Genomic DNA, 72,089 nt, shown 5'->3' with positions numbered 1-72,089 from the left:
CAATGTGCATCTAATGGAGCTTAAAAAGACCTTAGGGTTAGCTTCATTAAAGACCTCCAAAAGTTAGTGTTAAAAAGTCCTTTGACCTTAGGCAACAAGCTAGGGCTGACCTTGAGGTGGGAACCCTACAAAAGCATGAGGTGCTTTTGTCGGCTTGCTAACTAAAGTTCTTAAAATGTTTGCGAGAACCTTGCCCCAAAGCTTGAGGTGATTTTTATGCTTGATTTACTAAGTGCTTGACGTATTCAAGCTTGAGGTGATTTTTATGCTTGATTGACTAAGTGCTTGAAGTATTTAATTCAAACCAAATGACTTAAGAAGCATAAAAGACACATGTTCAAATGATCCTCCACTAAGTGCTTGAAGTATTCAATACAAACCAAATGACTTAAGAAGCATAAAAGACACATGTTCAAATGATCCTCCACATGTGGCCCTCATGATGTGCTTGAATCCTATTGGATAGGTTTTAAAGGGGTCCAATGAGAATTTAGATGCATAAAAATAAATAATTAAGTTGTTTCTCTCAAAGAGGAAAAAGAGGACACGTGTCCAAATGAAATAATTAAATAATACAAGAAAAAGAGAGAGGTGTGGACCAAGCATGAGAGGGGGGTATACTCTCCCACACACACACACATTCTGTCATTGTGTGGAGTGCAAAGTGCAAGAGCTCCATCTCCTTCTCCAAGCTTGTTGAGAAGTGGAGAGCCTACACCAACACTCTTGACTATGGAATGCAAATCTAACAAAGAGCCATGCTTCAATGATTAAGCTTATCATCTTCTTCATCTTCATTACTATGCTATTATGCCATGCTAAGCAAGAAGAGTGATGATAAGTGAGGAACTATTTCTTTCTCCTATGAATGATTCTTCTTCCTCTTCCCTACTCTCATTCCCCGCTAGCTCTCTCCACCTTCTAAGGTGTTTTGAGGCGTTGGGACTGAGGCTTGGGATAGTTTATGTTTTTTGCAAAGTTTATGTTATGCTCATGATGCATGAAGCTGTCCATCTTCATAGCATCACCAAGGTCACAAGGAACACAAAGATTGTATTGTACCAAGTCTCTCTTGATGGGAGAAACTATAATACAAATGCCTTTTGGAGGGGGGACCGGCTCCAAGTAAATCTGGTCCTCAACTATTGTCATGTTCTCTAATACTCTCTCTCTTGCAAAAGTATTGTTCATGCCAAGTTAATTGAGTACTATGTTCATGTTGCTACCATCAATTAAGTTCACCCTCTATGTTCTCAAAGTAACTAACAAAAATGCTCACTCTAATTCTCTGAATTTCTCTATTCTCAAAGTTCATAGGCCATTCCCATTACATAAATGGATGAAAGGCTAGAAAGCCCAATAAATTATAATGGAAAACTCTGAGAATGATAAAAGACAAAGGATAGAGAGCCCCTTAGGCCATGTATATAGTGAGCAAACATAAGGTCATGCAAATCGCTCTATCGAATACCACAACCAAAAAATTAAACCCTCATCTTGAAAATATGGCAAAGTGCAATTGTAAGCCCTAAGTTCGCCTAAGATCTACCAAGGGCTACTGCATGTGAGATAAGAAAGCTTGTAAGTAGGAGGAAAAGCATAGGGAAGGTGAATATAATGCTTTAACATGTTTTTCTCTCGATCTAATTTGTAATTGAGACACGTTTTCACAATAGATGGCTAGTCTACCCAATTCTTGAGGGATACCATTCACCATAAGAATGTTATTAGCATGTAGTCAACATTGTTCTGCCATTAGCTACTAGTATGTTTAGTGCTTGAGAGACATTATCTATGGCACTTTAGTACATTTTGTACATACAATTACCTAAACATAAATGGAATGGAAAGTAGAGATGAAAGCGAGGATTTTGTTCAATAAAAGATGTATATCAATGTGATTTTTCAAAACTCAAAGCCACATTGATCATCATAGGCATTGACTAGAAGCATGGAATCTATTAGTTTTAGTTCCATCATGCATCCCCAAGAGGATACATTTTAAATTTTACTAGATACGTGAGGAGTTTGTTACGATTATATAGCAGCTTATCCTCATGTGTGGTGATGGACCTAGGTTGCTAGCATGGTTAGTATGTAGGAAAGAGATTAGTTGTGAACAAGAAGGAGAGAGATACCATATCCAAATACAAACCTTGTTTTTTATCCAAAAGAGGACTACATACTATACGAAGTTACTTTTATATCTAGGGGTTCTCATTGTACCTAAAAGCTTACCAGCACCTTAATCATCATTCTAATCATGTGGGATTCACTACTACATTTCTTAAAAACTTTGGAACACGTCGACAACCCAATTAACATGATAGAATGCCCATTGCAAAATATACACCAAAATACCAATAGAATGTGATTCTTTGTATTTGCTTCAACTGATATCTACATTTTGACCTTCTATCTAGCATTCTAGCTTGCATCCATGAAATGCATTCTAAGGGATGCGTTTTTTTGACAAGCATTTCATGACGAGCGCTTTTTTGGAATTTGGCTAGTAGATTCCAAGGATCCCTTTTGTCAAAGAGGGATACTATCCACTATGCAACACATATATGCTCTAATAATCAAGGACAATCCTTGTTAAAAATATCTTTAACAACCTTCAATGCATGACAAAATGCATGAATAACATTAAGTGATGGGTGAAACATACCTATATACTTATATTGAAAGGATTTAAAGTAAACATCTCAATGGGAACAACAATGGAAAAATGATAAATATGGAGTGAAACAAAATAGTATAATATTGCCAGATGGCTACAAGGTTTACGGGTTTATTGTTCTAACACTAGCTTAGAGTGGGAAAATCTAGTTGTCATCGTTGCTAGTGTCGTTGTCGTTGTCGTTGTCATTATCCTCATTGTTTCCATTGTTAGCTCCACTGGCTTGTCCCCTGTGAAGTAATGTATGTCGTCCACACTTCTACCCGGGCCTTTGCATACCTCATGAAGGCTGCACACCCTTGTGGGGTGCGATATCCAAGATATCACAAGTTCATTATTGCATTGTGGGCAATAACAACAACTTGCTCAACATTCTGTTTGGTTGGGTGTGCATTACCATCCAGCACATACATGGCATTGAATGAGAACTTTGTGGCTTCGGTTGCACAAAAATCCTTTGTGTTGCTACGTGCACTTTGTGTTTCATATAAGTTACCCATTGCATACACAATGTTCAAAATATGCACATTGTTAAGGGGGTTGCCATGGGGAATCGGTGAACCACGTTGAGACCCATGCCCACATTGAGCGCCTTGCCCACGCACATTGCGTTGTCCATGATTACCCCTTGGCATAGTGAATGTGTGGATGCGGGAATACTAAAAGAGAAGCTTGTGAAGAGAAAAAATTGTGAATGAATGATACGTGTGAATTTTTGGCCTTTTTTAGAAATCAAAGTCACTTTATTTTTTAAGGGCATTCACACCATGTCTTTTGACTACTTTTTGGATAAAATATGACATTAAATAGGATGTCACTTCAAGATTAAACACCATTGCTTAAATCACAAATGCATTAATCTCACTTATCAAGAAATAGAAAGCGATCCTTTGCAAAACTTAAGTATAGTGAGAAGAAACAATACAAAGTTTGAAGGTGACATTACATACAAAATGAGTTCACATGAAAGAAAAAATACGAATTTTGTTTCAGATTCCTTGTGGCGACAATCCTAATGGTGGTTGTGTTGATGGCAGCCATGCTGGTGGAGGCCTCATGAATAGCAAGGGAAAGAGTGGCGTGTGGGGAGCAGTTGGCCCTAGTATAGCTAACCAAGTACTATAGATGGACATCTACTTGGGGGTGGAATAGATCGCGATGGGTGCGATGTAGGTGGTTGTGTCTTTGCTGATCATGAAACATCGCCAAAATGAAGAGTCAACCCTAGCCCATTTGGAAGCCTCTATTTTGGTAAGACACATGTCATAAACACATTGCAATCTTGTTCAATGCTGATGCAATGATGTCGGAGACACTCACACTCGGTCGTCAAACCACTGTATCCAGCAAGACAATCCAAAACTGTGTGGCCAACCTTCGTGAATGTACCCAACAACCACCTGCAGAATATCATGTACATTATTAGACACTACAATGACAACTACAAGTTGTAACTTCAACCATCCCTCCCTCTGACTCCCCTTACCGACCAAAGAACTCACTTTCCGCCTCTACACCCGGCCAAAAGGGTGCTCCAATTTTGTTTAGAGTCCATGGCGCCTCTTGAAATAGTTCTCAATTCATATCACTATCAGCATCAAAACCATCACCATCAGCTACCACATCTTTTGCCTAGCGATCGTACAATGGAACAACTGAAAGCCTGTTAAATCTACATGTAAGCATGGCAAGCATCACCAATGTCTCAACCTACAACATGGTTTACGATTAGATTATCATGAAACTAATTGAGGAATGGTTTAGGACTTACTGAATCTATGAAATTGTCGATAACAAGGTATGATGAGAACATCGAAAGGAAAATGGTACGGAGATGGTGAAAATCGCACATGCAAGCCTCCTTGGCTACGAGTGCCAAGTGATCCACTCCGCACGCCACCATTACTACACCATTTGGCAACAAGAACTCTGTACCTAAGGTGAACACACTGGCACTAACCTCAACAAAGAGTACATTCCAAAACGGGGTACGTGGCCAATGTGAGTGCCAAGTTTGCAGTGTGCCGGTAAGTCCGTCCATGCAAGTCGCACCCCTCCAAGCCGCTGATCAAGATCCATTTGGTCGGTACTACCAGAGAGGGACCCGAAGGGTCACTCGAAGGGTCTTGCAATGCATAATACCATCCGTAAGAAGATGGAATGAGTGTCCAAGGAATTTTGGTATAGAAATTAGATATTAAAGCATCATAAACTCACTCAAGGCTACTCTTTGGGTCCATAAAAAGCGCCCTATGTAGATGGTCTATATCAGCAGGGACTACAAGAAGCGGCTACTCCAATCCGTTATGTGTGGCTCGTATCTCTATCCTCTACCACACAAATGCTTTGTCAAAGTGGTCTTGTTGGAAAGCTTGCATTGCCTCTCCAAGAGAGGCCATAATTGCGTACAACAATCGTGTGGAGCTTCTTCACAATTGCGTTCTTGTCCTCCATCTTCTCTACCAAGCTCAATACACCCCTACACTTCAAGCATTAACAACATTGCATCCATATATATGATCTCGTTCTCTAATGTGACTATACCCACCTTTCCAACTGGCACTAGTAGACATGCATTCTCAGCCATTGCGAGAATGGCTTCTCCTGTGTTGGAAAAGATGCCTCGATAATGAAAACCTTACCCTTGGCCAATATGTCCACCAAACAAAATTTACTAATGTTTCATTTGATATAATGTTAGATAATCATTAAAAAACCAATACATTCAAAAGCAAAGAAGCCTCACTCCATAGGGTTGATGCGTGCACGTGCAACCTTGGCCACTCTGAAGGAGGTGGTTATTTTGCATCCCTTCTCTCCCAACCCAGAAATGAAATACACTTTTGAAAGAAGTATGTGTCATTCTCTGGATTGGCAATGATAGCTATCTCCAACCCCTTTCGAACGAAGAAGTTCTTGTCTCCCTTAGAGCAATGTCTAAGCTTGCTTTGTACTCCCCTTCTCTTGAGAGGTACTCTCTATTGTCCTTAGCAAGAAAATTCTGCATTTTGTGTCGATACATTACATTGAACTCCTCCTATAGTATGCAACATAAAAGACAAATTGATTTTTTAACAAAATATAGTAAAGGTGTGTGCATTATAAAGTACACTCACCTTCCAGAATAGTCGTGCTAACAAAGACATCAGTAGTCTAAGCCGTCTTGCCAACTTATGAATCATGAAAATGTCGTGGCCAGTGGTGTGAGGCATATGGACTCATGTGACCTTAATTTTTTTGGTAACAATATAGCAACAATTGAAAATTCAAGTGCATTAAAGATAATGTAAAGAACCTACTTGTTGATCATGCCGAGCACTAACTGAATCTCCGCCATCTCCTTAGGGTGGAACTTCATGATCATGTACCCACGCCCTAAAAGGAAACTTTAGGGAATCCAATTTGGGCTCGCCAACAAGGCCCATGCCCTTGGATGTCAGTGCTCCCAAAAGATCAAATTATATGCCAAGCATTGTAGAGGATGCACACACAATAGAACTCTCTCTCTCTCTCTCACACACACACACACCTAATTATGGAAGTAACTTGGGATGCAGTATGGGGGAGCTCCTGGCCTTAGAATGGAGTGCTTGAAGGCTCATCAGAGAGCTTGCAAGCTTTAAAGCGAAGTGAGCAAAGCTTGGTGAACACGAAGTCAAGAAAACTAATTGAAGATGCAAGTTACTAAAAAATCAACACAAATGCGGTCTAGAATGCAAATGCAAAGTACACACTATTTGAGTGCAATTATGCACTAATCATGCCAAATTCGTCAAGACGGGTAGTGGCTCTATGGAATGGAGATGTGCTAATTGGATATGTGCAATCAAGGAAAAAATGATTAGAGAATGCTAATCATACCATAAGATCTAATACCACTTGTTGGGCTAGGGTAGATGGATGAGATTAGCATTCATCGTGGTAGCATTGATAATTACACTTGTGATTAGAGAGAGAGAGAGAGAGAGAGAGAGAGAGAGAGAGAGAGAGAGAGAGTAGACTCAAAACATGATAACTTGATCAATCATAAACTAACAAGATGCATAGAATGGTTGATTAGGCTAAGGGTGAACGTCTATACAAAATTTTTCTACTTATTTAGTAGCTCATATGGCTAGATGCACCTCTCAAGGGTCACAAGTAGCTTTTCCCAACGATCAAGGGGCAACTCTCCAAAGGCCAAGAGTGTTGAATTTGCTAGGAAGCCAGTGCATCACAGAGAGACATAGCTAGGAGGGAGAGAGAGCAGACGAGAGAGAGGAGAGGATAAGCTCACAAATCAACACAAAAAGGAAGGGATAATCATTAGGTTTTTAGGCCTTATAAAGTCTCTTACATCTTGTTCACTTGATATGTGGTTGCCCAAGTTGGGCTGACCCGAAGATTCGTCCCCTTCAACCAAACTTGTCATAATCACATGGCCCTTGAACAAAGGTTTTTACTCTCATGACACAAGGAGTTTTTGGTATACTCACCAACCCTGAGTTTTAGGTTTTCTCACAACCTAGTGCTACTAATGAGCTACCAACACAAGGGGTTTTTGGTTTATGCCCAAACCTTGAGTTTAGGTTTACCCGTTAACAACATGAGAGTGGGTTACAAAGAATGAGTGAGAGAAAGCGTGTGAGAGTGAGAGAGATCGCCGCTTGAGAGAGTGAAAGAGTTAGAGAGAGAGTGTGAGAAAAAGGGAGGAAGTCCCCTTTTATAAGGGGGCCTGCAACCCCTTTTATTAGGGGGGATGTGGCCCCCTAACAGTCATTTGATTGTTGACTGCCATCGAAGTAGTCCACGTGAGTCCAATAAGGTAATCCACATGGACTGCAAGCAACCTACAGTTCACGGGAGCATCTTGTGCCAACATGGCATGCCACGTGGGCACAAGGTGCCCACGTGTTCTGCAATGTTGACACAAGCTGCCCCTATGGTGTGTGGCCGTTCACGTGCCATGCCACGTGTGTCAAGAGGGGGAGAGAGAGAAGTGGAGAGAGAGAGAGAGAGAGAGAGAGAGAGAGAGAGACAGAGAGAGAGAGAGAGAGAGAGAGAGAGAGAGAGAGAGATAGATAGATAGATTTTATTATTGTCCTCGGAGGTCAAATATGACCTATGGGACCAAAGTTACATGTGATGTAGTATGTGTATGGCTGATGAGTGACTCTCGATGCTCCAAAATTGTAGTGATGAGAGTCGCAATGGAGAGCCCACACTTTGCCTGGGAGAGGAAAGTGTGTAGGTCTAAGTTATGGCTGAAAATGTGAGAGAAGCAAGTTCGGATGTGATCAAAAGCTGAGCACTCTAGTAGTGTGTGGTACTCAGACTCTCGAACTTGCAGTGAGCATAATGTGCACAATCGATTTGACTCTTCTCCATTGCCCCAACGCCCTGTCTCGCATCGAAGGAAATGGGAGCTAAGCCGAATTGCTGCGATAGTGCGTATCGCGGACAAGGGAATAGGCTCAAGCATGTAAGTGTGAGTACGGTTTCCTCTCTCAGCGAAGAACATGGTTTTGTAGTTGGGGGCAATATAGGTGGTGTAATGTATGAAGCGTGACCCACCGGATTTCTCCCAAGCCGTAATACATTGGCGTTGTAGAAAAGCTTCATTCACTTGAGAGTCAATTGAAGCATCATGTAGCAAGTGTATTGCATCCCATCTCCCAAACCACTTCTTTATGTCTTGCATCCATCCCGTGCTCAAGATCTTGCTTTTATGCGTCTTTTGAACTTTTTTGCTTGCTTCCCATGCAATTGTAGGAAGTCGATGTGAGGGGTTTTGACGCATCTTTATCATGTACTCCACAACCCTTTCCATGCCCATAACCTCAATTGGAAGAGATCCCGACTCAAGAAGTAGGAGCATATATGGTGTTTGTGTCTTAACTTGGAGAAAGTTTGTAAGAAAACGCTTTTGGACATTCTCAAACTCTTTCCAAGTAGACTTTGAGATGCTCCCACCCCACACTTCAACTCCATAAAGAAGAACCGGTGTCACCAATGCATCAAAAAGATACTTTTTGAGAACCCAACACTTGATGTTTCCCGCATTACACATGTTCTCAAATGCATAATATGCTCTCTTTCCCGCTTCCAAACGACGCATAGCACATTCATGCCACTTGTGATTGGATGGAACCTCAAGGCCAAGGTACTTAAAGCTCTCAACAACTTCAAGTGTCTCGTTGTTGTACACAATGCATGGCCTCTCCTTATGGTTGGTTTTCACAAGCATAGCCTTTGTTTTGGATTCATTTACAATCAGCCCACTATGCAAGCAAAAGTTCTCAAGGACAACCATAAGCTTTTGTGCATCTTCTAAAGTGTGTGCTAGAAGCACTACATCATCCGCATACAACAAAAGCATGATTACTGCATTGCAAATAGTGACCTCTTCAATGCCTTCTTCTTGTATAAAGTCAAGTACCATTTGTTCCAATTGATCGATGCATAGACCAAAGAGAGTTGGTGACAATGGACATCCTTGTTTAACCCCAATAGTGCTTACAAATTTTTTTGAAATTTCTCTTCCCATGCGCAATTGACAAATCACCTTCTCATAGATTCGAGAAACCGCAAGCATAAACTCACTTGGCACTTGGAGTTCTTCCATCCTTCTCCACAAATTGTTACGTGGAATCATATCAAAGGCTTTCTTAAAGTCCACAAAACAACAATACAATCGCTTGCCTTTCAACCGACTTTCCTCCATGAGAACACGAAGAGTGACAAGATGATCAATGGTGCTATGGCATCGACAAAAACCCGCTTGTCCCTTTGCACGCTTGTCATTCTCTTCAGCCCAATCACTCAATTTCATCTCCATTATGCACCCAAACAACTTTGCCATAAGAGACCCAATCATTATAGTCCTGTAGTTGCTTACATTCTTTACATCCCCTCCTTTATGCAAAGGCTTAACCCAATTAGTACTCCAATCATAAGGCATACCATGTTGAAGTGCAAGGTTGAACATATCACACATCCACTCATGGGTAAAATCTCCCGTCCATTTGATCATCTCCGGCTTGATACCTTGAAGATCTCCCGCTTTGCGAGTGGCCAACTTTTCAAGCCCACCGCATACATCCTCAATAGTAAAAAAAGACGGCATACTTGGGAGTGAACCATAAAATGGCATTTTTTCAGTATTTGCTTGCTCATATAATTGCCTACAATGTGTGTACATATCCACTAGACTCAAGTTACCAAAATTCTCAACCCGCTTGCCTCTCAAGTTTCTCCAAAATCTTCCACATGCATGTGTCTTTTCTTGGACTTGAAATTCTTGTTGCTTTACTTCCCATCTTCTTCTCTTCTTTTGAATCAATGCCTTGTATGTATGCAAATGACTTTGATAGTTGTCTTTGTCCATAGTTGCATCAAGCTTTATCAAGGACTTTCGAGCATCTTGACATTCTTTATCAAACCACCTTTTGCGTGATCTATCTTTGTTGATACCATGGAGATGCTTTATGGCAAAGCATTCTTCCGCACAAGAACAAATAGCTTTCTTGAAAGCTTCCCATTTAGTTTCCAATGGTGCATCACATTGAAGCTTTCTCATCCATAATTTTTGCTCAACCATTTCAATGTACATTGGTGCCCGTTTGAAATCCATACATAGTGATAACTTCTCTTTCCTTTGGCTGAGATTATCATGCTTAGTTGCTTCTCCACATGAAAGGTCAATACATAAGGTGCGATGGTCGGATTCCGGGGTCCATTGACCAAACATAAAACTCTTTATGCGATACATGATGGCTTCAGAGAGTAGCATATAGTCAATCACACTATCCCCATTATGTGTCCTACATGTAAATCCATTGGTTCCACTCCACAAAGATACGCCATTGGCAATGAGCATACCCGTGCTATTACACATGTGTAAAAGTAACTTTCCATAGTGATCCGGCTCTTTCTCATCCATTGAAGTACGATCATACAAGTGAACTTCCTCCAACTCCCTTGAAATGTATGGCATATCAAATTGTTCAGTATCATGTTGCAATGTTTTTGTGCGAGCATTCATATCCCCAAATACAATAACATCACCTTCACCTTTGAAATAAGCAATGTCCTCTTCCAAATCAGAAAATGGTTGATCTCTATCCATGCAAGCATAAAAGGGAGAATCATGATGAGGAATGTAGCAACCGGCTACAAAAATGGGTGCTCTTTTTGGTGTCATAATTTTCAGCCATACATAACGTTTGTACTTGTCATCTTTCACAATTGATACAAAATTTTCCAATCCTTTCTTAACCATACATGCTAACCCTCCTTGTCCTCTTCGTTGCTTGAGATTCTTTGACCACATCAATGAATGTACATTGTAATCCTTCAAGCCATTAATCCTTTGTGTATCATGCTCCCAAGTTTCAACAGGAAGTACAACATCGGCTTTGCTTGTTGGTTCATCAATGCCAACCCCCGCATTCCATGGGTATCCATTACAATTCCAAAAGCATATTTTCAATTGTAACTCGGTCTCATAGGTCACGCATCCCTATTTGCTTGAGAGACTTGCCTCCTCCTTGGGCACATTTTCTTCATGAGAGATCTCCTTGTTTTTATTATTCTTTTCCTCATATGCCTTGCGATGCATATTTTGTTGCTTAATAGTGTGGTCTTCACATACAAAACATTTTGTATCCCTCAAATAGATCCAACTATTATCAAGGATAATCTTTCGCTTGGTCTCATCCAGCATGGTGCATACAATTGGCCGTTCTCTTGAGCGAGGAGCTCCTTGCTTCCCCACTCTATGTGCTCCATAGACCATAACTCCGGACATGCCAAAGTGGGTTTTGAAGAATCCTTCAATAACAATGGCAAGAGAAGGAGGTGTCTCTAACTTCTCTTCGGGAATTCCACGAATAACAATGTTCTTGAGGGGGGATAAGTGAGAGAGGGGGTAGTGAGACAAAGAGAAAAGTGGGGAACGAGGGAGTGGGGGAGAGAGAGGGGATAGGAGATTAGTGAGGAACGGAATGAAGAAGAGAGAATGGATTGGAGAGAGAGAGAGAGAGAGAGAGAGAGAGAGAGAGAGAGAGAGAGAGAGAGAGAGAGAGGTGGGATAGAGGGAGAGGGTGGGGGGTGGTAAAGACATTACACTAGGGAGGGGATAGAGAGAGATGGGGTGGGAGGAGGGTAGAGAAAGCGACGGAGGACACGAGCGAGAGAGAGAGAGAGAGAGAGAGAGAGAGAGAGAGAGAGAGAGAGAGAGAGAGAGAGATGGAGGAATAGGGAGAGGGAAAGAAGAATATTGAAATGAAGTGAAGAGAGAAACGTGATGACTAAGGAAAGAGTGAGAGAGAGATGGTTTTTTAAAAATATATATAAAAAATTAGTAACTTCCAAAGACAATGCATGTGTGCATGTTTTAATTATTAAAGGATGCAATGCACGCGGTTTTGGGGGGGGGGGGGGGGGGGGGGGGGGATGCAATTAACAATTCAAGCAAGAAAAACACACCTCAATTGGCTGGTTGCAGTAGGTGTGAGTGTCAATAATACTATACATGATCCATTTGCAATTGTTTTTTTAATTAATTTCTCTAATATCAATTCTCCAGGATGACTTAGGGCAAGGTGATGTAACCCTGCTTTACTGCTATCCAACTAGAGCAACCGATTTCTATTTCGTGAGGTTTTACCTTCATCATTAAAGTTAATAGCAAGTTAGGTTAATAACATGTCAAACGCATGAAAGAGCAGTGATCTAATGGTGAGTAGCGTGTAAAGCAAGGTTGCTGTTGTTGAGCTTAGGTAAATGACAAACATTGCGCTTCTTTTCATGGAATTTGGGTAAATGTTGGAGTACGTCACCCAAAAATTTGAAGTCACATCAACATGCATCGCTATAGAGTGGCACACGAATCACAATGTGAAAGTTGAGAGCTTGCGAGTGATAAGCCCAACTACCAAGAAAGGACAACCACAGTGACCACAAGTTCATGAAAAGAGTTAAAGGAACATGAAAATTCCACTTAATCACAAGATCAGACAAGTCCACATATCTCTCTCACAGTTCACCGATAGGGATACAAGAATAGAAAAAAACCACTAATTTACAAGATCAGACTACTTGAGAATAAGCATATCTCTTTGTTCAAGACAATGTTAAAAGTGATTGTTTATAATGGTTTACAAAAAAGATCAATGTTTACACAATGCGGGTGCTGTTTGAAATATATACTCTAAGTCATGGGCCGGTGGATCTAACTTCACAATGTTTGGATGCAGTTCCTATCAGAGATGCTGCCTTCAAGGCACACTCCACCTCATCTACATGTCTCTTGTTGCGCTCTTGCATCTCTCTCAGTCGACGAGCTTGCATTTCCAAAACAGTGTGTAGTTTGGTGGAGAGCTCCCCATTGCTCTCAAATATTGTCATCATACGGCCCATCTAGCTCCAACAAAGCCAATGCTCCACAGTCTCCTCCGTACTAAACAACGATGTCGTTCTCATTTGTATACACTAGCAGATAAAGACATTTCTTGTGGTTCTTTCCTTGCTGTCTTGGTAACTCTTTAATAAACAAACAATATAGCAATGATCATTCAACAAGTAAGCTTTTAGCATTTAAGAGTTTACACTCAAAGAGCAACCTATTCGAAGCCTTTATTGACATGAACCCAAAAATTACAAGATCGCGTTCAGGCCATGGAAGAAGACTTTTTTCTGCCTTCTTTAGAGTAGTCATTTCTTCGTTCGTGGATGGAACATGAGGTAGAGGAGCATCCTTCCCATCATATACTTATAACACTGCAAGATCCAGGTGGCAATCTGCTCCAATGAAGCTTAGCCAAGTTGGAAGTCTTTTCTATTTGACCAACACTAACCACCTCTCCATTGTGAACGAACTCGAGCGGCATCATCAAATTTCTTGGCCATCTTTAGTCTGAAAGTAATGCACAAATGTTCTTGTTAATATACAAAAAAGAAATAGAATTTTCATATGTTATTTTCTCTCTCTCTCTCTCTCTCTCTCTCTCTCTCTCTCTCTCTCTCTCTCACCGTTGCTCTGACTCCTGCCATCTTCAACCCCACTCTCTCTCTCTCTCTCTCTATCCTTTCCCTCCTCTTTTTTTTTTTTAAATTCTATTTCTCTCCCTTCTTCTATCCTTAACTCTTTAAAGATCTACCTTGAATAAATGTTGCGCGCTCAATTGTAATTTAAATAAAAAATATTGTTTGAAATGCGCTTATATTGGCATACTCTCTAACCTACAACCCCCTTTCTCCCTCTATCTCTTTCTCTCTCTCCTATCAAGTATGGAGCCTGATTGACCCCTTGTAATTTTTTTGTATTAAAAACGCACATTTGTAAGCCCCCCGTTATGAGGAGAAGCCATCGTGCGTGAAGAAAAATCATTCGCCGGAATATTCCTTTTCGATGGAATATTATGGCCAGATGATGATCGAAAAGTGGTCAGAAATGGCCGGTAGTCAATGGCCGGTGGCCGCTTTCAAAGGCAGACTTGTCTCTCAAGGGCGGCCACACATGGGCGCATTGGAGAGTCCAAGTCATAATTGTCAAGACAAGGGTGGCTACACACGACTGCCTCTCATATGAGAGGGCAGCCCTTTTGGTCTATAAAAGGAGGCCTCTTCTACACACAAAAATGGATTGTGAAGCATTGTGGTGCATTGTGAAGTTGACGTGAGGTGGTGAGAGTGAAGCAAGGGGGGAGCTCCAAAAGGGTATAATCCCTCTTGTAATCTACTTCTTGTTTTGAAGTACTACAGCCATTGAGTGGCTGCTTTCTCGTGGACATAGCCCACATTAGGTGAACCACGTATATCGTGTGTACTCTCTCTCTCTCTCTCCCCCCTCTATAATCTCTCGTGTGTGAAAATTATCTCTCTCCATTAAGTTAACTACTCAATTATCTACTTAGCTATGCCCTATTCCCTAACATCTCTATCCATCCTATCCTCCCTCCATTTGTGTGTGTGTGTGTGTGTGTGTGTGTGTGTGTGGATGAATACATCTATGTGTGTGTGTGTGTGTGTGTGTGTGTGTGTGAGAGAGAGAGAGAGAGAGAGAGAGAGAGAAACTGACATTGAATAAAAAGACACACTTTTGATGATAATTTTAAATTGAGTAAAAAGCAAACCCTCGCTAATTCTCTCTCTCTCTCAGAGAGAGAGAAACTGACATTGAATAAAGACACACTTTGATGATAATTTTAAATTGAGTAAAAAACATAGCTTTTATATGCCTTATATAGGCAAACCCTCGCTAATTCTGTCTCTCTCTCTCTCTCTCTCTCTCTCTCTCTCTCTCTCTCTCTCTCTCTCTCTCTCTCTTTGAATATAGCTAATGAAGTTTCCATTAAAGCTTGTATACACATGACAACCAATCCTGTTGTGAAGTGCTACCGATTGAGAGTTACATCCGTACAAAATATAGGAGTTATCTTTGATCAGGAAGTGTTTGGATATGTGATAGAGAGGAGAAGATTCTCTTGTTTACACCCAGAGGATTGCAAGGTAACCTCTGGAATCATCTTTGCTCCCAAGTCTTCAAAGCCTTGTGGACTGTTTTGGAATTAAGAGCTGGACTGTCTGGAAGAGTCACAGAATTGTGATGTATCCTCAAGACTTAACTTCTTTTGAACCAGTGTTAGAAAAAAATTGGGGTCCAATGTATTTCAACCCACTAAAATTATAAAATCTTTGTTAAATTTTGAGGTTGCCTTTAAGAAAACCGAGAAATTCACACAATTTGTAATGTAATTATTGGCAAAAGCTTCAAATTATGCCCTAAAACCAGAAGAATTTCAAGTTTTCCTTATTTTTCACGGGTAACGGAAATTGTATTTTTCTAGCCCTATTTTTGAACCGCTTCTCAAAGACAAGGCCAAAACATCATCATTGCCGAGATTCTCATATAATGTTTATGAGTCGTGTAGCTGAGCAGTTTTGAGGTCATTAGCTCTGGAGACTGGCAGACCCTGGGCCTCCTTGTGCTTGCTAGAATTACCGATATCATCTTCTTCACAGTACGATGCATAAGGAGTTTGTGAGTGTGTGTGTGTGTGTGTGTGTGTGTGTGTGAGAGAGAGAGAGAGAGAGAGAGAGAGAGAGAGAGAGAGAGAGAGAGAGAGAGAGAGAGAGAGAGAGAGAGAGAGAGAGAGAGAGAGAGAGAGAGAGAGAGAGAGAGAGAATCCTAGACTCCAGACGGAGGGTGCCAATTCGGTATGCATATGCTCTAAGGTATGAATGTAAATTTGAACGAATCTGCAAAGAAAGAGTACGTGGAAGGAGCTTGGAGAGCTACATGAGGGACGTAATGTGGCCCTGGAGAGGGTATGCCAGGACGTGCACATGAGGAGGAGGAGAAGTAGGAGGAGAGTCCACTTCTCACTACTAGTGAGTTGAGGTGGACCCCAGAGTGTAGGGAAACTATGGGGGAGGAAGAATGATCAACACTTGGGATGTCAATTACTAGAACATTAAGGACAAGGGCAAGCTGAGTTGTACTTCTTTGGCGAAAAAGCTTCATATAGCACATTTCTAATCCAACACTACCTTTGTTCTATAAAAAAACGTTGTCCTAAAACTCTCTCTCACTACCTGCCGTAGCCCGCCTTCTACTATTGCCCTATCCACTATTGCCGCAGTGTTCCCGTTTGCAGGTTGAGGGAAGAGGTCGCGCACACGCAGAAACTGTTCTTTGTCCATTTGCCTTGTGCGTGCGTCTGTAACTTGGAAATGAGTCCCATCCTCTCTCTCTTCCTCTTCTCTCTCTCTCTCTCTCTCTCTCTCTCTCTCTCTCTCTCTCTCTCTCTCTCTCTCTCTCTCTCTCTCTCTCTCTCTCGATTCTTCAACCTTAATGAGCGCTAGCACTCGCAATCCACACACACACACACACACACACATACACATAAATGATATTTGTGCGCGCTAGCACTTGGGAATAAGAAACAAGAGATCTCTCTCTCTCTCTCTCTCTCTCTCTCTCTCTCTCTCTTCTCTCTCTCTCTCTCTCTCTCTCTCTCTCTCTCTCTCTCTCTTCGTCGATCGTTCAACCTTAATGAGCGCTAGCACTCACAATCCACACACACACTCGAATGATATTTGTGCACGCTAGCACTTGAAGAAGAGAGAGAGAGAGAGAGAGAGAGAGAGAGAGAGAGAGAGAGAGAGAGAGAGAGAGAGAGAGAGAGAGAGAGAGAGAGAGAGAGAGAGAGAGAGAGATACTCGCCTTCAAAAAATTGTGCCTCTACAACTGCTCTTCTCTCTCTCTTGTGTTTCCCCCAGCCAAGCGCTAGTGCCCACCAATTGAAAGTGTGTAAGAGAGAGAGAGAGAGAGAGAGAGAGAGAGAGAGAGAGAGAGAGAGAGAGAGAGAGAGAGAGAGAGAGAGAGAGAGAGAGAGAGAGAGAGAGAGATTTTATTATCGTCCTCGGAGGTCAAATATGACTTATGGAACCAAAGCTACATGTGATGTAGTATGTGTATGGCTGATGAATGACTCTCGATGCTGCAAAATTGAGGTGATGAGAGTCGCAATGGAGAGACCATTGTGGCTGGGAGAGGAAAGTGTGGAGGTCTAAGTCATGGCTGAAAATGTGAGAGAACAAGTTCGGATGTGACCAAAAGCTAAGCACTCTAGTAGTGTGTGGTACTCAGATTCTCGAACTTGCAATGAGCATAATGTGCACATTCGATTTGACTCTTATCCATTTCCTCAACGCCCTGTCTCGCATTGAAGGAAATGGGAGCTAAGCCGAATGGCTGCGATAGTGCGTTTCGCCGACAGGGGCATAGGCTCAAGCATGTAAGTGTGAGTACAGTTTCCTCTTTCAGCAAAGAACATGGTTTTGTAGTTGGGGGCAATATGGGTGGTGTAATGTATGAAGCGTGACCCACCGGATTTCTCCCAAGCCGTAATACATTGGCGTTGTAGAAAAGCTTCATTCACTTGGGAGTCAATTGAAGCATCATGTAGCAAGTGTAATGCATCCCATCTCCCAAACCACTTCTTTAAGTCTTACATCCATCCCGTGTTCAAGATCTTGTTTTTATGCATCTTTTGAACTTTTTTTCTTGCTTCCCATGCAATTGTAGGAAGTCGATGTGAGGGGTTTTGACGCATCTTTATCATGTACTCCACAACCCTTTCCATGCCCATAACCTCAATTGGAAGAGACCCTGACTCAAGAAGTAGGAGTGTATATGGAGTTTGTGTCTTAACTTGGAGCAAATTTGAAAGAAAACGCTTTTGGACCTTCTCAAACTCTTTCCAAGTAGACTTTGAGATGCTCCCGCCCCACACTTCAACTCCATAAAGAAGAACCGGTGTCACCAATGCATCAAAAAGATACTTCTTGAGAACCCAACACTTGATGTTTTCCACATTATACATGTTCTCAAGTGCATAATATGCTCTCTTTCCCGCTTCCAAACGACGCATAGCACATTCATACCACTTGTGATTGGACGGAACCTCAAGGCCATGGTACTTAAAGCTCTCAACAACTTTAAGTGTCTCATTGTTGTACACAATGCATGGCTTCTCCTTATGGTTGGTTTTCACAAGCATAACCTTTGTTTTGGATTCATTCACACTCAGCCCACTATGCGAGCAAAAGTTCTCAAGGACAACCATAAGCTTTTGTGCATCTTCTAAAGTGTGTGCTAGAAGCACTACATCATCCGCATACAACAAAAGCACGATTACCGCAGTGCAAATAGTGACCTCTTCAATGCCTTCTTCTTTCATAAAGTAAAGTACCATTTGTTCCAATTGATCTTTGCATAGACCAAAGAGAGCTGGTGACAATGAACATCCTTGTTTAACCTCAATAGTGCTTACAATTTTTTTTTTGAAATTTCTCTTTCCATGCGCAATTGACAAATCACCTTCTCATAGATTCGAGAAACCGCAAGCATAAACTCGCTTGGCACTTGGAGTTCTTTCATCCTTCTCCACAAATTGTTATGTGGAATCATATCAAAGGCTTTCTTAAAGTCCACAAAACAACAATCGCTTGTCTTTCAACCGACTTTCCTCCATGAAAACACGAAGAGTGTGACAAGATGATCAATGGTGCTATGGCATCGACAAAAACCCGCTTGTCCTTTTGCACACTTGTCATCCTTTTCAGCCCAATCACTCAATTTTATCTCCATTATGCACCCAAACAACTTTGCTATAAGAGACCCAATCATTATAGTCTGGTAGTTGTTTACATTCTTTACATCCCCTCCTTTATGCAAAGGCTTAACCCAATTAGTATTCCAATCATAAGGCATACCATGTTGAAGTGCAATGTTGAACATATCACACATCCACTCATGGGTAAAATCTCCCGTCCATTTGATTATCTCCGGCTTAATAACCTTGAAGTTCCCCCGCTTTGGGAGTGGCCAACTTTTCAAGCCCACCGTATACATCCTCAATAGTAAAAAAAGAGGGCATACATGGGAGTGAACCATAAAACGGCATTTTTTCAGCATTTGCTTGCTCATATAATTGCTTACAATGTGTGTACATATTCACAAGACTCAAGTTACCAAAATTCTCAACCACTTGTCCCTCGAGTTTCTCCAAAATCTTCCACATGCACGTGCCTTTTCTTGGACTTGAAAAAGTTGTTGCTTTACTTCCCATCTTCGCCTCTTCTTTTGAATTAATGCCTTGTATGTATGCAAACGACTTTAACAGTTGTCTTTATCCATAGTTGCATCAAGCTTTATCAAGGACTTTCGAGCATCTTGACATTCTTTATCAAGCCACCTTTTGCGTGATCTATCTTTGTTGATACCATGGAGATACTTTATGGCAAAGCATTCTTATAACTTTTGCTCAACCATTTCAATGTACATTGGTGTCCGTTTGCAATCCATACATAGTGATAATTTCTCTTTCCTTTGGCTGAGATTATTATGCTTAGTTGATTCTCCACATGAAAGGTTAATAGATAAGGTCCGATGCTCGGATTTCGGGGTCCATTGGCCAAAGATTAAACACTTTATGCAATAAATGATGGCTTCGGAGAGTAGCAAATACTCAATCACACTGTCCCCTATGTTTCCTACATGTAAATCCATTGGTTACACTCCATAAAGATACACCAATGGCAATGAGCATACCCGTGCTATTACACATGTGTAAAAGTAACTTTCCATAGTGATCCGGCTCTTTCTCATCCATTGAAGTACGATCATACAAGTGAACCTCCTCCAACTCCTTTGAAATGTATGGCATATCAAATTGTTATAATGTTGCAATGTTTTTGTGAGAGCATTCATATCCCCAAATACAGTAACATCACCTTCGCCTTTGAAATAAGCAATGCCCTCTTCTAAATCAAAAAATGGATGATCTCTATCCATGCAAGCATAGAAGAGGAAATCATGATGAGGAATGTAGCAACCGGCTACAAAAATGGGTGCTCTTTTTGGTGTCATAATTTTCAGCCATACATAACGTTTGTACTTGTCATCTTTCACAATTGATATAAAATCTTCCAGTCCTTTCTTAACCATACATACCACCCCTCCTTACCCTCTTCGTTGCTTGAGATTATTTGACCACATCAATGAATGTACATTGTAATCCTCCAAGCCGTTAATCCTTTGTGTATCATGCTCCCAAGTTTCAACAAGAACTACAACATCGGCTTTGCTTGTTAGTTTATCAATGCCAACCCTCGCATTCCATGGGTATCCGTTATAATTCCAAAATCATATTTTCAATTGTAACTCGGTCTCATAGGCATGCATCCCTATTTGCTCGAGGGACTTGCCTCCTCCTTGGACACATTTTCTTCGTGAGAGATCTCCTTGTTTTTCTTAATCTTTTCATCATATGCCTTGTAGCGCATATTTTGTTGCTTAATAGTGTCATCTTCACATACAAAACATTTTGTATCTCTCAAATAGATCCAACTATTATCAAGGATAATCTTTCGTTTGGTCTCATCCGACATGGTGCATACAATTGGCCGTTCTCCCGAGCGAGGAGCTCCTTGCTTCCCCACTCTATGTGCTCCATAGACCATAACTCCGGACATGCCAAAGTGGGTTTTGAGGTGTCTCTAACTTCTCTTTGGGAATTCCACGAATAACAATGTTCTTGGAACGTCGCTTCCGTTCCTTCAACTCCTCCATATCCACCTTCTCAACATTCTTTGTTTGAACCATAGCTTGCATGAGTGAGGAACTAGGAACCACATTGTTACCACATACATCAGTCCAAGACTTGTTTGTGTATACATTTTTCATGTCGCATACATTCCGGCTCATGGTGTCAAATTTCTCCTCTTTCAATACATGGTCATGCTCTACTTTGCTCATGCACTCCTTCAAAGCATTCAAGTTCACAAGAGAGCGTTTACATTCCTTGACTTCATCTTCAAGTTGCATCAACTATGTTGTTTGCGTCTCAAGTGTCCTCTTGAGATTCTCATTCTCAATCACAAGTACCCTTAGCGTGCCATTCTCCATAAGTCTCCGCCTTGTTTGTTTACGATCTCTTGCAAGGATACCAAGTATGCCATGATCATGGTTTTCGATATCATTGGTTGGGTGGTTGTGTTGCTATCTCCACACTTAGGAGATTTTGTATCATTTTCTACAATGGTTGTGAACCTTGTTGAAGAAGAAGAACCCTTGCGAGCGCCGGAAGACATCGTATGTAAAATAAGAGATGAGATTCAACTTTTTTGAACATGTTCACTTTGAAAATGCTACTACAAAAACTCCTTCCATAACTATAAAAATTTTGTTCTTTACATCAATGCGTAGAGGGCGTTGTGCTCTTCGATTGAGGCTATAGATCACCCAAATCGGAGTTAGGATAATGAAGTTATGATCAAAAGAGTGAATTGTTGTCTACTAGGTCAAAAAACGGCTGCGTTTTTGAGAGAGAGAGAGAGAGAGAGAGAGAGAGAGAGAGAGAGAGAGAGAGAGAGAGAGAGAGAGAGAGAGAGAGAGAGAGAGAGTTACCCCTTACGTAATGTTCGGAGAGGAAGACAGAGAGCTCCTTGCCAATGCGAGCGCTAGCGCCCATTGAGATTGAACGAGAGAGGAAGAGAGAGAAAGAGATAGTCTCAACTTGAAAAAAAACGATGCACTCAAATTAAATTTTCAATTGACTTACCCCTTCACATGCTCTGCTGCTCTCCCAACCCACATCATGCAAAAAAAATCAACTCTGCGTAGTAGCATGGTCCCTCCCTCCCCATCGTCCTAATAAGTAGGTAGTGATGATCCCTCGAAAAGCTTAGATTCTGTATGAGGTGTTGCAGGCCGTCTTCAACATCAACAACATTTCTTGGCCTTAACTCTCCGTGGTCGCCACTCCACACATCATGCAATGCTGATCCACTTCCTCATGCATACCAATCTCATTGGAGGCACCTCTTGTTTACTTGCTAGACAACGCTCTTCTTTCATGCACCCTCTTTTCATGCAAACCTTGGCGACTTCTCATCCACATGCCTTGCACACCTGACAACGGTGCTAGTAATCTCCCTTCACTTTTCTTGCGCCTAAAATAAAACCCCTATTTATCAAATATGGCAGTTAAGAAAAACAACAATTAAGCCATCGTTCTGATATCATGCATGGCAACCTCTTTATATGAACCAAGAGAGAGAGAGAGAGAGAGAGAGAGAGAGAGGGGGAGGGATGGAGGGTCGGTGGGAGAGAGATACGAAGAGAGAGAGAGAGGGGGATTGAGAAGAGAGAAGCGCGCGCGCACACACACACACACACACACACACAAAGAGAGAGAGAGAGAGAGAGAGAGAGAGAGAGAGAGAGAGAGAGAGAGAGAGAGAGAGAGAGAGAGAGAGAGAGAGAGAGAGGGAGAGGGAGAGAGAGAGAGATTGACTTGGAGGGAACGAGGGAGAAAGAGAAATGGAGGAAGAGTGATAGTGAGAAAGAGAACTAGAGGGAGAGTTAGAGACATGAGAGAGAGAGAGAGAGAGAGAGAGAGAGAGAGAGAGAGAGAGAGAGAGAGAAAGATAGAGAGTTGTAGAGAGTGAGAGAAAGGAGAGAGAAAAAGTGGAATGCCGAGAGAGGAAAAAAGAGGGAGAGAGAGAGAGAGAGAGTGAGAGAAGACAGCCACTAAGCTCTAGAAAGTTCTACCAGTGATGGCTTCCTCTTCATCATGGAAGGTGAGTTTTTTGTTTTAATAATGTTAGCGGGGAACCTTTGTTGCTGGATTGCCCTACAAGATTTGCCATGGTCAATCTTGTAGATTATGGGGGTTGTAGAACAACGAGATATTTGCCATCATTTCCACTACGGATCGCGACATTTAGACTTAGGTGAAAGATGCACACTCTCGTGAGGGCAGGCCTTCATGAAAAATTCATGTTGGAGACATCTTCTTCACAAGTGCGGGGCGAGAGGTATGAAGTTCGTATTGCAAGTAGCCCGATGTGTACATGTGGTGACTTCGCAGAATGAGTGTCACAAAGCAACCATACATGACCTGCAAGCATATTTACTTCATCTTCCTTCGCTACTTTGGCTTGGACCTAAACCACAATATGTTGATCCATCAAAGCAAGCTAACAAATGAGGATCTACATCCTGTGTTCAACCGTCATTGTACAACATAAAAAAATATTGTAATTAAATTAATTCACTTACATCTCCTAGTGCCCATATGTAATTGTATGGCACAAACTGCAACAACTGATTTAATATTGTATTCTTTTTGTTGAAATTTATAATTTGAGATGGTGGCTTGTGTCTTCTTGTCCTTCTCCTATGTTCGAAGCATAATTTTTTCCAATGCACATGTTACTTTGAATATTCTATTGGATTGTGAAATAACAAAAAAAGCTTCCTCCAAAAAGCTCTCTCCAAATAGGCATGAAAAGCTTTCTCCCTGCAAACACTATACCAGTAAAAGGCTTAGAAAAAGCTCCCTCCAAAAGCTCTCTCCATTCTCATACCCTTATGTGGGGTGTTTCCATGTAGTGACTCCCATAGTGGATGAGCGAGCGTGCAAACATGGCGAGTGTGATTATGTAGGAATGCGATGCATGCATGTGCAGTGTGGTGTGACTTTTGGTGGTGCATTAGTACTCTATGTGTATGTTTTATTTTTAAAATCAAGATGTAATAAAAACCCCAAGTGACCAATTTGTTGGCTTTTGAGTGCTCCCAAGTTCTCTCTCTCCCTAATTAAATTGCTTTGGAGTGCTTTCAAGTTCCACCTTCCAAGCTCTCTGCCTCTATCTCATATATTACAGGCTCCTCTCAAGGCGGCAACCAAGACTTCTCTTTTGTTAATTTCTTTACTTCGTCAACGATAGACCCAGATTCAAATCTCTCTCTCACGCCGTTCATCCACGTGTCTTGCCTTCTCAAATGGCACCATCATTATTTTTATAGACAAAAAGCATCAATAAATCAACGTGCATCAATCAATAGCTTCGTATCTTCACGCCTCGTAGCATAGGAAAAGCTCACAACTTCATAGCATCAACAACTTACGCTCATGAAAGCACGAGGAGTCTTGATGGGCTGCCTATTGGGAAAGTATCTCACTTGGAATGCATTGATCGCAGAGTACACCCAATCAACAGAGAAAGAATTTGCATCACATAAGTTCTTGATGGGAATCCTCCCTGTGTTGATTACAAGATATGCCCAACATGGTTGTGGCAGGAAAGCTTAGTGAATTTTAATCAGATCACAAGTGAGGGTTGCCATACAAAGTCTCTTGGATTTCTCTCTTGGAGTGCTCTCATAAGAAGATATGCGCATCAAGGGAAGCCCTGAACTATTTTTGCTGGATGCAACATGAGGACACCTCCTCTAGCTTGTCTCCATGATTGAAGGAAGCTTTAGGCTATTTAACCAGATGCAAAAGAAAGGTCTCTCTTCAATTGCAATGACCTATGCTTGCACCATGAAGGCATGTGGCCGTATGCAAGACATTCACAAGGATCAGATAATTCATGATACTGGTAAAAACATGTTTCACTTGGCAATTCTTTGGTCATATGTAGGCCAAAAGTGGTGCCTAGCATGGCTGTGGCGAGGAAGATCTGGGATGGTTTAAGAGAAGGCCTCACTCCAAACAAAATCTACTCCATCGTATTTGTTGTGACAAAGTTTTGGGCCGCTTTAAGGGAAGGCCTCTCTCCAAGCACTTATGCTTGCACCTTGATTTGCATGAGATGTTGTTGCGACTTAGAGGCTGGTCGTAGATAGGTGTGCTTGGAACTATCTTGTTCAATATGTATGCCAAATTTGTGCCGTAATAAAAGCATAAAATGTTCTTGATAGACATCTTCTTTGGTATGTCGTCACTTTGAATGCGTTGCTTGCAGGATATGCCCAACATGCACGTGACAAAGAAGCAACACCTTCACATGTGTGTGAGAATTTAGGATGAGATTATTGGTCACAAGCCATCGAGGAAATATATCGTGCTTGGTAGTCCTTTGGGATGATTTAAACACATGCAAGAGGGATTTTCTCCAAATGCTCATAATCAAGACAATGCGAGTAATCAAGACGATGCCATCATCTGATCATATCATCCTCTAGTTTCGTCAACTCTTTGAAAGCTCGTGGCCTTACGCAAGACCTTCACACGAGTGAGGATCCACAATGAGATTGCAAGATATACCAATGGGTGCAGGTAGGAAGTATGTCGGCAAGCTCATTCACAAAGCTTTAGCCGACAACATCATGTTGGTTACGACAATCGACAAATGAATGCCGAAACAAAATAATAAGATACTCTAAACTCCCTACTCATTACTAATGACGCAATGAAACGAACGCATTGAAAATTTCATGCTACCGTGGGAATGGCACGTTCCCTCGTATTATAAAAATTGGGGAGGACTGTGCAAACTCCCCCATGCAAAGAGACTTCCATGGTTTTTTTTTTCCAAGCATAAAAAGAGAACAACATCTAGAAGTGGACATATTTGAAATGATCCGTATCATCAATTTATATAAATTCTAACCCTTCTTATGGTTCTTTTGCGAGGTACCCGGATTAAAATTGGGACTTATGATCGTAACATATTAGATACGGTACCATTTAAAAAACAAGGAATCATGCTTTGTTGAGAGGTGACAAGTTTCTCTCTCTCTCTCTCTCTCTCTCTCTCTCTCTCTCTCTCTCTCTCCATTTTCTTCTCCAAAGATGTATGCTCTTGTTGAATCTTCAAATGACACAGCCACACTTACACAAATGACAAGAATGTACACAATAAAACGAGATTGAACGAAATAATTAATACAATCTAATAATCAAGGAAATATTTAGACATCTCAAAATTGAGACATGAAGATAGTAGTGTACTAAAAACAAAACCATGTCCAATTAAGATAGAATGATTTGTGAAAAACAAAGCACAAGCTCTTATACTCTTGGAATGTTTGGAAGACAACAAAATGGTAAATATAATCTTGTATGTATGACGGCTATGCATGCACTAGTGAGATTGAATAAAAAAATTAGCACATCCAAATCTGCCATTGCCCTCACTTCAATTCAACACACATGCAACTAATGAAGCACTCTAGTTTGCTATAGCTTGTTAGTTTGCTATAGCTTGTTGGCCTTTGAAGTTTGCATAGACTATTACACCATGGCCGTCTCCGTCAGGAATATTATAAAAATTTGTATTGTAAGTGACGATGCCTCGTAAACGCTCGTCCGAATTTTCTCGCGCAGGATCTTGGCCGCATTGCCCACACACACAGCCCCGAGATATTCACTCATCGACTCTCTTCAGGGAGTGGGTTTACGCCTGTAGCAGCTCAAGCTCACAGAAGAGAATCCTTTTTCTGTTCTCTCTCATTGGCTTCTCTAGTATGATGAAAGTCCGCATCATATCTCTAATTTGATGGAACGTCCTCTTAGGCGGAAAGCAGAAGAGGGAACCAAGTTCGACTTTCGGCTCCACTTTCATGCTAGTCGTGTAAGCTCTCATCAATATGCATGCAGCCTGGAGGCTCATGACCCAGTGTCAGCTAGCATGATTGCATTGACTTCATATAGACATTGTGTTTACTGGGCATTCTGATGGTGATGATTGCGCAGGTGCCAACGTCTGGATGGGACAAATTAGTGGTTTCAGTGCTATCCATTGAGACAGGACGAATCACGGTCAAGACGTCGAGAGGAGTTGTTCGCAATGGCTCTTGTCAATGGCCTGACCCTGTCGTGGAGTCCACCAAGCTATTCCAAAACCCTTCAACAGGAGAATGCAATGACAAAGTGTACAAGCTTTATGTTCAGATGGTGAGCACTGGGTGATGTTTTGGTAGCATTTTTGGTCAGGGCCTGCATTACTCAACAAGCTATAATGTTACAGGGCTCGCTTCGCGCTGGCATATTGGGAGAGGCAACTATCAATTTTGCAGAGTATGTGGCTGCAGAGTCACCTGAGGCTGTCTCTCTCCCATTGAGAAATTGTAGCTCTGGCACTATTTTGCATGTAAGTCAGCTCATTCCATCTACTCAATTGCAATTCGAACATGTTCAAAGTGGACTTGAATAAGGTTGAGAGTTTTGCAGATGCATTGTAATGAGAGTGTTATGAAAGATAATCAAAACGAAACAGATTAAAACAAAAGAGGAAGTGTCTTTCTCCATTTGTGATCCTACTCATTGTAGTGATGCGAATCGTTTAGAGATGGATTTTTAATATGCTTTACATACTCTTATTCAAGCTCTTCAACAAGGATTGGTTAAGAGTGCAATGCATGAAGGCAGACCTAGATTGAGGCAGACAAGTGATTTGCTGTAGAGGTCACAATGTTTGTGTGGGGGCATAGAGACCTGTGTTTGGGTAGAAACATAAATTCTGTGTTTGTCTAGACTGCTGAATGCTATTGAATCATTAAGAAAAGAGTTCTTGCATCAATGGAGGAGTGCTATTTACCTCATCGTTTATTTGATAAAAAGGCATCAAAGTCATTGGGAAGAATTGAAGCATTCCATATGCAAACATGCCCACCTTGTGTCTTCGGAAGATAAAAATAAAGTCCATAGCAATACTCTCCCATGGTTGACCTATAGCAATACTCTCCCGTGGTTGACTTGGAATCGGCAAAGGTAACAATAGTCATGGTGTTTTATGTCAGTCATACTTCACTTTTTGGCATACCAAGCATATACGCACAAAAGTGGCCACATCTACATTGAGGTGAGGTGAAAAGAAGTAAGTATCTATTGCTTTTAATGTAGCCTCAATCCCACAATGCCCTGAAAAAGGTGAATTATGACATGCAATCAACACTTTTTGTCTAAGTTGGCGTGTGACACACAACTTAGTCGTCTTCATAAAAAATCCTTCTTTAAGAGCATATCTTGAACAGCCTCACCATTCTATAAGCTTTCATAAACGCTTTGAAAATGGAGATTTGTAGTGTACTGTTGTCGCATGTATGATGAAAAATAGTGGTGCGAGATAAAACATCTTCAACCACAATCTTCTTCCCCTCTACATAAACAATCTGAAAAGAAAGCGAGACAAAAGATTTGCCCATATTATCTGTTTTTTTGATAGCTTCGGTTGTGGCAAGAAGTATTACAAACTCTGATGATTGGTATAAATTGTGAAATCAGCTCCAAGAAGGCAAAGTTTCCAAGTAGATAATCCATGAATTATTGCAAGAAGTTCCTTCTCATAAATGTGTGCAACTCTCTCAGCCTTAGAGAATTATCTGCTGTCATAGGCTATCACATGACCATCTTGTTGCAAATTGCTTTTAAATTGCTGCCACATGCATCACAATGTACTTGAAAAGGTTTATGCGTATTGGGAAGCACATGGAAGTCATAAGCTTTTCTTTCAGAGGCTCAAAAGCTGTGATTTGTCTGTTTCCAAGAACAGGGAACACCTTTCTTTGTCAAATCATGCAAAGTGTTTGCATTTTCTGCAAATCTGTAAATGAACCTTGTGTAGTGAGAAATAGTCCCAAGAAAGTGCTCACGTTATGCACGTTCCTAAGAGGTGGCCAGTTTTGAATAGCTGCGACCTTGGCTGGATCCATCCTGACACTTTCTGGAGAAATAATACGTGCAAGAAAGTGTGTCTCGTGCATGAAGAACTCGCTCTTCTTGCCATTAATAATCAACTTATGATCTTGCAAAGTTTTAAAGACCTTTGCAAGATGCTCTTGATGTTCAGTTTCCGACTTGGAGAAGATAATGATATCATCGAAGAATGTCCCCTCAAATTGTCGGTGCTTTCGAAAGATTCGGCCCATCATATGGTTAAATGGACCTGGAGCATTAGTGACATCGTTGAAAACTCAGAGTCCAAAAAGTGGTACGTAACATTGTCTTGTGAACATCCTCCGAGCAATCTGGATCTAATGATAGCCACTTTTAAGGTCAATCTTGCTAAAATGACTTGATCCTTGAAGTAGATCAAGGATGTCATCAATCTTGGGCATAGGAAACTTGCTCTTGATTGTAATCTTGTTGAGTGCACGATAATCGATGCACATTTGCCAAGATCCATCCTTATTCTGAACAAGCAAAACTGGTGAACAGAAGGGTGAAGAACTGGGTTGAATCAATCTTTTCTCGAGACGATCATTGACTTGACTCATGATCTCCACTTGTTGTGTCGGGTTTACTTTGTAAGGGGGTTGGTTAGGAGGTGAGCTCCCTAGAATCAGATCAACAGTATGATATTCAGGACACTTAGGGGGCAACTCCCTCGATAGGCTCTCTGAGAAACAATCTTTATATCGTTTCAACAAATCAAGTCTTTCCGTCTCCAAAGAAGATAAATTTGAATCATCTTTATCTTGAGACCTATCTCGGACAAAAGTCAAGTAAGTAGAATTATGAGATTTTTTAACTTAGAAACTGCCACAGCAGATACAACTGGGATATACTCGTCCTTGAGTTTTACATCCAGAGTGAGATCCTTTCCTTTGTGCCGAAGTAAAATCGTCTTTGCTTTGGTATCAATCATTGCACTACTCTTGTAGTGCCATGGCATTGCCAATAGGACATCACATCTCACAAGGGGCATAATGAAAAGTCCTACCCAACATACTCGGACGTGCAACCGAAGCTTGCCTATTAAAGGGGTAACTGTCACTTCTTTGTCAGGGGTTGCCATCGAAGCATCCATATGGGGACCCATCTCCTCAGGCTTCACCCCCAATCTAGCTATCAACTTCGTCGAAAGGAAAGTAGTCTTGGCTCCGCTATTGAAAAAAGTGTTAGTGAGCCGAAACTGCTGTGGTTAAAAGACCGTGTCTTCTAGAAGATAGTCTTCAAATCTTAATGGGTCAGATGCAGCAGCGGACAGGTGGCAGAAACTAAGAGAGATCTTTAGCATCTAGTTGCACAGGGCTACAACGACGCACAGGGTTGTAGCAGAGGGAGGCGCTGCAGGGAACAACAGTCCGCGCAGGGTTCAACAGAGGTAGTAGGTAACGTGCTCCAAGAAACAACAGTTCGTGTAGGTTTCAACAGAGGCTTAAGGTCACGCACGATAGTTTCTCTCTCAGATCTGAGGTGCTGGCTAGGAAAAGGCGGGAAAGAGGTGGAGAAGCTGGCGCTGGGCAGAGTCGACAAAATCACGGTTCGTATCCCACGACCTCTGCAATTAGGGTTTGTGTAATCTACATTAGGGTTTGTGTATTGTGCCATAGGGTTCGCGTAATTTGCAGGAAACCCTATAGCGTATGTAAGGCGCAATGGATGTGAATGATGAACTTTGCTCAAGATGAGTGCTCCGAACTGTGCTCAAGGTTCCTTTTACTTACGGAAGGGAGAGCCTTCCGTTCCTTTAGTGAGAGAGTGCAAATGATCACAAACAAAGTGGCAAACACTGTGAATGAAGGTGTTGAGACTGAGAGATAGAAAGAGAAGAATACGACACCAGAATGTTGTCAAACCCTCCTCCGAAGGCCCCACTCTTTATGGCGAGAGCAGTCTACTATTGATTGCACAAATCTCTACAATGCAATGGACTTGCCGATGATGTCGACGACGATGAGGATGACGACTAGACGGGCTGAAATCTGAAAACGCTAATGGCTGAAATCTGCGAATCTTGTATCTGCTGAATTTTGACTCTATGTTGATGACGACGTTGCGACGACGACGCGCTGAAAACGCAGATGCTGAAATCTACGTTTTCCGGGCTGAATTTGCAAACGCTGGTTGATCAAACCGTGTGGCGAGGATCTGCTGCGGGAAGGTGAGATCTGCGGGGTTTGGGGGCTGCGGTACGGAGTCTACACACTGAAAACTGAAAACGCTGATGCAAAAAACGTTATCACGCCGGAGATCTGCAAAAACGCTAGGCTGAAATTCTGGTGCAAAAACGCTAGGGCTGAATCTGTATCTGATGCAAAAACGCTACTGGAACTGCTTCGCTAGGGTGGTCTGCTACTGCTGAAAATGCTAGGCTCCTTTTGCTATAGATGAAAACGCTGGCTGGTCTTGATGGCTGAAAACTTTAGGTCTCCTTGCCGGTCTTGCTGAGAAGGTGTACTTCAACTGTGGTCTCCTGCCTCTTCTGCCAGTAAGTGCTAGCGCTAGGTTTCCTTATATATTGACTTGGCCAAATTGCCCTACCCAGTTTCCCAACAAAGTCACTTATTAATAATAAGTGAAAAATGGCTTAAATAGGGAAAATAGGTTTTCTGCATTGTAAAATGCTCCTGATGGAATCTGATGGTAATGTTGATGATTATGCTGTGTGCAACCAGAGGATATGCATCTACTCTAAGTGTCTGGACATGCACGGTCTGCAAACAGACTCACAAAGGTGCCAGAACACTTCCTAGGCTAGACTGACTAAACCCTTGTCATGAAGTAGCTTGTTCACATGCACATAGGGTTAGATGTGCACATGACAGCGCAGGCCTATTCGCGGGTAGGAAACCTTAATACTCAGGCCTGTTCGTGCGCAGGAAACTCTAATCACACAGGCTTGTTCGCGTGCAGGAAACCCTTCAAGAGGGCTGTTGTGAGCGCCCCGTAGTGGGCTGTTTTGTATGGCGGCTGATCCCAGTAGGGACAACCCTGCTTTGGTCGTTTTGCGTGATTGCTCATGGAGGATTGGAGGCCTTCTTTTGGTCCTTGATGTGTGCTAGTTGTGATTTGTGAGGGTAGAGCTAGAGAGCTCCCCGTTATCTAGTGTTTTTGAGGTGCAGCCGGCCACTATAGACCCGGCCCTTGTTTGTGTTTGGGCTCGAGGAGCCCCTTGTGCTCATTGTTTGTAGAGAGAGTGGTGTCTCCACTCTTAGACGCATGGACGACCCCCTTGAAGCTGTCACCCAAAAATGCAAAGATGAAATGCGAGAGACTATCAACTAAATCAAACTCAACCTCCTTGGCACGATAAAGACACTCGAGAATCGAGTGACGGCCCAGGATTAGGAGATTGCACGATTCAAGGAGGAGCTCGAAGAGGTGCACTCACAAAGTACACTTGAAGAGGGAGAACTTCAACCTTTGGTAGTGGAAGAGCTCAACACCATAAAAGAACAAGTATGGGCCATCAAAGAAGGGAGGGAGCAAAACAAAGAAATGACGACCTCTTGGGTGGATGTAATTACAAATACCCAAAAGAAAGCAAAGGAGGCCGAGAAATGGACCGAGGTTGTCAAAAAAGGCAGAAGGAAAAAAATTAACCCCACACCCACCATCATTAACTTGACACTGGCAGAGGAGCAAAAGAGACATATGTGTTTCTTACATGTGAGGACTCAAAGACCAAAATAATGCTGACGAAGAGGTAAAAGAACTTCATGTTTATGATGGGGGTGGTTAAGCCGACGCATACGAGGGCTTGGCAAGTGGGTAATAAGAAAAGTGAAAGCAAGGGGGAAACTTCAAAGGAAAGAGCACTTAGGGGAAGCGGAGGAGGAGTTTTTGAAGAGAAGACCCACTCTTAATAAGATGGGTATTTTTCTTGGAGACGACCTCACACTCTTGTAAATTGCCCATATGAAGGAAGCAATGCCAGATATCAGAGTGGCAAGCGAAAAGGGGAAGATTGCTTTTTAGAGAGATGGGAAGGTGGTGTCACATGAGATAATTCGCGCAAAGCTAGCTGCCCCCCCCCCCCGGGCCATTAGTGGTGGAGGCACTAATCTAGATCAGCCTCCTTCATGCATAGTATCTGGGATCTTCCTAGAGACAAATATGTCCAACTAGCCTTGGAGTCCTCCCGTCAGCTAGCGTCACAGGGAGATACATCTTGTTGGTACGCACAAATGACATCTTGGTTTTGGTTGCTTCAGTATGGACAGACTTCCCCTCTTCTGTAACTCATTGATATACCCTCCTTGTCTCTCACATGGACAAAGATCACCAAATTCATTAGGCAGGACTTGATTCAGTTAGACTGACATGGATATAGCCGATACATGAGTTGGGCACGAAGATGGCTTTTTATAGAAAGCATCTCCTCCAGTTTACGGAGGATGGGTTTGTGACAAGACCTGGCTACATGGACACTCATTTATCTCATGGGATACGATGTGCTATTGGTCAGATGCGCACATCTTCACATCAGCTTGAGATGGAGACTGGTAGATTGAGAAGAGTGCTAGCGGAGGCTAGGACATGTTAGTTATGTCATATGGAGCCAGAGAGAGCTGCATTACATATGCCATTGTCCAATGTACTACGAGATACGGGACCGTTTTCAGTCTTTTTAGAGAGGGTTTTGGATCATTGGACAATGGCATTACATATGCCATTGTCCAATGTACGGGACCGTTTTCAGTCTTTTCAGAGAGGGTTTTGGATCATTGTCTAGAGTTATGAGATACCAGGATCAGAGATGCCTTGGTTTGTATCTCTTAGAGCCGCGTAGACAACAGAGAGGGTTTGCTGAGGGGGTTAGGCGGAGAGAGAGAGACAGTCCCAGAGACGGATCGCAGACTTCTTCAGACTGGCTACTATGCAGCCAGCGGAGCAGCCACCACGGTGGATTTCAGAGTCCACCCATACCGTAGGTACATTGATTGACTGAGCCCTTGAGCTCAGGAGATCCAGACACCCACGACTACGAGGGGCATCAGGACATCGACGGAGATTACCGCATAAGATTAGGACCACTACTACAGCACGGGAGACGCCTAGTCAGAGTACTTAACCATGGAGGACATCGATGAGATCTACCAGCGACAGATGGTGGACATCCTTGGACATCAACGACGAGGATGATGTTTGTACCCTCCTGATCCCTCATGAGATTGTATCTTTATTTTGCTAAAGAGCTCCTAGTCACCCCCTCAGTGCCCTACAGTTCTATTTTAACATTTTTGCTTTCAGTTTCTATTAGTTCCTTCCAGACACTTTATCAGATTCCCCGGATTTGTAACTTTTTGGGTCTCAAAGGTCATTTTGGCCTTTTGAAGACGTTTAATATAACATTCTCTCTCTTGGGTTCAACTCTCCTCGTCGGATAGATCTTTAAGGTCTCGTGGGATAGTTTCCTACGACGTTAAAATTCTCTTCTTCTTCTTCTTCTTCTTCTCTCTCTCTGTCTCTCTCTCTCAAGTATTTCATTTCATAGGTCTAGGATATTTTACATTTCAGCCATTAGGAGATATAGATATTCAAGGTTGCCATTATGCGATATCGAATAATTTGTTTTGTATTTTGTAGGTAAAAATTCAGTGCTTGACACCAACAACTAGCATCAGGTATCACCTGATTATCCCCTAGAGTCATTTTGAAGTCTTGGCTTAAATCTCAATATTGTGAGTTCCCGAGTATTGTATGGTTTTATACCAGGGATCTTGAAGGGCAAAGGATTAGCATGCTGGACCAAGAATGCCCAGGCTCTGTTTCTGAAGACAATAGTAGCAGCTCAGATATGTCGGAAAATCCAACATCTGGCAGTGTAGGGTCTTCAGCAAGTCAGAATGTTGCTGCTTTATTGTTCGTGCCAGCTTCCCAGGGGCATCACAGGGTAAACTGTTTCTCCATTTCTGCTCTACAGCTCGGGAAGCATCATTGACTTTTAGACAGGTTTTTGCTTGGAATTAAGAAAGAAATCATTTTAAAGGGTAACTGCGGTTGTTTATTATTCATATCGTCAAATTTGTATGGCAGAATAATGGTGTGCTTTTAGGTACCCACCATAATGTAAGTATATGTCAGCTCAGCCTGTAGACTTATTGTAATTCTTTTGAAACCTCTGATTGCATTTGTTCTGTATGTCTGTTCTGCAGGATGGACTTCCATCTATAGCTGCTTCACAGCCCGCTTATGACGTGATTGATCATTCTAGTGACAAAAGTGCCAGTCCTGCATTTTTTAAAGGTTATGTAAGTGCTGAAATGCAATCTTTTGGCCCGGAGAACCATGTACTTTTTCGGCCCTTTTCCACCGCAGGTAAAGATTCATGTAACAGGCATGAAAGCAACAAATTTTTCCCACAAAGTATCAAGGCAGGGATTCTAACTTTCTTGTCTTTATTTTTTACAAGCCGAGTTCATGAATGCCAAATTGAGCCCACCAGTTAAGGATTATGGAGCGTGGGTTGCGGCAGGCCTACCGCAGAAACTAGAAGCTGCTGAGGCGACTATTCAAGAGTTGCGTGAAGAGAGTTTGGTCTGGGAGAGGCAGGCTCGGAAACTTGCCGTGGAAGTGGAGACTTTTAGGCAAAAGCTTGCTTATGAGTCGAAGATTGGGTCAGAACTGAAGATGAAATTATCTGCAGCTGAAGCAGAATGTGATAGTCTAAAATCAGAGGTAGAGCAGGTGAAGGCTTCGAAGGTGACACCCAAGACACGTGGTGGTCATGATAACTTTAGCAGAATGGAGGATTCTAGAAGGATGATTAAATTGCTACAAGAAGAAATCCAGTATGAGAAGGAGGTCAATGCCAACTTGCAGATGCAGCTCAATAAGACACAGGACTCGAATGCGAACCTACTTAGTACACTGACAGAGCTTGAAGAGATTTTAGAGGCGAGTAACAAGGTCGTGGAGAAACTTACAGAAGCAAACAAAAAGCTAGAAAAGGACCTTTCTGATGCACACAGAAAACTAGAGATTATCAAAACATCTGGTGATGCCGAGGTGCAAGGAATGGAACATGGGGAGTGGAAGCACAGTTCAAGCACGTTGGAGGCCATGGCAGGGAAGAAAGAGCAAAAAACTAAGTGGTTCGGATCTCAAGTTGAAGAATTACAGTCAGCACGACAGCTTAATGCCAAAGATGAGAGAGCCATCAAATTTGAGGCAGTACTGGAAGAGTCAAATAACTTGGATTCTCTATTTATGCCCAGAATTGATGAGTCAGAAGACACTGTGCATGCTCTTGAAAAGGACAGAGAGGTATTGCTACAGAAAATTGAGAACGAAACAGATCTCAGGTCGCAATTAGAAGCAGAAGTTGTACAGCTTGGCATGGAAATTGACAAGCTTGTCCTTGACATTGTAGCTCGTGACACAAGCATTGAAAATTTAAATTGTCAGTTGGCTGAACTCGAAGCTGAAAGAGCTGCTTTGGATGGAAGGCTTCAGAGTTTACTGGAAGAAAGACAGATTTTCAGCTCCGTCAGGGATGCAGAGAAGGCATCTGTATTGGAGAAACTGGAAGAAGCTCATTTTGAAAACAGCAGACACACACAGAGACTTGAAGAGCTGGTGGCAGAGCTAGAAAGGTTAAGAAATGTCCTAGATTCCTGTGCATCCGAAAATAGAATGTTAGAGAGCAAAAGAACTGAGCTTTTAGTTATTCAGGGGGAACTACAAGCAAGGATTTGTGATTTGGAGGAAGCCAATGCGGGATTATTTGAAAAGCTATCAAGCCTAGAAAGGCAGCTGTCAAGTACATCAGAAGACGAAGCCCACCTTAGGCATATCATTGAAACTTCTAAAGATGAGAGTCTTGCTAATGAAAATCAAATCAATAGACTTCAAACTCATCAAACACGTCTTGAGCAAGAGCTGCAAGATGCAACTGATATGTGTGCAACGATGCAAGACAAGTTAGCTTCTTTGGAGACTCAGATGCAACAGCAGCGACAGGATAGTAACAATAGAGAACATTCCTTAAGGTTGGAAATAGATTCTATACTGAGCTGCAAGAAGAGCCTTGAGCAAGCTGCAAAGAATGGAGAGGAAGCACTGATTGCAGCCGAACAGGACAAGTCTACATCCTTGGAATTTCTGCAAAGAAGGCTTGAGCAATTATCTTTGATCGTTGATAAGAAAGAGAATGCTGCATCACAGGCAATGGCTAGAATTGAGGATCTTCAAGCAGAGAAGGCGGATCTCCAAAACTCTCTTGGAATAATGGAAGAGAAAGTTAAAAATCTGGAACAGTTGTCAATGTCACTGACAGGCCTGGATATAAAGTTGAGGGATGCCTTGATAGAACTTGATGCGTCGAATTTTTTGTGTAATGATTTGACACAAAAGCTGCAAGAGAAGGAGTGTGTGTTGCATGAGCAGCTAATACATCAAGAAAAACAAGAAAAAGATTTCCAGAAGAAGAATTTATTGTTGGAGTCGTCGTCGTTGGAGAAGGATAATATGCATTTAGTGATTTGTGAGGACGAAGCTATCTTGAAGGAGAACAATGACAGGGGGGAACTAAATGCTGTCTTAGAATTGCAAGAGAGGCTACACTGCTTACAAGTGAGATACTGTGTTCTAAAAATCTGCACTAATTCCATGCTTTTCTTGATTATACAAAAGATGTGGTTTAAATATGATTGCTAGGGCGAGATCAAGGCTAGTGAAGAAGGATTGATTGCATGCAAGAAGGATTTTCTTCAAAGGGAGACTGAGCTGATGAGTAAGATCGAGTATTTGGAGCTCTTTAATGAACAGCTAACAGCTGGTCTGATTGATTCAGGAGCAGACCAATTACAAAAAGAGGTGGGTTGTATTCTTTCTGAGGTTGATCAATGGTACATGGGGTTTTGTACTTTTCCATATGTGTGGATCATCATTTTGGTACATTGACTTGTTGTTTGGTGCAAATTCAGCTGATTCGACTACAAAATCAGAACTCTTTCCTCTCAAGAAAAGAGCAAGAACTTCTATCTCAAATGCATACACAGGAAGTGCTTCAGGAAGAAGTGAAGCGTTTGCAAGAGGTTAGCCCATCTGATCCCACTGAATCTTGGCAAACAATGTTGAAGTTGTCTCGCTGCTTGTGCGTTCCTGACCTTTGCCTGTTAATGTCACCTTCATGGACTTTTATTTAAGAAGCAAACAATGTTACCTTGCCTCCTTGTGAATAATTATGGATGCTTTGCTTTCTGTTTTTTGCATTTTTTATGCTTCTGTTTTAAAGGCACAGCTTTCCTTCAGGTTGGGGCTGATTGGGTGGGCTTCTATTACTTTTACGGAGATCTGGTGACATATGCTCATCTTGAACCCATATTCTGGCATTTGTGTAAAAGGTTGTTGGGTGAGAATTGAGAGTTTTGGTATTACATGATTGTGTGGAAATTGAAGCCTAGTAAATCCGTTCGCACTGGTGGACTGTGATACGGTCGATTCTTTAAGGATAACTGGTTTACGCCAATGGCAGAGGCTTTTATAAGAGCTACATAGAGAGCTATATAGCTTGAGAGAGGATCCCCTTGCGAGTGGTTGGAGTCTGAGTACAATTTGGACCAATGTTATAAGGGATAAATAAAGCTCCTTTGTCATGGATTCATTTTATGAGCTTGTATTTCAAAGCCACATTGGTTGTTTTTGTGGGTTTACTTCTCTCATTGGGTCGGTTGGGGTTTCAAGTCGTGGGCTGTGAGGTGCAGATGGTTTTCGTTGATCCTTCTGTATTGTCTGAAGGTGGCAGGGTGGAGCCTCTAGGAAACTATCCTGGGTCTGGTGAATATTTTTTGTATCAAGCGTTGAGCCCTCCCTGTTTTTTACCAACAGAGACCCATCCTGGGTCTGTGGTGAATATTTTTTGCATCAAGTGTTGAGCCCTCCATGTTTTTTACCAACAGAGAACCATCCTGACTCTCATGCCAGCTTGCCTTCATACTGGCTTATGTAAAATTTTCTTTTGTTTTTGAGCCATTCCTTGGGTGGGATTATTTCACAATGATCTTCATGTGTACAATGGCACATTTAATTCCTGTAGGTAGCTGGTATTCTGAGGATCACGCTGGTCGTGTGTGTATGCTGCAAATTGGACCTTTCTGAAAGCACCCAGTATTCGTGGCAATGATACAAACCTCAGTTTTCTATGTGATAACCATGCTTTTGGGCTCTTCTAGGGCAGCTGCTAACATGCAATTTCCCTAAGGAAGTGTAGCAATTTGACGCCATGACAGCAAACCTGAGTTTTACAGTCTGTCGCATCGTCCTCCAAGAGATTTTCTATGAGTTTTAATAGTGATGCTATTTACAACAACATATTTTTTTGTTGCTCTTTTCAAAACATCTCAATTCTTGTTAAGGTTTATAAGATATCCTGAGATTTGAGCATCATCAACACGTCAAGAAGCTGCTATTATTGAGGCAAGCAGCTGATCCAGGGTAGCCTCTCAAGATTGGGGTTTGGTCTATTGCAGTGCAGCCATGGGGATGTTTATGCTGGATGGTGGCAAGTAACAACACAATTTAGTTGCTGATCAATAGGTCCACCATAGAGGCCATCACTAGTCCAGATCAGAGATGGTTGTAGCAAATTGGGAAGGTTCAAATCTGATGTTTTCTCTTTGTGTGATCTACTTTTATCAAACATGATATGCATGAATTGCGGAGCATGAAACAAAAACTTGTGGACACTCGTGTGTCATAACAACCAATCTAAGTCCAAAAAAGCATGCAAATCTGGTGGCAATGATTCCCCCCTTGGGATAAAACAACCCAAGATGTAAAGTGCTACTCAAGTAGCGAAAGATCCTTTTAATAGCTTGCCAATGCTTAGACCCTAGGCTGTGCATAAATCTACTGATGTGTGGACACTGTAAATTAAATATCTTCCCTCATATTGCTTACGTAAATAAGGCATCTGACAACTATCTGGTAAAGAGTGACATCCTCAAGATCCCTAGCATCATGAAGACTCAATTTTAAATTTGTTTCCATTGGAGTAGCAATAGGTTTGCAGTCCTTAAGTCCAAACTTACATACTAATGTCTCTATGTATCTTGCTTGACACAAAGCAATACCTCCATCACACTGCTTAAACTGTATGGCCCCCAAGTCTTTCATCTTGAAAGAAGCATTCAATTCAGTCTTGAATTCAACAATGTGCGTCTCATTCGGACTAGTAATCAACAAATTATCTACATATAGAACGACAATGAGATATAGATTATCCTCACGTTTGAGATACAAAGTGCTTTCAATTGGAGTGTCACAAAAGCCTTGTTTAACCAAATGAATGTTAGCTTTCTCATACCGAGCATGAGGAGAGTGCTTCAACCCATATAAAGCTTTCTTACATTTGCACACTTTCTTTTCTTATCCTTTATTGACGAAGTCGTGGGGCTGCGTTAGTTTAACCAAATGAGTGTTAGCTTTCTCATACCGAGCACGAGGAGACTGCTTCAACCCATATAAAGCTTTCTTACATTTGCACATTTTCTTTTCTTATCCTTTATTGACAAAGTCGTGGGGTTGCGTTACATATACTTCCTCAAATATATCAGTGATCACCATTCAAGAAAGTAGTAACAACGTTTGATTGATGTACATTTCATCAAAAGTAAGCTGCCAATGCACTTTGAAAACAGATAGTAGTACGACAAGTGGGAGCAAAAGTCTCGGCATAGTGAATGCCTTTATGTTGTGCATAACCTTTTGCAACAAGTCTAGCCTTGTAACGATTAATCTCTAGCCTTGTAGTGATCAATCTCACCGTCCGGCTTATGTTTCAACTTGTAAACCCACTTCGTATGAATGGCCTTTTTGCCACCCCTCCCTCTGAACTGAGTGTGTCCATAGCACATCCGAGACATTTTCAGTTACAACAAGAAATTGCTTGAAGCACAAGAACACTTCAGACTTAGCTTTAAGCGGATACACCCATGCATGCCTGGAGTAATCATCAATGAAATTCATGAAGTACAGGTAATTACCTAAGGATGGAGTTTGCACAGGCCCACAAACATCACTATGCACACGTTGTAACGCGCATATAGCTCTTACTGAACCATCCTTTGGAAACTTTGAACTCTGCATCTTAAACATAGCCTTCACAAACATGCTTAGAAGGTGCTTCAAGAGGGGGCAAAGAAGCGATCATGTTAGATTTTTGTAAACGCAGCAAACTGACAAATTTCAGATGTCCAAAATGTGCATGCCAAAGTTGGGCATTTGAAATAGCTTTTGAATCCACAACTGCATTTGCAAATTATGCCCACACTCGTCATTCAAAGTGAGCTTATACAACCCACAATACAATGTGCCAGATGGAACAATTTCATCACCAAAGTTGTACATCTGTCATTCACAAATTTGACAACAAGACGAAGTCTTGCAAGTGCGGATATAGACACAAGGTTTTTTTTGATCTCTGGTTCATAAAGTGCATCAACAAGTGTGACAGAACTGCCATTCGCAACAGTCAGCACAATCTTTCAAACTCCCTTGATCAGATAAGAGGCATTGTTGGCACAAGTGACCGTATTCTCGTGAGGGGTAGGCTCGAGAGAGGCAAACAAATCACAAAGCGAAGTAATTCCCGATAATATGATACTGATTCGTTCTTGACTTGTCTAAGTGAAACCGACCCGTGGGGTGGTAGGCTTTGGCTTTCACCCGAAATTCTTTACTTTAGACACACAGAGAGAGCACTTTAGAAAGGTAACGTGTGACGGGAATTAACACTTAAGCACACACATGGCTCGGAAGCTAGAATGCTCTGGGCGTACACCGACAACATGTAGGCCCCAAAATTGGCGCCCCTTTCGGTATTTCTTTATACTCTGAGAGGGTAAATTACAAAGTAGAGTCCTGGGAATTCTTTACCTGTATCCAGCTAGATACGACCTATTTTGGCCAAATTTCGGCAGCATAACAACCCCAAAACTTGCACAAAATAAATTCCCCTATTGGAACTCACTTCCACTCACATAAACCCTTTGATTCCTGCCCAAAAACATTAAATTCAGCTTGCTGTATTTACTGGTTTTTGCCCTGTTTTCAGCCTTAAACAGTCCCCGAACTGTTCTCTGTCAGTGGGGCACTGTTCCCAATGGTTCTGGCGTCCATATGGCTGAAAAACAGTCAAAACACAGTGCATAATCAGCGCTGAAAACACACCTGTACGGTGAGGTTATCACCCTCACCGGTGTCTGCTTTTGGAGTAGCAGTTAGCTACCTTCTGTTCCTGCTCAAGGAGGCTCTTGCCTCAGCACAAAAGCATGCAACCACACAACTGCACATCAGTCAAATGAAGAGCCCTCTTATGGGGCATCACATAACTGCACGTAGGGGAGAGAGAGAGAGCAGTGTGTAGTGTGCAGGGCATCACTCCTAGCACTACACTGTACATAGAGTGGAAAGAAAGCACTCCATAGCTCTTAACTTGACACAAATTGCAAAATGAGGCCTCTCCCAGCTTAAAAATCAGCGCCCCCTCTTCTGCGCTTGACCTGTAATGCATTTGTGAACAAATAGATGCAAAAAGGGGAAGATTTCCATGGGTGCCAAAACCTGCGTATCGCTGAAAATGCAGCAAAACAGCCCTGTAAACACACATCTGATGCCTTCCAATGCTGAAAATGAGCTCCTTGGTCTTAGGTAAAGTCATGGGAAGCTCAATAATGGAGAGAAATGGCTGAAAATCAGAGTTATCAGCCTCCTCCAAAAATTCAGTTACGAGTTCTGTTCTCCCAGACTCGGTAAATTGGCCAAAAAGTGCCACTTGGCACTCATGCATGCAATTTCCCCACATTGGGCTTCCTGCTTAAAAATCTCTCAATTGGTGCATCAATTGACTTTGCAGCAGAGTAATAAAATGTTTCCATTGTCATGCTGAAGCTAATGACACGAATAGATTTCGTGGCCCAAAATAGCAATTCCTAAATTTTAGGAGATGCTTTGGTTGGGCTCCCACTGGTCTTCTGACCATCTATCCTCATTGGGACCATATCCAAAAGTGCAATGTGGTCCAACTGTCGGATACTTTCCTTTTGGTGATCCCACCTTGACTTTATGCCTTTATTGAGTTCACTTCCTAGTATCCACCAACTTGCTAAGTGCGATGGGGGTCGTACATGATCTTGAACTGAGCCTAGACATCCTTTTACTTTACTAGTTCCAGTGCCGACCAACTTCTCGTCTGCGGGTGAAACTATCGTTCACAGTGGCCATACAATGTCCGACCATTTGCAACTTCAAAAAGAGGGTCTCAAAAATAAAACAAAAATCATTGGAAAGAAACCAACAACTAAAGTTAGTAGTTGCCACGTCCATGTGACACTAAGTGCAGGAACTGATAGACGAAATGACTGTAGCATTTTGGTCTGAAAGATCTCGATAGACATGGTTGCAATAAGAATTAGTTAATGGGGCATCTATGAGGTCCCAAGTGGATTTAGATGCGATTGCTAAATACGTTGCCAATTAATCATGGTCTGAGATCCGAATGAATTTTTGAATGTGATTTGTCATGTGATGTCCTGTGATGTCAAGTGATGTCCTGTGATGTGACTGTCGATTCGTACATGTGCTAGATGTGTGTTCCTAGTACGTCGGTACTAATAGTCAGTGTCTGCTAAGATAGTTTATGGCTTCTATCTGTTTTGCAGGCGTAATCGAGGAGGATCAATGCTTTCAAGAGGGTGGTATGTCACAATCCAGTGACGTGGCATGCCCAGCAGTACAGCAGTACACACACACCCTGGCAGGACACCCGGAAAACGCGCTACAGGGATGACGTGGCACTGCCGTACGGATCCCCGACATTTCACGACGGAAATCATGGAACGACGACGTGGCAGTTACATATGGAAAAGAAGCTTTCTGCGTGGGCTGATTTCTACGCAAGTGGAGAGGCAAAGGGGGGGGGGGGGGGGGGGGGGGGCGCGGAAGAGGGGGGGAACTTGAGGGGAGGGGGAACTCGTCCTGCTGAAGAGGGTCGAATCGGTTCCCCGTGGAAACCCACTGCTGTTGGGCAGGAGCCTGAGGACCACTCTGAGTGCCAAGCTGGCGCGGTGGCCCCTGCCGCGACGTCGACCACGAGCCTGCTGCCAGCCCTGCTCCGCTTGAGCCCCAGGCTCGAAGGGTGGCTCTGCCTGCGTACTCTGTGACTCTGCCTGCTGCTGGCTAGCCCTTGAGGGCTGGGGCTGGGCTTGTGGTGTAGGTCGAGGTCTCCTCCGTGGACAGGCATTCGCAAGATGGCCCATCTGTCGACAAATGAAACACTGATTCGGGAGGCCCGAATACTCCACGCTCTGTCAGAACCAACCCCCATTCACCCGAGGAAGTAGGATGACCTTCGGGAGAGTGTGGGTGTCCCTAACTAGAACACGTACTGAGGGAATGCCGGCCGCCTTGGCAGCTACTGAGGTTGCCGTGCGAGGTGTCTTGTAAGGTGCAGCGGAATGAAATGTTTGAACTTTGCTCAAGATGAGTGCTCCGATCTGTGCTCAAGGTTCCTTTTGTTCTTATGGAAGGGAAAGCCTTCCGTTCTTAATGAGAGAGTGCAGTGGACACAAACACAGTGAATGGACACTGTGCGTGAAAGTGTATGAGACTGAGAGATAGAGAAGAGAATACGACATCAGAGACGTTGTAAAACCCTCCTCCGAAGGCCCACTCTCTATGGCGAGAGTGGTCTACTTATGATTGCACAAATCTCTACAATGCTTGGACTTGCCGACGATGTTGATGACGACGAGACGGGCTGAAATCTGAAAACGCTAAGGGCTGAAATCTGCAAAGCTTGTATCTGCTGAATTCTGACTCTATGTCGGTGACGATGTCGATGATGACGGTACGACGACAACGCGCTGAAAACGCAGATGCTGAAATCTGCGTTTTCCGGGCCGAATCTGTAAACTTAGATGGATCTGACCGTGCGGCGAGGGACTGCTGCGGGAAGGTGAGATCTGCGAGGTTCGGGACTTGATTTGCGGTGTCTAAGGGCTGAAAACTGAAAACGCTGATGCTTCTGCTGATTCCGCCGCGGAGGAACTGGAAAACGCTAGGTGCTCTGTTGTCCCAAAAACGCTAGGGCTGAATTTGGTTCTGCTATCGTCGGTTGTTCTGCAAATGCAAAACGCTAGGTTGATTTACTGTGTCGTGATGACGCCGGGGCTGACCTGCTGTGCACAAAGCGCCAAGGCTGATCTGATGCAAAAACGCTAGGTCCTCAGATGGCTGAAAACGCTAGGGCTACTGCGGGTGTTGGTCTTGCTGAGAAGTTGCCTGTTGAGCAAGGTGCTCCTGCTGCCTCTTAAGCCAGAAAGTGCTAGCTTTGGTTTGCTTATATACAAACTTAGCAAAATTGCCCTACCTACTTTCCAACAAAAGTCACTTAAAAATAATAAGTGAAAAATGTCAAAAATAGGGAAAATAGGTCTATGCACTATAAAAATGCTCTTGATGGGTTCTGATGGAAATCTGATGATCATGCTGTGTGCAACCGGAGGATATGCATCTAACCTAAGTGACTGGTCATGCACGGTCTGCGAATAGACTCACAAAAGTGCTAGATCACTTCCTATTCTAGACTGACTTGACTGAACTAAACCCTTGTCATGCTGGAGCTTGTCCACGGACACATAGGGTTGGATGTGTCACGTGACATCCCCTCCTTTTTAAAGTGAGGTAGTGGTACCAAACTGTATGGTGTCGAGGGAGATCGCCAATAGCATCCGGAATCCTTGAAGGGACTCTTCGCTGGCCCAATCTGATGTGTGGGTCGTGCGGTACTTGAACTTCATAAAGGTCTGGAACGCTTGCTTCTTTGGGCCGCGCCGAAAGCGACACAAAGTCTTTTGTGGCTCCTTTGATGCTTCAACTTCATCTAGAGTCATGCTTCTTTCTCCTTCAAGAATCTCCATGGCTGAAAATTCCTGAAACCATTTCCAACACAAAACCATGAACATACCTATTCCATGTAAAGTGACTGGAAAAAATCTTGTCTTCCTCAAAGACTGTGCATGCAATGTAGATGAACAAAAAGACTGAGTGCCAAATCGTTGACCACACACATGCAAACAATGAGATCGAATCTTTCTCTTCTGATGTAAAACAATCAACTGTGGCAATTTACAACGGAAATGCCCATGCTTGGTGCTCATACTCTCATAAGCTCTTTCTACAACTGTGTCGTGCCAAGGAAGAGACATGGAATGTGATTTCCTTGGATGTATACTTTTCAGCTTTTCATGAATAATCCGCATTCATCCGTGCTCATTCATGAGTGAAACGTGCTCAACGTACAATATGTCATGCCTAGAAAAAGAGATCACATAAAAACGCTAAATAAAATACAGGAAACGATCACGAATGAAACACTCGAACAATGCGTGCTGACGAATCATTCGAACACATAGTACTTCCTGTAAGGGTTCTTTGGACCTAGGCTCGAGAGCCAAGATCGGTTCTTCCCGAGGGAGTTCTTTGGACCTAGGTTCGAGAGCCAAGATCGGTTCTTCGTGATTGATATAATCTGAAATAAGGTTAGCTTCACTAGAAAAAGTATCAACTAACACATCATCCTTGTGAACAATCACATCATCTTCATGCAAATCATCATGCTCGTGAGAAATCACATCTTGATCATCATGCAAATCATCATGTTTGTGAGAAATCACATCTTGATCATGCAAATCATCATGCTCATCATTATCATCCAAATCATCATGCTTATCATTGTCATTCAAATCATCATCATGCAAATCATGTGTGTCATGCTTTGGAGAAGTAGAGACTGAGAGAGTCTCCTTTTCCTGATTCTGTGCAAACTGTGCCTGCACAATAGAAAAGAGTCGCAAGAACTCTTTCATGTGTTGGTCGCTCTGTTCTTGTCTTGCTTTGTTCTCGCGATCAAATTCTGCTTCTCTTTCTTTGTTCTCGCGATCCAATTTGGCTTGTTTTTCTTTGTTCTCCCGATCCAATTTGGCTTGACTTTCTTTGGCTTCCAAGTCGTACTTACGCTCTATGGCTGCCACTCTTTCTTCGTAGTCACGATCTATGGTTGCCATTCTTTCTGCAAACTCCTTGTCCATCATCCTCTTGTCAAAAACGTCCATAGGAGTTAGGGCAATCCTTGTCGTAGATGGGGAAGGGTTGGAAAAACCTCATGGTGGGGAAAATTCTTCTTCGCCTCTCTCATGCTCACCACCTCTAAGCAATGTATCCATTCCGCTTCAAGTGATGACCATCCACTGAAGTCGTGGGTTCTTGTGGTCTTGGGTTCTTAAGTTCACGAGGAACTTTTTGAGGGTCTTGAGTTCTTGAGGGTCTTGAGGTTCTTTTTTTGCTTGCAATCTGTGTTAGAGAAGGATCTTCTCTTCACCTGAGTTATGCTCTTTTCCGCGGGCGCACCCCTTGGCGGCCTTGCGCTCACACCAAGGTTGCTTTTTTCCACCTCATGTCGATTGGCCGGCCGCTAAGTGCACGGTCCGCTCTCAATGAGTGAAAAGAGGCACAAGGGGAGGTTGGAACAAGCCCTTCTTTCCTGGGATTCCTGTCACTCTTCAAAAACACGATTAGGATCGACACGCCTAAGCGAACTTGGGTTCGTGCGATCGCAACAAGCAAAAAAAATTATGTGGTTCTTTGCTTGAGTGATACAGAACACTGCCAAAGCTTTGATACGAATGTAAAGTGCAGCGGAATGAAATGTTTGAACTTTGCTCAAGATGAGTGCTCTGATCTGTGCTCAAGGTTCCTTTTGTTCTTATGGAAGGGAGAGCCTTCCGTTCTTAATGAGAGAGTGCAATGGACACAAACAAAGTGAATGGACACTGTGCGTGAAAGTGAATGAGACTGAGAGATAGAGAAGAGAATACGACACCAGAGACGTTGTAAAACCCTCCTCCGAAGGCCCCAGTCTCTATGGCGAGAGCTGTCTACTTATGATTGCACAAATCTCTACAATGCTTGGACTTGCCGACGATGTCGACGACGATGAGATGGGCTGAAATCTGAAAACGCTAAGGACTGAAATCTGCAATGTCACATGACACATCCAACCCTATGTGTCCGTGGACAAGCTACACCATAACAGGGTTTCCGTCAGTCCAGTCAGTCTAGATTAGAAGTGATATGGCACTTTTGTGAGTCTATTCGTAGACCATGCATGCCCAGTCACTTAGTATAGATGCATATCCTTTGGTTGCACATAGCATGATCATAACATTCCCATCAGAATCCATTAGAATCAGTTAGGGGATTTTTCCAATGCATTTAGCCTATTTTACCTATTTTTGGCATTTTCACTTATTAATTTAAGTGACTTTCCAACAAAAGTAGGTAGGGCAATTTGGGTAAGAAAATATACAAGCAAACCAGAGTTAACACTAAATGGCAGATGAGCCGGGAGTACAGCAGGCCTTTGGCAACAGGTCCTCCCCTCTCTCAGCAAGAACCATCAAGAACCCACTAGCCTTGGCGTTTTTCCCTTACCATAGCCTAGCGTTTTCTGTGCACCCTCGCCAACCATTTCCTTGGCATTTTTCAGCACTTACCTTGCGGGTTCACACCCTAGAAGCCAACGTTTTAAAGATCGCCATCAAGCTGCAGAAGCTAGCGTTTTTCTACATCACTAGAGGGCTGAATATCCAGCGTTTTTAGCATCATAACAGGCTGCGTTTTCAGCCTTCATTCGCATCAAGTCAAGCAGCGTTTTCAGCCCTAACGACAGCAGCAGAACAGCGTTTTTCAGCAGCCCAAAACAGCCCCGAAAAATCAGCAAATCACCCGTAGCAGATTTCAGCAGTTAGCGTTTTTGGACAGCAGTTAGAAGCATTCCTTTTTCAGCCCTATTGTCATCATCGCCATCCCGGTTGCCGTCGTCGACATAGCCTAGATCTGCATCAAGTTTATGCATCATCATTGTACCCGTTGGTGCAATCAATCGTAGACCACTCTCGCCAATGAGAGTGGGGCCTTCGGAGGAGGGTTTTACGTCTTTGGTGTCGTATCTCTCTTCTCTCTATCTCTCAGTCTTATACACTTGCACGCACAGTGTCCACTCACTGTGTTCGTGATCATCATAGCACTTTCCATTAAGAACGGAAGGCTCTTCCTTCCATAAGAACTAAAAGGAACCTTGAGCAAATATGGATCACTCATCTTGAGAAGAACAACATTCATTCTGCTGCACCTTACATTGGTATCAGAGCTTTGGCAGTGTTCTGTATCACTCAAGGAAAGAACCACAAGAATCACAAGAATTTTTTTTGCTTGTTGCGGTCGCAGGAACCCAAGTTCGCTTGGGCGTGTCGATTCCTAGTCGTGTTTTTTGAAGAGTGACAGGAATCCCAAGAAAGAAGGGCTTGTCTAGCCTCCCCTTGTGTCTCTTTTCACTCATTGAGAGCGGACTGTGCACTTGGCCGCCGGCCAATCGACGTGACGTAGGAAAAAGCAACCTTGGTGTGAGTTCAAGGCCGCCAAGGGGTGCGTCCGCAGAAAGGAGTAGAACTTGGGTGAAGAGAAGATCCTTCTCAAACACGGTTTGCAAGCGAAAGAAAACCTCAAGAATCTCAAGAAACTCAAGACCCTCAAGAACCCAAGTTCCTCGTGAACTTAAGAACCAAAGATCATAGTGCATCGTCGTCACCCGAAGCGGAATGGATACTTCGCATACAGGTGATGAGCATGAGAGAGGCGACGAAGAGTTCTCCCCACCAAGAGATTTTTCCGACCCTCCCCCTTCGCCATCTATGCCACGAGTTGTACCAACTTCTATGGAGGCGATGGTCAAGTCGATGTTGGACATGATGGCACAACAACAAGGAACGAATCGAGTTGCGTTGGCACAACTAGCAAGCAAAGCAGAACAACAGGAAGCCAAGGACCGCGAGCGTTACGAAAGAAACGAAGGAATTGCTGCACAACAAGAAGCAAATCGCATGAACATGATGGCCAAACAAGAAGAGACTCGCATTACTTTGGAACGCGAACGCGACGAACGAAAAGAAAGAAAATAACAAAGAAGGGAGGAAGCGGTAGCACGAAGCGCAGCCTTGGAGGCCGAGCGTGAAGCTCAAAAGGTGGCCTAGGAGGCAAAGCGTGAAGCTCAAAGAGTGGCCTTGGAGATTGAGCGGGAGGCTCAAAGAGAACTACGCACTCAAGAGTTGATTCGACAAGTACTTGCCTCGAAATCCGAACCAGCCAAAGATCGTGGGAGTTCCTTAAGTGGCGCAAGCCACGATGCGGATTCCAACAACCCAGTCACAGAGAAGTTGACTTTCAGTAAGTATGATGGTAAGATGGATGCTACAGTTATTCATTCTTGGTTGCATCAATTTAATGCTTATTTTGCGACAACTAAGAAGACAGGAAATAGCAAAGTTTTGACGGTAGCTATGTACCTTGCCGGTGATGCCATCAATTGGTACCACGCATGGCAAGAGGCACAGCTAGCCGCGCACCTAGAGGAAGCCGACGAACTCACACCCCTTTCTTTCAATTGGGCTGATTTCCAAGACAAGCTCAAGGTACGGTTTATGCAACCTCAGTACCTCGCACGATTGAAGGACGATTGGCGCGCTCTCAAGCAAAATGGTATGTCTTTTTCTAATCGTGTTTTGCAGCTAGGTACCCAATTACGCAAGTCGGATGATGAACGCAAAGAGGCATTCCTTTTTGGGTTAGACGACTATATCAAGTTTGATGTAGAAGTCTTCGACCCAATCGATCTCAACAAGGCGGTAGCGATTGCTCTCGCACAGGAGATGAAGCACAACAAGGGAAAGCCTAAGGAGAACAAGACGTCCACAAGTACCTCGCAGACTTCTCGGAACCCTCAGAACGGTAAGAACGGTCAGAATGGTAAGAATGGTAGCTCTTCTAACCAATCTTCCAACAGTCTCTCAGAAAAGAATTCTTCCAATGAATCTAAGGGTAAGGCTAACACAATTGCTAAACCTAAGCTTACTCCAGATGAAAAGGTAGCACAAGGAATTGTAGGAGGATACATCACGTTGGAAGAGCAAAGCACTTATTCTAAGAAAAGATGTTGTTTTCATTGTCACATTAAGGGTCACATAAAAAGAACATGTCCTAAGCTTGAATCGAATGAATCTAAAGAATCCACAGAACACACTTCCTCTGTCAATGCAATGAATGATAACACGAGTGTGCCCCAAGTTTCTCATGACCCTCCCATTGATGATTCTCTCATTAAATGTTATGGTCGTATGACAGAGCAGCGTTTTGTCATATTGTTTGACCCAGGTAGTATGCATGATGTGATCAGTCCCTCTCTTGTTGAGAGAGCCCGCCTAGAAGTTAGTCAGAGATCTCCTATTGAGGTCTCTGGCTTTGTTCCCGGTATGGACGCTCTCATCACGGAGGAGTGCCTTGATGTGTTGTTTGCAATTGCCTTCACTAGAAGATTGTTGTCTCTCCTCTCTTAGGATGTGATATGATTTTGGGCATTCGATGGTTTCGTGATGCTAACCCTCTTATTGATTGGGAGGCTAACACTTTCACTCTCGATGCCAAAAGTGATTCTCCCATTGTCATTCACGGAGAGGACATTGTTCATTCTCCATCTCTCATTGCTAATATGCAGAACAAGATTGAACGGATTCATGAGAAGGAGACTCTCTTTGTCTCTTTTTCTCCAAAGCATGACACACAGGATTTGCATGATTGTGAGCAACATGATGATTCGCGACACATCCAACCCTATGTGTCCGTGGACAAGCTACACCATAACAGGGTTTCCGTCAGTCCAGTCAGTCTAGATTAGAAGTGATCTGGCACTTTTGTAAGTCTATTCGTAGACCGTGCATGCCCAGTTACTTAGTATAGATGCATATCCTCTGGTTGCACACAGCATGATCATAAGCATTCCCATCAGAATCCATTAGAATCCGTTAGGGGATTTTTCCAGTGCATTTAGCCTATTTTACCTATTTTTGGCATTTTCACTTATTAATTTAAGTGACTTTCCAACAAAAGTAGGTAGGGCAATTTGGGTAAGAAAATATGTAAGCAAACCAAAGTTAGCACTAAATGGCAGATGAGCCAGGAGTACAGCAGGCCTTTGGCAACAGGTCCGCCCCTCTCTCAGCAAGAACCATCAAGAACCCAATAGCCTTGGCGTTTTTCCCTTACCATAGCCTACCGTTTTTTGTGCACCCTCGCCAACCATTTCCTTGGCGTTTTTCAGCACTTACCTTGCGGGTTCACACCCTAGAAGCCAGCGTTTTCAAGATCGCCATCAAGCTGCAGAAGCTAGCGTTTTTCTACATCGCTAGAGGGCTGAATATCCAGCGTTTTTAGCATCATAACAGGCTGCGTTTTCAGCCTTCATTCGCATCAAGTCAAGCAGCGTTTTCAGCCCTAACGACAGCAGCAGAACAACATTTTTCAGCAGCCCAAAACAGCCCCAAAAAATCAGCAAATCACCCATAGCAGATTTCAGCAGTTAGCGTTTTTGGACAGCAGTTAGAAGCATTCCTTTTTCAGCCCTATTGTCGTCATCGCCATCCCGGTTGCCGTCGTCGACATAGCTTAGATTTGCGTAAGTTTTATGCATCATCATTGTACCCGTTTGTGCAATCAATCGTAGACCACTCTCGCCAACGAGAGTGGGGCCTTCGGAGGAGGGTTTTACAACGTCTCTGGTGTCGTATCTCTCTTCTCTCTATCTCTCAGTCTCATACACTTGCACGCACAGTGTCCACTCACTTTGTTCATGATCATAGCACTTTCCATTAAGAACGGAAGGCCCTCTCTTCCATAAGAACTAAAAGGAACCTTGAGCAAACATGGATCACTCATCTTGAGAGAGAACAACATTCATTCCGCTGCACCTTGCATGCAGATCTTGTATCTGCTGAATTCTGACTCTATGTCGGTGACGATGTCGACGACGACGCGCTAAAAACGCAGATGCTGAAATCTGCGTTTTCCGGGCTGAATCTGTAAACTTCGATGGATTTGACCGTGCGGCAAGGGACTGCTGCCGGAAGGTGAGATCTGTGGGGTTCGGGACTTGATCTGCAGTGTCTAAGGGCTGAAAACTGAAAACGCTGATGCTTCTACTGATTCCGTCGCGGAGGAACTGGAAAACGCTAGGTGCTCTGCTGTCCCAAAAACGCTAGGGCTGAATTTGGTTCTTCTGTCGTCGGTTGTTCTGCAAATGCAAAACGCTAGGCTGATTTGCTGTGTCGTGATGACGCCGGGGCTGACCTGCTGTGCACAAAACACAAAGGCTGATCTGATGGCAAAAATGCTAGGTCCTCAGATGGCTGAAAACGCTGGGGCTACTACGGGTGTTGGTCTTGCTGAGAAGTTGCCTGTTGAGCAAGGTGCTCCTGCTGCCTCTTCTGCCAGAAAGTGCTAGCTTTGGTTTGCTTATATACAAACTTAGCAAAATTGCCCTACCTACTTTCCAACAAAAGTCACTTAAAAATAATAAGTGAAAAATGTCAAAAATAGGGAAAATAGGTCTATGCACTATAAAAATGCTCTTGATGGGTTTTGACGGAAATCTGATGATCATGCTGTGTGCAACCGGAGGATATGTATCTAACCTAAGTGACTGGTCATGCACGGTCTGCGAACAGACTCACAAAAGTGCCATATCACTTCCTATTCTAGACGGACTTGACTGAACTAAACCCTTGTCGTGCTGTAGCTTGTCCACAGACACATAGGGTTGGATGTGTCACGTGACATGTCTCGAGGACAGTCCCAATCTCTAAGCCTATCCTGGACAAAAGTGATTAAGTTCTCCCTCCTCAAACAAGGAAAGCAGACAGAGATGGGAAGGTCTGGCTCCTCTACCAGAACATCTGAAGTTGGGTCAAAACCATGTCTCCACTGTCGAAAGTGGGCTCGAATTGCTTGGATGGTCAAGGGTCTCATCGCGATGACCTTGGATGCCATCTCGGAGGTCTCAAACTCTATCTGATAGTAGCCGCGTCGGAGGAACTGAATGTCCAAGATCTTGTCCACCTCTGCGAGAAGGCGGGCTTGGAGAAGATCACGTAGCTTTCCTGTGCTGGGTCTGGTGCCGAGAATCTTGCAGATAACGGAGGTCGCCTGTAGGTGTTCCACCTCTGCGGCTAGGCTCGCTGGCTCTGTCGGTGAGAGAGCAAGTCGAATGGTGGGCTCAGCGGGGTTGGGCGAGGGGACTTCATTGGAGTTCCTCTGTGGCGGAGCTTGAGCCTCCATCTGTGTCTGCTGCTGTGAAGAAAAGGCGGGGAAGTGTCGACGAAAGGGGAAACTCCTGCTGGACCGAGCACGTTGAGGGTGCTGGCGAGGCCCGACAAGCAAGAATGGCTAACGGTAAAGTGTAGGCAAGCGGGGCAGTGGACTAATGGCAATGTGCAAGCAGGCCGGCGGGGCAGTGGGCCGGCAAGTGGACAGGGCAAGGGGGCGGGCAAGGGGGCTGGGCGCAGGAGGTAAGGGCAAAGGGGCTACGTGAGGGTGGAAGGGGGGGGGGGGGGGGAGCAATGGCGAGCTTTCAAGGATTGAGCCTTACTTAGGATATCGTCATTCCCGTTCTCTAGTATGTCGGTACTTAGAGTCAGTGTCTACGGAACAAATTTTTGTCCTATGTCTATTTTGCGATTACAATTCTTTCAAGAGGGGGGTATGTCACAAAGTGATGATGGTGGCATGACCTAATGGGTAGGACCTGGCCGAGGAGCCTAAACCCTTTTGAAAAGAAGCAGAAGTAAAGTTATTACCAACTTGGAAGTTTTGGCCGAGTGGCCCATAGAGGGTTAGGTTTAAAAACCGAACCTTACCAACTTACCAAAACCCGGCCGAGGAGCCAAAACTTTTTTTTAAAAAAAGGGACCACAGTTGCATAAAAAGTGCTGACGTGGCAGGATGTACAGATTGGCCCGTGATTCGCGTTGATGACGTAGCAGATGTACGAATTTCTGCATTCACGTGGAGCTTTTGGTGGCATGAGATTTTGGTCTTATTGCTTTTAGAAGTGCAGCTTTTTATGTAATTGCTTTTGGTATAGGCCAAGGGCCTTTACAAGTGTGCCCACGGCCTACTCCTCCTCAGATCAGCTTGGGACTGAGAGAGAAAGAGGACCCTCGGACATTGTACCTTGAGAAGCATAATACTAACGAGAAAACGAAAAGGGGCCAGTCTTTGGGACCAATGCATTTGGGTGCGGAACTCTATCGTGCCGTGTCGACTCTTCTCTCTCTCTCTCTCTCTCTCTCTCTCTCTCTCCCCCCAAGTTTTTGCTCAGTTATTTGCAGTTTCTCATGTGTGTTGCAGTAGATCTTTGACTTGGAGTGTCCAAGCCTATTATGATCTACACATAGAGATGTAGATCTGAAAGAGTTAGAGAGATGGTGGTGTGTGTGTGTGTGTGTGTGTGTATACATACATGTGTGTGTCCTCCATCTATCAGGAAAGGACAAAAGTACGAAGTAACAAAATGTGGTCTTTTGGTAGGGGGAGAGAATGATTTATGGGAGGCCAGGATACAAGATACATGGTATATGGGGGGGGGGGTTGTGGAAACTCTATCTCTAGGGGGTATGGGTGCACATCTATATGCTGAGGGAAGTACAATCATGAAGTGCAAACTGACTAGCTCCATCCTATGTCAAAGTGGGGGTGTAAGATGTGGTATGTGGGTGGGTGTGGTGTTAAGGACTGCTCGTATGATTGCAGCTGGGTCTACCAGCATTTGAGCAAATCTCTCCTTGGCTGCCTGCTTGCGCCAACTTGGATCTTTTGGATCTGTATGCGATTGAGTCTCGGAGCTCTGTATCTTGGAGGTTGGGGGCTTCTCCTTACCATCTCAGCCTGCTGTAGGGTGACCCTTCTCTGTGCCAATGTGACCGGCAGCGGAAGGGTTGTGGTCATTTGGAAGAAGTCCATAAGTTGTGACTGTCTGCCACCCTCTGTTGCCGCTACAGGTGCCAGCAGTGTCTCCGTATGCCTATGTATCTCCACTAGAAAGCGGCCAAATTGGCAATGATCTCTAGACTCCATGATTTTTTGTTGTGACTTGTAGGGTGGGCTGTCCTATGAAAAGAGCCTAATATCTGTCTCTCATTCTCTCATATGCATTTGCAGACAAAGTGCTCCTCATCCTCAATCACCCTCTCTATGCAAAGTGGGCAGAACCTCTCAACTCGGGGAGTATGGGTAGCTCTTCCTGTCTCTACTCTAGCCGGTGTGAAGATAATCAAAGCTAACCAATCACCACTTGTAAGCTATGTGGCATGTATGTGTCCATGTAGCTCTTTCTGTCTCTATCTCTAGCCGGTGCGAAGATAACCAAAGCTAACCAATCACCACTCGTGGCATGTATGTGTCCATGTAGCGTGGTCTTTGAATGAACCCCTCGTCTAGCATGGTCAAGAAGTGCTCACTGTAATAGAGCATCTTCGGGGGAAGAGGTTAGGTGCAATCCATGTTTCTCTGATGTAGAGCTGCCATAAATCTTGTCTGAGGAACGTGTTCCTCAGGCTGCGTGAGAGTTAGTTGAAGAGTGAGTCAGGCTCGTACTAGAAGGGTGGTTATCTAATCCATGTCTAGTATATGTGCTCCAAACCATTCTTTCACCTGCGAGTACCAAAATCCTGCTCACATGACTCTGAAATCTGTCTGAAGGCCTCGAAGGCTCTGTGTGTGAGTTATGTGATGGCATCTCTCTCATCCTCTCAATGAGGCAAACTGTCTGGAAAATAGTCTTGACCAACGTGGGTGGTGTAGCTAACTCTCTACTTGATTAATGCCGTGTGGTACTAAGGGCTTGCTATGGTCTCTCAATCGGTGTCCATGAGGCCAATGATAGTCAAGGAGCCCATACTATTGCAACATACATCAAAGCTGGGGTGATCAAAGTGTCAAAGAGCCACCTCTTGGTACGGGGCTCCTAAAAGTGTGCATGATGACATCTCCTTTCTGGCATGGCCAAAGCCACATATCCTCTCGTGAGTTTGTCTGTAGCTGGCTTGATGTGGGGAAGCGCCTAGGTGGGCTAGCAAAGGTAACTCCCAAGTATACATAAGACTCCACCACCTCATCTATCCACCTGCAGGCATAAAGATTGCCGCACTCCTAATTACCCTGGAAGTATGAAAGATCATGCCTTGGTTTTCCCAAGGTTCACTGCTAGCCCTTTTTGTGTACAAAAGTCGTCAAGACCCTCGAGGTGTCGTTCTAAGCCCTCCGGTAATGAGAATTTAGATGCATAAAAATAAATAATTAAGTTCTTCCTCTCAAAGAGGAAAAAGAGGACACATGTCCAAATGAAATAATTAAACAATACGAGAGAGAGAGAGAGAGAGAGAGAGAGAGAGAGAGAGAGAGAGAGAGAGAGATGGACCAAGCATGAGAGGGGGGGTATACTCTCCCACACACACACACACATTCTCTCATTGTGTGGAGTGCAAAGTGCAAGAGCTCCATCTCCTTCTCAAAGCTTGTACAGAAGTGGAGAGCCTACACCAATACTCTTGGCTATGGAATGCAAATCCAACCAAGAGCCATGCTTCAATGCTTAAGCTTGCCATCTTCTTCATCTTCATTACTATGCTATTATGCTATGCTAAGAAAGAAGAGTAATGATAAGTGGGGAACTATTTCTTTCTCCTAAGAATGATTCTTCTTCCTCTTCCCTACCCTCATTCCTTGCTAGCTCTCTCCACCTTCGAAGGTGTTTGAGACCTTGGGACTGAGGCTTGGGATAGTTAATGCTTTTTGCAAAGTTTATGTTATTCTCGTGATGCATGAAGCTTTTCCATCTTCATAGCATCACCAAGGTCACAAGGAACACAAAGATTGTATTGTACTAAGTCTCTCTTGATGGGAGAATTTATAATACAAACGCCTTTTGAAGGGAGGACCGGCTCCAAGTAAATCCGGTCCTCAACTATTGTCATGTTCTCTAATACTCTCTCTCTTGCAAAAGTATTGTTTATGCCAAGTTAATTAAGTACTATGTTCATATTGCTACCATCAATTAAGTTCACCCTCTATGTTCTCAAAGTAATCTCACAAAAATGCTCACTCTAATTCTCTTAATTCCGCTATTCTCAAAAGTTCATAGGCCATTTCCATTAGACCCACTCTCTTGTACTTTGAACTCAGATTAATACAAAAAGAAATACCGAAAGGGGCGCCAGTCTTTGGGGCCAATATCTCTAGGCACGGAACTACGCCGGCGGGCCGTTTCGACTCAAGTGTGAATTATGAACTGTTTTGAAGTGAATCTCTGCTATGTCACGGTAGAATCTTAACTTGGAGTGTCCAAGTTTGTTACATTACCAATCTATGGGAACTTGTCCGATGGGACCCAAGTTCCTAGGGTTTATATTAAAATAAAACATGACCCACAAACACACACACAAATCATTGTGTATGAAGCTGATTACGTGGCAATAGTTGTACGGATACTCCGTGAATCAATGACATGCCATGTGGCATTGTACGACAGGTGACGTGGCAACTATACGGTTCCGCATTTTACACGCTGGCAGCTTTTGAAGACGAGATGCTTTTAGTTTGATGCTTTTCATGTACTGCTTTCTCTCTGGCAGTCTACCCGCGGGAGATGCAAAGCAGAGCCATGGGAGTTGTACTGAGTTAAAGCAATATAAAGAAATACCGAAAGGGACGCCAAGGTTTGGGGCAAGTGCTCTCTTGGGATGGAACTTCGCCACTCAGTGTCTCGTGTGTCATGCATCTCTTTCCATTTTGTTGTTTTGAAGTGCTTGAAGTTGTCTCATCTCGTCTGTTCTTTTCCATTGGGACATGGTGCCTTCCTGTTGCAGTGGTATCAGAGCTCCAGTTGTGTGATTTTATAAAGCATATCGGTCCTTCCAAAGAGCAGACAGAGCAAGATGGCGCTCCAGAATTTTTTTCTTGCTTTGTGGGAGAGAGATCGAAGGAAAGCTTTACAATCAACTTTTGAAACCATATGCTTTTTAGTTTGATGCTTTTCATATACTGCTTTCTCTCTGGTAGTCTACCCGTGCTAGATACATCGCAGATCCATGGGAGTTGTATAGAGTTGAAGCAATATAAAGAAATACCAAAAGGGGCGCTAGTGTTTGGGGCCAATACTCTCTTGGGGTGGAACTCCGCCACTCCGTATCTCGTGTGTCGTGCATCTCTTTCCATTCAGTTGTTTTTAAGTGCTTAAAGTTGTCTCCTCTGTTCTTTTCCGTTGGGACGTGGTGCCTTCTCGTTATAGTGGTATCATAACTCCAATCGTGGGCTTTCTTGAAAGCATACCATTCCTTCCAAAGAGCAGACAGAGCAAGATATTGCTTCCAGATATCACAAGAATTTTTTTCCTCGCTTTTCGGGAGAGAAAGATCCAAGGAAAGCTTTACTGTTTCTGCAACAGTTTTGACACTATCTTTGCCATGGAAAATTACTTAGATCTTTTGAGGCACCACTTTTCTCAGAGGCAGTGCCATGCAGTGGTGGATGTCTATAGCTACCAAGCCACACACTCCAAGGACTTGGCAGCCTTTCAAGAATTTTTTGCCCAAAGTTACATGACATTCGACATCGTCCTTTGGTGTGCAACTTCTGGCAGAGGGGTTTATCTTAAACTGCTTGCCATAGAAACTACAACGTGAAATGTCCCGACATCTCTCATCAGGTGTCTCTCCTCAAGTTGATAACCTTGGAGACCCAATGCGATCGCTATATCAGTAGACTGCCATCACCACTACGGGCACAATGTCTGTCCAAGCGAGTTTCGACCATTCCAAAGCTTATGGACCTTGCTACCGTCGGCTACAACCGTATAGAAGGAATCTAATCCTAAGATGGAAAGCCAGTCGTCATTCGAGTTCGATCAACATCGAGAATGCTTTTTGAGTTTGATTAAAGACACTGTTTGAATTTTGTTTGAGAATCTGTTTAAGAAATTGTTTGGAGATATTGTTTGAAATTTGTTTGAAATGGATGGTGTCTATTTTAAACGTGTCTTGGTGCCGATTTGAGAATCGTTTGACTCCGGGTTTTATAATGGTTTCAATGATTGGTGATTTACTCGAGGGTGGAGTGGTGAGAAATGTTGTTTGATAAAGTTTGAACCTTGGAACGACGGAGACCGGGTGTTTGGGGAGTGTTTAGTTGTATGCTTGAACCTCAAAGCGATGCAGGCTACGATCTAGGGAGCGTTTGGTTGTATTAGTCCTCTGAGCTCAAGGCCTGAACCTTTTTAGGTTATTTGGGAGGGAGTGATGAGGTAGCCGTTGAGTAGCTTCATACCGCAGACCGTCTGTGTTGGAGGAGATCTTAACGGCGTTGTTCGTTGTCATGGATGTGTGAGCATTTGTGTTGCATTGTGATGTGCCAACCACTGAATATTCCGAATTGGGTGCGATTGCCGGGGTATGTAATTTTAGTGCATTGAGACACCCGTTACAGATCAACACGGTCTAAGTGTGATGGCTAATTTTGCTACGGGGGAATATGAAGAGCTTCGATATGGAATGAGAAAACTGAACGACCCTCCAAATTTTTTGAGCTAACTTCAGTTGTTTTGTAGATATACTGTAATCGGGGATGATTACTCCCCAATTACTCTTCTTTCAAGAAGGGGGGCAGTCACAAACTGCTGATGTATTAGGCCACTGAAGACCTGAATCAACTTACATTTTCCATTATAAGGCACCTAAAACCCTAGAAGTAGTAAAAGAAGCAGAAGTTCTCACCAACTTACAGATTCTCGCCGAGTGGGACAAATTATTAAAAGGGGTTTTTACCAATTTATCCGACTAATGGGGCCCAAGTTCCTAGGGTTCAAAATAAAATAAAGTAGGACTCACAAACACACTCACAAATCATTGCGTATGAAGCTGGTGACGTGGCAACAGCTATATGGACGCTCCATGAATTGCGTCGACATGCCACGTGGCACTGTACGGTAGTTCGCGTTTTATGCTGACAGCAAGTGATGTGGCAGCTGTATGGGTTTCCGTGTTTTATGCACTAGCAGCTTTTGAAGACCATATGCTTTTTAGTTTGATGCTTTTCGTAGGCCAAGGGCCTTTAAAATTTAAATAAGATCCATAGGCTCTCTCTCTCTGGTAGTCTACCCACGGGAGATGCAGAGTAGAGCCCTGGGAGTTGTACTGAGTTGAAGCAATATGAAGAAATACCGAAAGGGGCGCCTGTCACAAACTGCTGACGTGTCAAGCCACTGAAGAACGGAGCCACCATGCAGATCACTGGCCGAGGGGCCTAAACCCTAAGAAGAACAAGTAACAGCAGAAGAAGAAGTCCTACCAACTTATGGGACCTCGTCCGATGGGGCCCCAGTGACATAAAGGCATTAAAATACAAAAAGCCTACACACACACATGCGCGGAGGAATGACTTGGTAGCTGTACGGATTCCCGGAATTCACGTTGACAGGCTGTACGGAGAATCCAGATTTCGCGCTGGACTACTGACATGGAAAATTGTACGGATTTCCGCATTTTGCGCTGATTGTTGACGTGGCAGTTGTATGGATTTCTGTGATTTACGATGGCAGCTTTTGGGTATCGCTTTTGGACCAGATGCTTTTGAGTTTGCAGGCTTTTCATGTCAATTGCTTTTGGGCCTAGGGCCTTTAAATATGAGGCCATGGGCTCATTCTTTGGCATGCTTTTTGGAGAAGGTGCAAATTTTGGAGTACTGGCTTGTACTGTGTTGATGCAATATAAAGAAATACCGAAAGGGGTGCCAAGGTTTGGGGCCAATACTCTCTGGGGTGGAATTCCGCCACTACGTGTCGCATGTCGTCTCTCTCTCTCTCTCTCTCTCTCTCTCTCTCTCTCTCTCTCTCTCTCTCAGTGGAGTTGTTATTGAAGTGCTAAATGTCTGTTTAGTCTGTTCTTTTCTATTGGCAGGTGGTGCCCATCTTCTGACAGTGGTATCAGAGCATCAGGCGTATGCTTTTCTGAAAGCATACTGGTCCTACAAAGGAGCAGACAGAGCAAACTGGCGCTTCCAAAGACTATTGGAATTTTATTTGAAGTATCTTCGGGTCCCGACCCCGAACTTATTAGAAGACTACTGGAATTTTATTTGAAGTATCTTCGGGTCCTGACCCCGGACTTATTAGCCACTCCCACCCTTACTTCATCGCGCATCGGACGCGCTCCCAAAGATCACTTGAAATAGAAGGATCCAAGATTTGTTTCAAGCTGCTATTTTTCTCAGATACAGTGTCATACAGAGCTTGATGTCTATAGCTACCAAGCCGCACACTCCAAGGACTCCGCAAGCTTTCAATAAATTTTTTTTGACCATGTTGTGGTCGGCTACGACCTTATGGAAGGAACCTAACCCTAATTTTTGGTGCAGGTTGTCGAGATTGCTTTTTAAGTTTGAAATCTGTTTGAGAACTTGTTTAGTGATCTTGTTTGAAATCTGTTTGAAATGGGTGGTATTTGTTTTGAACTTGTCTTGGTGGCGATTTGAATTGTTTGACTCTTGGTTTTCATATTGGTTTCATTGATTCGTGATTTTACTCCCGGGTGGAGTACTAAGAAATGATGTTGTCCCCAAAGAGTTGGTCTAACGGTAAGGCTTTGGCCTCTCAATCTATGGGTTGTGAGTTCAAATCCCCCATTGGGTCACACTCTAGAGGGACACCTTGTGCTCACCTGGTGTTCACGTTGCTAGGGCTCTTGCCCTTGGACACTCGAGTGCATCCTCCTCCTGGGGTGGGTCACCCGAGGAGGAGGTTCCTAGTTGGTTGCTACGAGTTCTCTCCGTCGTTCCCAGCATGTGGTGCATCAATTAGGTGGCCATGGTGATGCCTACGCGTGGCTCTTGCCCGATGGTACGTGGCCCTTGCCCGACCATGTAACATGGCTAATATTTGGAAGGGATAGGCACCTCCCCCTGTGGGCCCTATGGTGTGTCGGAAAAAAAAGAAATGATGTTTGAGAATGCTTGTTCATACTCATGGCCCGGACCCTTGTGGTTATTTGCGGGGGGAGTATTGAAATGTTTGAAAAGTGTTGTTTTTACTCATGGCCCGAACCCTTCTGGTTGTTTACGGGAGAGTATTGTTGTTGTTACTCATGGCCCGGACCTGAATGGTTATTTGCGGGGTGTATTAAGAAGTCTGAGCAGTGATTACTCTCAGCACCTCCAAACGATGCAGGTTGCGGCCTGGGGGGCGTTTGGTTGTAAAAGACCTCTATATCTCATGGCCCCTACCTTTTTAGGTTATTTGCGGGAGGAGTGATGAGGGAGTCGTTGAACAGCTCATGGCCCGGACCTGTATGGTTATTTGCCGGGGGGGGAGGCGGGGGTTGTTCATCGGCGGCTTTATGTTTCTATGTCTTGTAACATGCATATGTGAGCATTTGTGTTGCATTGTGATGTGCCAACCATTGAATATTCTTAATTGGATGAGATTGCCTCGGTATGTAATTTTAGTGCATCAAGACACCTGTGGAAGATCAGTGCGGTCTGGGTGTGATGGCTAATTTTACTACGTCGGAATATCAAGAGTTCTGATCTGGACGAAAGGAGAAGTCAACTCCTTGATCAAAAGAGCCGAAAGAAGAAGCCAACTCCTTGATCAAAAGAGCCAAAAGGAGAAGCCAACTCCTTAACAAAAAAAAGAGCAAACTACTCGTCCTTCCGAGGGACATTGAGGAATGTCCCTCGGAAGGACCCTCGGAAATTTTTGAGCTAACTTGAGTTGTTTTGCAGATATGCTATAATTGCGGACGATTACTCTCTTTCAAGAAGGGGGGATGTCACAAACTGCTGACGTGTCAAGCCATTGAAGAATGGAGCCACTGTGCAGATCACTGGCCGAGGGGCCTAAACCCTAAGAAGAACAAGTAACAACAGAAGAAGTCCTACCAACTTATGGGACCCTGTCTGATGGGGCCCCAATGACATAAAGGCATTAAAATACAGAAAGCCCACACACACATGGCACGGAGACCTAGCAGCCGTACGGATTTCCTGAATTCACACTGACAGGCTGTACGGAAAACCCAGATTTCGTGTTGGATTGTTGACGTGGCAAACTATACGGATTTCCGTGTTTTGCGCTGACTGCTGACGTGGCAGCTATACGGATTTCCGTGATTTACGCTGGCAGCTTTTGGGCATCGCTTTTGGACCAGATGCTTTTGAGTTTGAAGGCTTTTCATGTAAATTGCTTTTGGGCCTAGGGCCTTTAAATATTAGGCCATGGGCTCATTCTTTGGCATGCTTCTTAGAGAAGGTGCAGAGTCTGGAGTACCGGCTTGTACTGTGTTGATGCAATATAAAGAAATACCGAAAGGGGCGCCAAGGTTTGGGGCCAATACTCTCTGGGTGGAATTCCGCCACTCCGTGTCGCGTGTCGTCTCTCTCTCTCTCTCTCTCTCTCTCTCTCTCTCTCTTTTCAGTTGTTATTGAAGTGTTAAAAGTCTGTTTAGTCTATTCTTTTCTATTGGCACGTGGTGCCCGTCTTGTGACAGTGCTAGGGTTGGGGCCAGTACTCTCTTGGGGTGGAACTCCGCTACTCCGCATCTCGTGTGTCGTGCATCTCTTTCTGTGCAGTGTTTAAAGTTGTCTCGTTTGTTCTTTTGCGCTGGCACGTGGTGTCTTCTTGTTACAAGTCCACTCCACTGGGAAGCCCTCCAATGTAGCCATGTTGAAGATGTGTGCAATCATCGGAGCTATTGTGTCGGCTGTGTAAACGAGGTGCTCACACTGTAATCCTGGGTGGTTAGAAGAGCTGTGGTGCTGTAGTTGTGGTGAAGAAAGTGGAGATGGTGGGTCGTGGCTTGAGTGGTTCTGGGATCGAATGCTGCCCAGGGACCTCATACAACCTCTCTGCATAATCATGCCATGCCTGTGGGTCCTCAATGGGTGTGGTCGGGCAGGGCTCTCTAAGAGTCTGCCATGCCGTCCCACTGAGCAGCTGCAAAGAGAGCACTGAATAAGGTGTCATCCGCATACTTCACATTGAAAGCATCCTGGGTAGCACCAAAGGGAGACTGTAAACCTATGATTTTGAGGACCTTTGTGTGAAGAAAAGCAAATATAGACTCCGTGAAAATTAAAAAATGAGTTAAAGGGGTCAAATCACAGTAGTTATTGACAAATGGGCTGAGAGGAAATTGCCCAAATCTGAAGCAGCAAGAGGTGACCTCCAACATAAGCAAGTCCTTCAGCAAATTGTGCTAATGAATAGTGATTCTGGCTTGTGCTATTTATTTATATTGGTATAACAAAGAATGTTGCACGTGGAATCCCTGTTCTACCCACTATGTGGTTTTAAGTCTGCTAGCACAGTTTTGGAAACTCTCATGTTGATATTGTTTGCAGGCAAACGATCTTTTGGAAGCTCGCTTGTCGAAGTTTGTTGAAACAGCAAAGAATCCTTTTCTATTAGAGAAAATTGTTAGTTTGGAGACGGAGCTAGCAGAGGCTATTGAAGCAAACAATATATACAAGCTACAGCTAAAAAGGTATGTTATAAAATTATTTAGCTGAGGAGTGATGATAAAGGGATTTTTTTTTGTAGCAGCAACATCGGTTCTTTTCAATCAGAATTTCTAATTGCTCTTCCTCCGACAGTGTTATAGACAAACAACAGCTTGGTGACCTTGATCAAGCCATTGAGGATCTTTGCCAGCATAAGAAAAGAGCTACACAGCTTCAAGATGAGCTAGACAATATGCACGAACGGTACACGCTTATAAGCCTTAAGCTTGCTGAAGCTGAGGCAGAACGGGGCGAATTAGTGATCACTTTAAAGAACTTGAAGGGTATCAACAAGAAATAGTGGCAGCTCTTGTCAAACATGTTGAATGTACATAGCAAATTTGGGTGCGTGGTCTCATTGGACCTAGTATGAAATTGATGCGCTCAATAAAGATGAGGTAGCTCTGGGCAGTTTTGTGAGGGAGACTAAATTGGATGATTCTTTATTCTTTCACTCTGGACTGGGATGTTGTTTAGCCTGAAGGCTTTACCTCTGGTGTGTATATAAGCTTTTGTACCATAGAAGGGAATTCTGGAAGGGAGTTCCTCATAGAGTTGGGCACATTCATCTGTATACTTAGTTGTACCAAGGTTCTGAGAAGAGGAGTAATCCGCTTCTTCCTTTTTTTTTTGTGACTAACAACACGTGTAACTTCCCCTCTCATGGTTTCATTGTCATTTTGTGTAAATGGGTGTGGACATGGCTAGTAATCCAAGGTATAGATAAGGTACTAGCCTCTACCATTAGTACCTTATCTCTACCATTGCTAGAGACAGGCAAGTGGCCATCGTTGAGGATAATATCTGCCTGTCAAAACATACGCTTAACTACTCAAAAATATATAAAGCGGTCGAAATTGAAGGATAAGAGCGCTTTTTAATGAGCTCTACTAGTGGGTGGAGCTTTTCTCACTCTGTCCATTTTGTAAAAGAATCTCATTTCATTCTTTTGAGCATAGGTGCTGTCACATCTCTCTCTTTTTCAAACTTTGTTTGATAAGATCAAACCAGGGATAAGTGGAGGCAATAAGTAGGCAACATGGCCTACTTAAAGAGGTATGGACACAACTGTGGCCTACGAATATATGCAAACATATTGATTCCATGTCTCTCTATAGAAAAACTGTACCTCACCGCCATACATGAAGCTGCAAGCATGCTACCGTTGTGTTCTTGTAAATTAAAATCGAGTATAAGAATCTGTTGCATGGACTTGTTGTATGCGCCCCCCCTCCCCCCCCTCCCCCCCAAAGAAAAAAAAGGTACATGAACACTACCAAAAAATCAAAGAACCTCTCTCTCTCTTCCTTCCCCCATACAGTCTTGGGAGACTGTAAACCTCTGATTTTGAGGGAGCTTGTGAAGAAAAGCAAATATAGACCACACAAGATTAAAAAATGAGTAAAGGTGTCATTCACAATCGTGCTAGGTATTGACAAATGGACAGAGAGGAAATTGCCCAAATATGAAGCAGCAAGAGGTGACCTCCAACATAAGCAAGTTCTTCACCAAATTGTTGGGTATAACAAAGAATGCTGCACCTGGAGTCCCTAGTTTACCCATTCTATGGTTTTAAGTTTTTTGTGAACTGCTAGCAAACCTTTGGAAAGTCTCATGTTGATATTAGCTTGCTGTTTGGGGCAAACGATCTTTTGTAAGCTTGCTTGTAGAAGTTTGTTGAAACAGCAAGAATCCTTTCTATTAGAGAAAATTGTTAGTTTGGAGACGGAGCTAGTAGAGGCAATTGAAGCAAACAATATACAAGCTACGATTAAAAAGGTATGTTGTAAAATGTTTAGGTGAGGAGTTATGATAAATAGATTTCTTTGTAGCAACAACATCCTTTCTTGGGGCGAATTAGTGATCACTTTGAAGAAATAGTGGTAGCTCCTGGCAAACTTGTTGTCTAATGTACATGGCAAAGTTGCATGTGTGGTCCTCCTTGGACCTACTATGAGATTGGCGCTGTCAGTAAAGATGAGGTAGCTCTGGGTAGTTTTGTGAGGGAGACTAAACTGGATGATTCTTTATCTAAACTGCTGCCTCTACCATTGCTAGCGACAATGAAGTGGCCGTCGCCGAGGATAATAGCCACTTCTCAAATCTTACACTAAACTACCCAAAAAGTTATAGCTGTCAAAATTTGAAGGGTAGGGGCGCATCACTCTGTCCATTTTGCAAAAGAATCTCTTCATTCTCATGAGCATAGGTGCTCTCTTTTACAAACTTTGTTTGATAAGATCAAACCAAACGTAAGTGAACACCAAAGATGAAGTAGAAAGTACATTCTTTGCTTGATCATTTGTCCCACAATTGTTGCAGCCAAATATAACCAGTGTCTTGGTGTTAGGAATAACACTCCGAGCGACTAGGCAATATGGAAGTCTGTGCGTATGTGTTTCTAGCCGAATTTTGCAAGGGCAACAATAGTGGCCATTGGAAAGATTTCTACTCTTCAACCTTGGTGCCAAGGTCGGGAGTCGGGGGGCAGCAGATCTGCGCCCTCCATCCCGTTGCCTTTCCTGCTCAGAAAATTGGATGTGACCGTCAGATGATGGAGAACTCAGCAATCGGATTGCTAGAAGCTATGTTCAGTTTGCACACCAATCAGGATTCTCCAACTCAGCATGCAGAATGTCAGCGATCTATGAACAGCTCAACCAGGTCTCTCCACCTCAGCGTTGGGAATATGGCAGGTCAACAGCTGGAATGGGATGAGGTGTTGCCACCTCAACACACGTAATATTGCGGATGATGGTCAGTTCTCTCTGCGTACGTACCTGATGATAGGTGGAGGGCGGTGCAATTGAATCATCGAAATGATGACAACACCACCTTAATGCAGAGTTCGGGTCTATACACTCCTGCTGTGCAGAGCTTCCCTAGCCTCTTGCTCGGTCCTCCACAGATTGCCCGATTGCTCCCAAGGAGGTGCTGCACATGCTCTATTGCACTCGCTGTCCGTGCGATTCCTGCTACAAGGCTTCAAGCCTTTTGTTTGCCCGATTTTTGCTTTCAGAAAATTTCAAAGCTTCAAAGCTCTCATGGGGTCGCTGCGTGCGCGGTTCGCCGGGGCTCGAGGTCGAGTGCCGTGAGCTCTGATACCAATTGAAGGATCGGGATGGAGAACATGCACAAGTGTTTAGTGGAGCTTAGTGAGAGTAGTCTCACTCTCCTTATTGTCTTTATGGACAAAGAATGAAGTGAGAGGGCGGGCGCCCAGCCACAACCGGGCCACGGGGTTGAAACCCAACATCTCTCTCAGAGTCTCTCTCATCTCTCTCATCCTTCGTTAAACCTCCCACTTCTCACATGTGAAAGAAAACATTTCTATTCACTCTCTCCCATTTTTTTGGGGGGGGGGGGGCGAGACGGGGAGACGAGTTTTTTATTCACACTTTTTTACATGTGCAAAAATTTGTACCTACCCCCTTCTCCTATGAAAGATCTTGCATTCTAAAACTTTGAGGATGCTTAGAGCTCTCGAGTTTTCTCAAACTCTTCCCCACCAACCCTCTTCTTGCTGTTTCAACTAGTGAGCACCATGTTTCCTTTCACCATTGTCTAAAGCTACCCAATTTCAACCAAACCTTTGATGTTGCCACTAATGCTCGTGGCATAGAAATTGGAGGAGTATTAGTTCAAGAAGATAGACCAAAAGCTTTCACCTCGTACAAGCTTAAGATTCATGAAAATGACTTTCCAACCCATGACCTCAAACTATAGGTAGTTATGCATGTTGTAAAGCTTGGAGGCATTACTTATTGAGAAGGAAATTCTGACTTATAGCCGGCCATAAGAGCTTAAAGTGTATCTTCACACAACCGACTTTGAATATGTGACAAAGATATTGGGTGGAACTTTTGCAACAATATGACTTTGGCATTATCTATCACCCCAGAAAGTAAAACTAAGTTGTGTGGATTCACACAATCAAAACCGCATTTTGAGTCTCATATCTATACCCAACATCCCTATCATTGAAAGTATCAAGGTTTTGCATTATCAGATCAAAATCACCTTATCTTTCTTAGATTGGGGAATCAAAGAATATACCATCAACGGAGCACTTCACATATGATGGATTTTCTCTCTATTATAGAGATAGACTAAGTGTACCAAAGGATGCTAACCTCATGAAGGCTATCTTGTTTGAGGCTCATCATAGTCCTACTTCAGGAAACCCATGCTATGCAAAGAACCTCAATGTTGTGCGCAAAATCTTCTATTGGATTGTGCAAAAGGCAGATATTCTACACTATCTTCGCCAATGCTTGACATGCAAAAGGATCAAGGCTGCTCAAGAATCAAACTCCCTAGTAAACTTCAACCACTTGATATTCCCCAAATTAAGTGGGAGCGCATATGGACTTTTTCACTGGATTACCTACGGTCCAAGGAAGATATAATTCACTTATGGTGGTGGTCGACCTACTCAGTAAGGCTGCTTATTTCATTCTAGTAAAGCAAACCTTTATCGCACCTGACATTGCATGGCTGTTTGTTAAGGAGATATTCAAATTGTATGGATTGCCCAAATATTTTTTGTAAGTGATTCGGACATGAAATGCAGTTGGAAGGAAGTTAAACTTTGATACTACCTACCATCTCGAATGACATGGGAAATCAGAACTAGTCTTTCTCATTCTATTTCAACTTAGTTTAGCTCAAAATTTAGACCTCTTACACATCAACTCCCCCCCCCCCCCCGGGCTGGTGCGGCCTCCGTTAATCTGCTAGGTAGTGCACACTCTTCCATCACCTTGCACTCCTTGTGACTACACAACTTCCACCTTACATATTTTGTGATTGACTAGAAGCACATCCCTACAAATGCTCTCTTGTCCACATGATAAACAATTGGCACAAAGATGTAGGCATGGAAAAACCAAGGACATCATAGGCAACTGGAAGCAATGGCAACTCCCAATGTGAAGGAGATGGCCAAGACAAAAAAAATTCGATTGATTTGTTTACTACAAACAATCATTCTAACTCTCACCTCATGGCGGTTTATTCTTTGGTCCAACAACGATTCTAACTCTCACCTCATGGTGGTTTATTCTTTGGTTCACCCATTATGTAGCACAATGGTTGACTATCTTGGGGAAGCTTGAAAAGGCAAATAAATGGCAATCAACACAACTTGTCATTAGAATTATATTTTATTCTACACACGAGAGTTTTTGCATTTCCTTGTGTCTATGAGAGATTGAGGAATAGACATACCCTCCTGTGCGAGAGAAATGACTATCAACTGGTATCCCTTCTCTGCCTCAAGCAATGCTGTACAGGAAGGTATCTTATAGATGGTATCCAAGCATAAGGTTCTTTGAGAGATCGTAGGCACCCTCAAGATGTGATATACTTGAGCAGCTTGAGATTCTAAGAATAATGTATTCATTAATTAATCCATAAAACAAATAAATAGGGACTAAATAACCCCTTTATAAAGGTAAGACAAGGTGTTTATTTAATAACATAAGTTGAAAGTGTTATAGATATTTATATGGAGATGCAGTTTCTTTGTCGTGCATCTTCTAGACTCCAGGAAAATTGTACGTAGGAGAGTCCTCTCATTAATAGATTAATGTCAAAGGAGGTTTGGAGGAAAATTAGGAAAGGGGTATACTAAGATGTCATCCATGGATCCCATATCCTATTGTAACCTTCAAACTCCAACAAAATGAAGCAACCTTTAGATCGTACAATCTATTGAATTGTTTAAAAAATGAACTAAATTTGTTTGAGTGACTAATCTTGTACCACAAAGGCAAGGGGGAAAAGGCATACTGGCATGCCAGCTTGCGTTTGAGCCGAGGATGAGCCATTAGAGGAGAAACATTGCGAAGATGAACCAAAACTTATTGTCAAGAAAGTCCTCTATACTTGAGGATGTTGCCGGAGTGACAAAAAGAAAAAAAAAATAAGGGAGGTGGAAAATGAATATATCTAGATGCTTGCAACTAAACATTGACCACTCTCCTTATAAATCTGAGTAGTGGACTTACATAGCTCTATAGACAACCATGCCATGATTGCTTAGAAGAACCTTAGACTTCTAAACATATCAATGGACCAAGCCCAAAGCGGTATGCTTAACAACCTTGAAATGGCCCAATATCCTTGGATCCATGATACATCATCCTTAGGTTCCTACAAAAGAAACAACTTATACTTTACACACCAATACCTTTAACATAGCAAGGACAGGCCAAGATTACAACAACTCTAACCAAGATTCGAGAAAGAATGCCAAGTTGGGTTGCGGAGAAAATAAAACTCAATCCTTTGTAAAAATAAAATTGGCCTTGATAGTTGTGTCCTTCTTCCAAAAGAAAACAATAAAAACTAAACTGCTTGAAAACTTAAATGGAAGTGGCTTTAGGTGAAACTACAGTAGAGGAGAGGAGACAATTTAGAGGCACCCAACTTGGGCGATCAATTTTCAGCGATCTGTTGAATCAAATTTGGAGTGGAAAAGCGCATTCAAAAGGCTTGTGCACTAGGCATCTTCAGCATTCTGGGGGGTCGGATGACGAAGATCGACAACAAACAAAAATCTGTGTGTAAAAAAATTGGGCGTGAGAGGGAACCCTAAACCGGGGGCCAGATAAGGAAAAATTCATTAGCAAAGTTTGAACGCAGGATCCGACGGCACAAAACTCATCCCAACCACACCATCTCGTGGACTCACAATTCTTATCAGGTCACTAAAGGTGTTAAAAGTGGACCCTACCTAAAAAATTACAAATACTTTGGATCTCACAAAGAAAATGAGAATATACTACCTCCTCGTATCTCATCAAATCCTATCTATAACTCACGATGAATATGACTCAATTGTGGTGGTAATGAGCATGCTATGCAAAGTGCCTGAATCTCTATTATTTAACAGA

General features: G+C 43.2%; 1 protein-coding gene across 2 annotated transcripts; it reads left to right on the top strand.

Annotated features, from left to right (window-relative positions):
* The first annotated feature begins 26,292 nt into the window (after window positions 1–26,292).
* Window positions 26,293–65,851, top strand: LOC147458556 (uncharacterized). Of its 2 annotated transcripts, XM_086513210.1 has the most exons (12): window positions 26,293–26,602; window positions 26,725–26,925; window positions 26,999–27,121; window positions 34,285–34,322; window positions 34,414–34,591; window positions 34,735–34,767; window positions 34,854–35,016; window positions 35,111–37,272; window positions 37,357–37,515; window positions 37,626–37,736; window positions 65,032–65,174; window positions 65,284–65,851. In XM_086513210.1, the coding sequence occupies exons 1-12, from the start codon at window positions 26,528–26,530 to the stop codon at window positions 65,489–65,491; spliced, it is 3,594 nt and encodes a 1,197-aa protein (XP_086369336.1). In that variant the 5' UTR covers window positions 26,293–26,527; the 3' UTR covers window positions 65,492–65,851. The 2 variants fall into 2 exon arrangements, with proteins under 2 accessions (XP_086369336.1, XP_086369337.1); XM_086513211.1 differs by lacking the exon at window positions 34,735–34,767.
* The last annotated feature ends 6,238 nt before the right edge of the window (window positions 65,852–72,089 follow it).

The sequence above is a fragment of the Adiantum capillus-veneris genome, chromosome 5, assembly GCF_014529385.1.
Source record: "Adiantum capillus-veneris isolate H3 chromosome 5, ASM1452938v2, whole genome shotgun sequence".
Taxonomy (NCBI): Eukaryota; Viridiplantae; Streptophyta; class Polypodiopsida; order Polypodiales; family Pteridaceae; genus Adiantum; species Adiantum capillus-veneris.
Note: the sequence above shows the minus strand (reverse complement) of the source record. Positions and strands in the feature narration are given on the sequence as shown.

Bases quoted from the DNA above. Each gene is read 5' to 3' on its own strand.
- LOC147458556 (XM_086513210.1), top strand. From the start codon at position 26,528: ATGGAACGTCCTCTTAGGCGGAAAGCAGAAGAGGGAACCAAGTTCGAC. The intron at 26,926-26,998 runs GTGAGCACTGGG...ATAATGTTACAG, and splicing joins ACAAGCTTTATGTTCAGATG to GGCTCGCTTCGCGCTGGCAT. The intron at 65,175-65,283 runs GTATGTTATAAA...TTCCTCCGACAG, and splicing joins TACAAGCTACAGCTAAAAAG to TGTTATAGACAAACAACAGC.